The 69,764-nt window shown below is 32.8% G+C and overlaps 5 protein-coding genes across 12 annotated transcripts; 3 read left to right on the plus strand and 2 right to left on the minus strand.

Annotated features, from left to right (window-relative positions):
* Positions 1–857: 857 nt before the first annotated feature.
* On the plus strand, positions 858–14,668 carry Syx13 (syntaxin 13). Of its 7 annotated transcripts, none has more exons than XM_013310708.1 (8): positions 858–961; positions 1,180–1,328; positions 3,636–3,863; positions 4,547–4,712; positions 5,672–5,800; positions 6,248–6,386; positions 6,747–6,938; positions 7,315–7,571. In XM_013310708.1, the coding sequence occupies exons 3-7, from the start codon at positions 3,643–3,645 to the stop codon at positions 6,920–6,922; spliced, it is 831 nt and encodes a 276-aa protein (XP_013166162.1). In that variant the 5' UTR covers positions 858–961; positions 1,180–1,328; positions 3,636–3,642; the 3' UTR covers positions 6,923–6,938; positions 7,315–7,571. The 7 variants fall into 7 exon arrangements, 5 of the variants coding, with proteins under 5 accessions (XP_013166162.1, XP_013166163.1, XP_013166161.1 ...); XM_013310709.1 differs by having other exon boundaries at positions 858–955; positions 1,232–1,328; XM_013310706.1 differs by lacking the exons at positions 858–961; positions 1,180–1,328 and adding exons at positions 2,581–2,658; positions 2,800–2,900.
* On the minus strand, positions 13,304–20,056 carry Tfb1 (transcription factor B1). 2 transcript variants are annotated; one of them, XM_013310705.1, is made up of 12 exons: positions 19,861–20,056; positions 19,620–19,788; positions 18,763–18,964; positions 18,155–18,291; positions 17,604–17,805; positions 17,101–17,206; positions 16,449–16,583; positions 15,817–16,068; positions 15,473–15,568; positions 15,099–15,225; positions 14,601–14,794; positions 13,304–14,419 (listed from the first exon to the last, which is right to left on the minus strand). In XM_013310705.1, exons 2-12 carry the CDS (start codon positions 19,771–19,773, stop codon positions 14,297–14,299), a joined length of 1,728 nt encoding a protein of 575 aa, XP_013166159.1. In that variant the 5' UTR covers positions 19,774–19,788; positions 19,861–20,056; the 3' UTR covers positions 13,304–14,296. The 2 variants fall into 2 exon arrangements, with proteins under 2 accessions (XP_013166159.1, XP_013166158.1); XM_013310704.1 differs by having other exon boundaries at positions 19,620–20,056.
* Positions 20,057–20,684: 628 nt separating this feature from the next.
* Positions 20,685–25,575, plus strand: Taf3 (TBP-associated factor 3). Its single transcript, XM_013310722.1, has 2 exons — positions 20,685–20,898; positions 21,054–25,575. Exon 2 carries the CDS (start codon positions 21,074–21,076, stop codon positions 24,530–24,532), a length of 3,459 nt encoding a protein of 1,152 aa, XP_013166176.1. The 5' UTR covers positions 20,685–20,898; positions 21,054–21,073; the 3' UTR covers positions 24,533–25,575.
* Positions 25,576–28,140: 2,565 nt separating this feature from the next.
* On the minus strand, positions 28,141–31,723 carry Afg3l2 (AFG3 like matrix AAA peptidase subunit 2). Its single transcript, XM_013310794.1, has 2 exons — positions 30,144–31,723; positions 28,141–29,550 (listed from the first exon to the last, which is right to left on the minus strand). The coding sequence occupies exons 1-2, from the start codon at positions 31,597–31,599 to the stop codon at positions 28,703–28,705; spliced, it is 2,304 nt and encodes a 767-aa protein (XP_013166248.1). The 5' UTR covers positions 31,600–31,723; the 3' UTR covers positions 28,141–28,702.
* Positions 31,724–31,964: 241 nt separating this feature from the next.
* On the plus strand, positions 31,965–36,876 carry LOC106116542 (Calcium/calmodulin-dependent protein kinase I). The gene is made up of 7 exons (XM_013310417.1): positions 31,965–32,626; positions 32,859–33,092; positions 33,531–33,663; positions 34,305–34,485; positions 35,160–35,253; positions 35,592–35,762; positions 36,324–36,876. Exons 1-7 carry the CDS (start codon positions 32,150–32,152, stop codon positions 36,870–36,872), a joined length of 1,839 nt encoding a protein of 612 aa, XP_013165871.1. The 5' UTR covers positions 31,965–32,149; the 3' UTR covers positions 36,873–36,876.
* The last annotated feature ends 32,888 nt before the right edge of the window (positions 36,877–69,764 follow it).

Here is a 69,764-nt window from a genome sequence, read left to right on the forward strand (position 1 = left end):
GTGGTACCGTCCCGATGCGTTGGAGGAACAGAGCGGTTCCTCGTTCCCCTAACTTATGCTATGTCAGGGACTTGGGGTGCGGGAATATCTTTATTTCTTTATTTTAAGTGTTTAAAAATCAATTACATAGTCTTAAAATTATATCACATTATTTTCTTACATCTAGGTTAAAAAACATTAAAACAATTAAAAAATGTAAAATTAAAAGGTTAAAAAGTGAAAGGCGGAGGCGGCGGCGGCGGCGGCGGCGGCGGCGGCGGTAATGGATGCGGGGAACTCCATTGCCCGCCGAGGGCGGCCTCCCTCCGTGCAGAAGGGTTCATGGTGCACTTTTCACGATGATTCAATGTCCGTTCCAGTAGGCACCCACGGCAGAAGTGTTCTGCTGCCGTGCCTCGGCTGGTAAGGTGTTGACCCATCGACCGCCGACAGTCACTTTCCGTAGTAAACTCAACTGCCGCAGAAACAGTCGGAGAAACACTTTTCTCGACGACAAAGTGCAAGCAACTCGATCCGTCTTCACTTCACGACTATATTCGTAACAACTGTCAAAACGCCTTATATAAAGCTGGTGCCTCGACCCCTCTTAAGCCAGGTGCTCTGCTCTGATTGGTCGTTACTTAAATTACGATAATAATGTTATTTAGTCTAGGAAAAACGTAACTTATAAAGTAAGATCAAATTAAAAGTTTTTACAAGATTTTACAATATCAATAAACATTAAACATTGCACACTATGCGTTAAACAGTAATTCAGTTGACAATGGCTACTCTATAACATCCTACTTTAAATATAATCACAATGGCTTCCTCCGACATGGTGAGGTGATGCCAATATAAGAGACCGCACCCTCATTTTTGGGACACACTCGCCACCGAACACTGAAGCCAGCGGAAGCTCTGCCCGTTTGACTAGCCAAAATAATTAATCATTTTAACTCTGATAGTTGATTAAGTTAATGTTGTATTTTTAAATCATTTTAGTGTTAATTACATTTATTCAATTCTGTTAGTTTTCTTATTAATTCAAAAAGTACTGTAGTAGTGTATAAGAGATTATTTTTTTAATTTTCCCTGCTTCTGGTCCTTAAGATCAGAAGTGGGATAGTGAAACTCCCACGTCCTTGTTTGTACATCCTGATACGATGTGTTTCCATTGTTATTTCTTTAATTGGCTAGTCATACGATCAGAAATATATTTTTGGAAATTGTAACTACCCTTGTTTAAAAGGACAAATTAGCACTTTGTTTTCGGTGTTTCGTATAATATACGTAAGTAAGACGTGATGTGACGGTGTGATCAAGTTTTATGATGTCAACTTTGGTGAGTACGTTCCAATTATTTAATTCTCCGTTTGAAAATAACAAATAGAAGTTGAATTTGTTAGTTGTGGAAATTTTTAAATGGCTCAACTTTAATATTTTGCCGTGCTTACCCTGCTGATCAATTATTTACCGTAACTTGAATTCGTTGCTTCGAATTACGTCTAATTTTAAAGAAAGACATTTTGGCTTGCATAAAATTATCCGGTGTGAATGCGAAGAAACTTTGTTGTGACGAGAAGTTTTCTTGTTTTGTAACAGTTGATCATCCCGGACACATTCATATCATGAATTTAATGCACGCAAACACGTAGCATCTCATCCAAGGAGGTTTCATATTTTTATGGACCTCTTTACAGTGTTGAAGAAAAAGAAGTCAATGCAAACGCCATTTAAGTCTAACTACGTGTCACTGCCATGTTTTTTCTATTTTGATTATTTTTAATTTTAAATAATAGCTTGAACATGATTATGTCCAGGAATTGTGTGCACGCGATTAGCATGAAAAATGCAAAATTCAGTACATATATTAGTTTTATGTAATTTAATTAATGAAATTAGACATTTTTTGAACAACGTAAATAATATGTATTTTTTTAATTATGTTTAATTTTCAATTATTTCTCTGGTTATTTCCAGATCCAATTTTATGATTATTTGCTAAACATTTAATTAATTAATAAAATACGTAAATAATTGCTTCATTTAAATGCTTTAATGGATTTAAATATTAATTTAATGCTCAAATTTTAATAATTTTTTTTTAGCAATTACTCAATAACTTGTCAATTTTTTGACTACGTATTATTATACGTAACACAATAATGATACAACGAAAAACGTATGCTAAGTATCAAAAAATTGCTTATATTTTTAATAATAGCATAATTTAAAAATCATTTGATTTTTTTAGTTAGAACAATTTAGTTTTTAAACTATATAACATGATAAATAAGTTGCTATATTTTATTTTTGAAATACAAATTTAAGGTGCCCTAAATAAAATTAATGATCTGTCACAAATTTAACTGCCATAAATCTATAATATATAAAAAAAATACGTATCGCAATTGATGTACGCTAAATACTTTTATTTTATTTATTTTTGAATAAATTCAGACACAAAGAGACGGGAAAATATTTTAAATATAGTAAACTTATTATCATTGTTGTTTCTGTCATTTCTTGTGAAATAAAAAAAAAGAAAGTCAAGTGTTTGACTTTGACATTTAATTGACAAGTGGTTGATTGCTTGACACAAGACATTGACAGAATTACAAAAGCAAATTTTATCATTTATTCGTTGTCCAAATTATTAACACTGCGTATTTAAAGGTAATATTATTCAACATTCCGGTTTCGTTTATCGATACCTACACTTCTCTATTACATTCTTGAAATACTTTATTTTTTTGCGGTGAAAATCGAATTTGTATCTTTTTAGTAGTTGTCTGTTAAAATATTTGTAATTTATAGTGATTCATTGGCTACATCACAGTAGGTTTATTTACGGCGCGGAGGAAATTATTGTGCCATATTTTGAACGAGGGCTAGTTTTGCATTGCATCATTTCAAAGGTACTTTTTACTTTTACTTTTCAAACATTTTTTATTACGCATTTATAAACCTCTTAAAAATACATGATTACTGATGTATGATGATTATTACTCAATTATGTTTTTGTGTTCCTTTGTTTTCATTCAAGAATTTTCAAGCCAACAAAAATATATTTAATGCTAAAATTACCCAAAAATTTTATTACTGTTTTTTTATGATTACGAAAATCTCAAATAAGTTAATTAAAATACACAATTTCCGTTATAAATACCTAAATAAATTTAAACATTGATAAGTGAGAAACTCCGGTTAAAGAAATATCTGTATATGAGCAAAAATATTGTAGTCCAATTTACTCTTACTTATCCAGTTTCAATTGATTAACCTTCCACAGGAAAGATGATTGTGATTCATCGATTTTCATAATGCCTTACACAAAATTTTGTTGCCAAATAATCACTACTAATAGTCAATTAAGTTGATTATGTTCAAGTTATCTTATGACTAATTGTATTAAGTACTGTTAAGTTATTTGGTGATCCTTAATTTTTTTTTTAAACCTGTTACCTGCTTTATTGCAAACATTTAAAGGTAAAAAAAAAATCATCATCATCAGTCCTTTTGCTAGACACAATATGTAGTATATACATCCATATATCTTCCATACATACATATCAGCCATTAAAAAAGTATTGCTTACAAAATCTATATAATATTGTAAATACTATTTATATGATAATAATTTCTTTTTACAGTACCAAAATGTCTGAGCGGGAACCTATCAGTGGTTCAAGTCGGGATTATGGGTCAACCGCTGCACCCCCTACAGTGGGTTTTGCAGACTTCAGTCCCACGGAACTATATAACTTGAGTGAGGGTATCGCTGACAATATTAATGCTATTAATAGTGGTCTGAGATCATTGGAGAAGATGATGAAGCAAATTGGAGGTCCTAACGATAGTGTCCAGTTAAGAGATAAGATGTAAGTATATTAAAGTATTATTTTGTTTTACTAGACTAATTAAAAGACTTAGTAATTAGTCTATGCTTCCATGCTCTGTTCTACATCTATGTCAAAATTCATTGAAATCTGTTAAGAAGTTCAGGAGCTATGTAACATACATCTTTCCATCCATCTAAATTTTAGCATTTGCAATATTAATATGAATGTTTTTTATGAGTGTTGGGTAGAGTATAAGGTTTGGATGTATTTATATGTTCATACTACTGTTATCTCTGAAGGGACTTACCCATTAGTCAGATATTTAATTACATACTAGCTATTACATTATTCAAACTTTCGTGAGACATTATACTAAACTGATATATAAACACGGCCAAACAGTCGCGTATATTCGTCATTCGCATATGACCGGACGAATATACGTGAGTGTTTAGCCGTGTTTATATATCAGTGTACATGCTAGCTGTCGCCCATGACTCCAATCACACTAAATAAAAAAAAATTATTAGCCTCTGTATTCTTCCAGGCTATGTTCTATATCTTTGCCAAATTTCAGCATGAACCATGCAGCTATTCGGTGCATACCATTAAATATCCATCCATCCAAACATTCGCATTTATAATTTTAGAATTATAAATACTATTCGCCTATTATTCTACCATATCTGCAGGAATAAAATAAAGATATGTTATGTTTCCAGTCATGATGCACAACAGAATGTAAATGGATCGGTATCAGCAACTGCTAGAGATATACAACGGCTAGGTGTTATCGTACGAAGAGGGGATAAGCCACAGAAGTTGCAAGTCGAGAGACTCACGCAAGCATTCAGAGATGCATTGGAAAAGTATTCAACAGTGCAAAAGGTGAGTTGTAGACTTAACACATTCTCCGCCAACAAGATTTTTTATAAAATAAAAAAGATCGACATAGAGACATGATTATTTAAATTACTTAGATGTGTTTTCGTGGCAAATTATGAGGAATACTCCAATGGGGCTATGTCAGTAAATAAAAAGGGTTTTAACAGACGGACGGACAGACAACAAAGTGATCTTCTAAGGTTACCCTTTTTTTTCATTTCGAGGTACAGAACCCTAAAAAATAGTATAGTATAATAACAATTTTTTTTAAATATGACTACAGTTTTCTAACTCTTTAATAAGATGGCGTTGTTTACTACTTATGTTGACATATGTCAAATTTGACAGATTTTAATTTAAACTACCCACATTGTGTTGTAACATTTGTTTACATAGAAAGTTAGTAATAAAGAAATAGTGTCATTGTATCAAATGCCTTTTCCAGCAACTATTCATGTTAAGGTAATATTAATTCCTATACGTTTTTATTTAATACGTTGAGCGCCACGTCAGCCATCTGTGGCTGACACTAAATTTTCTATTTAGGTCGCGTCAACCATCGGTGGCTGACAGCGTATAACATGAGAACTATAAAATTTTACACTATTTTGCGTTTAAAAATGTAAACTATTTTGTACTGCGATCGGAAACACCGGCCCTTTAATACCAGTTCGTATAAGCGGCGCTCGTGGACTGAACGGGATTGTATTAGAAATACGCGTGGCGCTCAACGTGTTAACACGAAGTTTTACGAAACACTTATATTTTAGTTAAATTAATCAATCTTCAATATCCATGTCTACTAATTTTGTCGTTTCCTTTATGATTTGAAGATTACTTGCGAAATAACTCGTCTCCATAAAGTTTGGATACTACACAGATAAAAGAGAACACTTAACTTTCATATCAATGTTTTAAAGTTAAGTTTGTAGTTAACGTATGCTGTGATTGTGGTTATGTAGCAAGTGTCGGAGAAGATGGCGGCGTTTATGCCGTCGAAGCCTCGCGTGAGGAACGATCCACGTTTTTTGGAGCAGCAGGCAGCAGCTGATGATGAAGAGGCCGCGCTACTGGCGAATCAGCAGGCACAGGTAATTGATACAAAGGATTTTTTAGTGGAATTACTAGACGACATTTTTTTTTCTTGGAATCTTTCTAGTAGTAATGGAAAAATATTCATTTTATAATTACTCGTAAATAACTGATGAATTAGTGACAAAAATAGTTTAATTTATTTAAGTAGAGTTTATTTTATTTTCAATTGATTATTTTCAAACTTAAAATAGGATCATGTATGCATTTTTATGTGTTAGACCCTTTTTCCACTGGCACTATGATAGCGTTGCTGCTGTTTTAGACTAGCATGGTTGACTATGGCCTAGTCGCCCTTAACCTAAGGTAGGCTCTGAGCCCCTTATCGGTGACGTATAGTCATGATGATGAGAAGTCAATAATTTCACCAATGGGGTGACATTCTAATACAGATATTCGCAGTTTGTCGCCTAGTACAAATGAATCTTGTATTGTTTATTGTGTAGGCTCGTTTAGTACAGTTCGAGACGAGCATGTTGCTGGAGCGAGAGGCGCAGCTCAGCAAGATCGAGGCTGATGTACTTGACGTCAACCAGATCATGCAGGACCTGGCTGAGATGGTCAGTGCGCAAGCTCAGACTGTTGGTAAGTAACACATTAGCTTAAGGCTTATCGACACTGACATTATAAATGGGTTAAATCCTTTTTTGTTCTTTTCGAGTATATAAACCTAGTAGTTGCCTGCGACTTCGTCCGCAGGGATTTAAAAATAAAATTTAATAGCCTATGTGTTCTTCCAGACTATGTTCTACATCTATGCAAGTTTCATCTTGATCCCTGCAGCCGTTCTGAAGATACAAAAACAAAATCCATCCATACATACATCCAAATATTTGCACTTATAGACAATAGATGGCGCTATTTCATCTTTTGAATAGAGCAGTTGTTTTTTTTTTAATTAAAAAAAATGAAGGTTAGTTTATAAAGTAACTTGTATGTTTCTAGACACAGTGGAGAGTCACATAGAGGCGGCGGGCGCCAGTGTGGAGGCTGGTGTGGACGAGCTGGCGAAGGCCGCGGAGTACCAGCGCCGGTATCGCAGGAAGATGTTCATCTTCATCACCATTGGACTCATCATCGGGATATTGCTCATCGTCTGGATCATAAAAGCATTCAGATAGACTAACAAACATAAAGGTATATGTCAAACTAAATGACAGCACACTAACGCCAACGTCAAAAAAGTATCGCAAAGATCTTTTTACATTGAAAAATATTTATACGAAGTCGAATTTGACAGAATTAGTTTATATCTAAGTGTATCTTAATAATATAGATACGAGATCAATTTCTTCTCAAGTTATACATAATTATGGGCAATTTGAATCTTACAAATGCGTTTGTTTGGATGGATGGATGTTGGTTGGAACGTACACGACATAAGTACATGCCGGAGAGGGGGAAGTCAGTCGATGTCAGACCTTTGAGCCGGCAACACGTGTCGGTACGTGAACGAGCCAAATATAAAGCAACGAATGCTATATTATTTATTTAGGTTTCTTTATATTTTCAGACAGAACTAACCGCGATACTAGCGCCCCTCATCGGGATAGAAATCCTTGTTTGACAAGTCTATGTGGTAAGTTATACACTCTTTGTGTGTTCCACTGTTGTATATTGCCATCCCTTTTCCTCCTCTCTGATATAACAGAGACGGCAATATGTCAATGAAGTGGGATTCTAAAGTTATGTGTTTGTTATAGTCTGGTTAGGAATATAAAAAAAATCATATAGCGGATAAGGTATCTTTTTTTTGTTTTGAATTTTTTTTTTATATAAAAAAATTCTGAATGTTATATTTCATTATTGATTACTGTCAAAGTAATTGCGTTGTAATTTAAAAAAAATTGTGTGTAATTCCATAAAAAAAAAATTTTTTTTTTCGAACTTTAAGAAATAATGTTTTCTATTTTTCTAAATAATATTAATATAGATATATAACAGACAGAATTTTTTTTTATATTAATAGTCAGGCTATTTTTAACTTACTTATTTCTGTATTTAAAATATTTAACCGAATAAATAATGTAATTTGAAATTGTATAAAATGTCTACCTTTGACCTTTCAAAGTTTTCAAGGTTAGCAATTTTTTTTCTACAAAGTCACGTGACGTACTAATTTATTAGTTGCTAATATGTGTTTTAGCTTTAATATCTATGTATACTAGAACTATTGTATATTTTTCTTGCCTATTTAGCTTCGATTAGTGGCCTATATATTTAAATATATAATTTTAATGCGACAATGTACATAATATTTCTAACATTAAATCTACTTATTACATTACGAAAAACACAAACATTTTCTTTGAAATTAGCTTAAAATAATAACCGATCTGTCGTGTATGCATAAACGTAGTGTTGTTTGTCTCGAGGCCAGAGAGAGGCGACGTCAGTCGATGGACCTTTGGACCGGTAGCACGTGTCGCTTTGTGAACGAGCCAAATATAACGCAACGAATGCGACACGATCCATCTTATAAAAAAGTACATACATACAGGCCCGGTTTTATCATTTTCGGCGCCCTGGGCGACATTTTTCAAGCGCACCTTTTTTTGTGTAGGCGAAGTTAAGATAGGGTTCTTAAAGGTTGCCGAAGAGGCCCCTTTATATTCGACTTCGCTTGGCGCCCTGGGTGGCCGCCTCATCTCGCACTATAATAACCTCTACTACTATTCATAAGGAATGATAAAACTTTGTTATTACTGCTTACCTCTTTAAGACGATTCTAAAATAGTACCACTGCCATCAATTCGCAAAATTTATTTTACTCGATATCATAGTTGTAAGAACTAATATTCAATGTTCAATAATTAGAAAGTATTGGCACATAAAATAAAACAATCATCATCATCATCAGCTCACCATTTTCACTTATTCACGGGTGATTAGGCCATAGTCAACCACGCTGGCCAAGTGCGGGTTGATTTCACACATATCATTGAATCTCTTCTCAGATATGTGCAGCATCACGATGTTTTCCTTCACCGTAAGAAAGTCGGATAAATGTACATATGTAAATCGGAAATCGAAAAACACATTGGTACATGATGGGATTCGAACCCAGGACCTGTAGAGTGCAAGTCAACTTGACCCCTGAGCCACCGAAGATCTTAAAATAATAATCCTTAAATTAAAAAAAAAGTTATCTGCCACTCGCCAGGCGAGTTCACTTTCATACGACAAAATCGTAGCAGCATTGAATGTGTTAAAAAGTCAATGCAACTAAGTTAGTGTTTCAATTTTACTTAGCTTTTTTTTATTAATTATAATTATGTGTCAATAGTTTTGAAATGTATGAACATTCATACATCTTGTGTATGTTTTTGTATGAATGAATCAGTGGAAACTCACTTTTATAATCTAAATATGTATCATGATAAAGTAATTTGTCTACTTTGAGTTAGAATATAATGAAAATATAACGCTATTATGTAAACTTTATAATATTTAGTGAAAATTATTTAAATAAACTCAATTTATGAGTAATTATTTATATAGAGAAATATTTATTATATTTAAGAAATAAAGAAAGCTTGCAATTTTATTTTTAAGTTGTTTTATATTGTACATATATATAAATGTCATTATTTATGCTTGAATGCATAATTTTTTATTTCATAAATTATATAAGCTGTCAGCACAACTTCAGTTGTAACTGAATGTGTAATCTGCTTTATATCGGTAATTTTAAATTAGTCTGAAGTCCTTTATGTCTAATTATAGTATTAAAGTGGGTTTCTGAAACTGAAATTCCCGTTTTATCCAGTCTTAATCTTTGACAAAACAAACATAAGGATATATTTTAATAGGGTTTTTAGTATCAGAAACCCACAGATAGTAACTAAAGATTTTCTACTTTCATAAGTAATATGAAAAATGTATAAAATTTAGCAACTTTTTTTTTACTATATTTTTTTATAATGTCCATAGCGATCAAAATAACCTCAATATAAAGTTCTTGTCTTTTACTCGTTAGTACTTAACTATGAAAAGCAAACTGTTAGGTCAAACTATTTAGAATTAATAAATGTAAATATTAGATACAAATGTGTATTTACTTTGCACTTTTAAGGTACGTGTCCACTGGCCCACGTAGACGTATCAACAAGCAATCTGTTGCGTTGTCTGCGTTTTGTACGAAGGCCAGTGGAATCGTACTTTTAGTCAACTGAAATATACGCGATTTAAACAAGACAATATTCATTCATTATATAATTTTATGTTTCCGTCTTTAAGTTGCTTTTTAAAATATCTAAACATTCCAGATAATGTACTCTATTTTGATTGTGTAATTAAAACTTATAAATATTAAATTTTTTCTTTTATTTATCTTCAAGTATTTCGTAAAAAAAATGTTTTTGATAGAAATGTCAAAATTGTCATAATAACCTTAAATTTGACCAAAAATCTTTTTGTTCTTATTTTAAAAAATAAAGACGTATTCGTCACCTTCTTTTCGAAGACGGCTAAATAAGAGGTATTAAGGTTTTGACACATTTTTTTTTAGTTATTTATGTCAAAAGATAAAAAATAAAAGTTTTTCTTTTAAAAAATCATTTATTGCGCATATAACAGAAATGAACTGAAAACGAACGCGCGTCTTTTGCGCGCGCAATTAAATACATACAAACTAAAGTAAATTTACAATTCAACAGAAAGATAGGAGGAACATTTTAACACCCGGAGATCTTTCTGAACTAAAATTAAATTACACAAAAAATATATATACAATATGAAAAAAAAAAATACTAAATCCCTGTTATTACAACACGGTGTAGATGACATTTCAATTTGGCGCGCAATTTTTGTAATTTTTTTTACGAATTTAAAAAAAAATATCAAAACGAAAGATTTTTTGCATGCCGTAACAAAGAATGAAATATTTCAGACCTATAATTACATAAATTTAGCAAACAGTTTTTTTTAATTATTAGAGGAAAGAAAATCATCGTTTTTTTTTAAATGGAGATTTTCAGTAAATACTTTTTAAGAGAAAAAAACCATAATACTCATCTGTCAAAGTCTATTACAAGTTTGACATGAAATACTTGTAAAATATTTCCATCCTTTTCATACTCCATGTAAACAAGTGAGATAGCAATATATTTTTGTGTTTATATTTATAGTGCTACAAATTTATTTAGACCGGTGGGAGTGTCTTATCGCGATTACTTACTCAAAAATATATGGAAAAACAACGTAGATATAAAAATTACACAGCTTAGTTCCATTTCTACTAACGGGCCAGATAATTATGTCGTACTATATTAATTATTTATAAATAAATTTCGTATCACGATGTATTCACGATAAACTCCGAAACTATTGAACCAATTCTTATCAAACTTTGTAACCATCTATAATTTGTATAAAAACGGTTAAACATCGGGCTCAGTGAGCTGAGGGTCACTGAGCCCGATGGGCTCGAACAAACCGATATAATGCCAGTCCCACTCACCCTGATGAAGGGCCCCCGATGCACTCAAAACTAGTCGGTGCCGCCACCGGACGAATATACGTGAGTATTTATCCGTTTTTATATAAGTTAATTATTATGTCTCACGAAAGTTTGGATAATTTAATCTATAATTTGGTCCAACTTGGGACATAGGGTAGTTTTTATCTCAATTATTTATTTTTTAATTCCGCGCAGGCGACAACTATATAAAACTAATTTCTATATTAGAGGTAACAACTAAATTAGTATGAGGAAATCAGTCTTTATTTGTTTATAATTTCCTTTCCTCCAATAATTTTTAACTTCGGTAACACCTATTCGACTATATTGAATAAGAAATTGTCACATATTGATTTTTTAATATATTTATAAATATAACTGCCATATTCAAAGTCAGACAATAACTCAAATAAATGAGTTGCAGATCAGTTGACGGTTGTGTAAAGATCAGTGACTCGCAGCTCAGTTGAATTCAATCTAACATCACTGATTTAGGATTCAAATTTCGTGAGTTAACGGATTTCTAATGCATTGTTTTGTCTCTCTAATAAGACAGCGTCGGTGGCTCAGGGGTCAAGCACTTGACTTGCAATCTGCAGAAACTGGGTTCGAATCCTGCCATGTACCAATGTGTTTTTCTATTTCCGATTTACATATGTACATTTATCCGACGTTCTTACGGTGAAGGAAAACATCGTGATGCAACCTGCACATATCTGAGAAGAAATTCAAAGATATGTGTGAAGCCAACCCGCACTTGGCCAGCGTGGTTGACTATGGCCTAATCACCCTTAACTTAGGGTTGGCTCTGGGCCCCTCGGTGGGGACGATTTGTGAGCTGATGATGAATAAGACATCAGAACCACAAACTTGTAAAACATCGCATTGATCCTCGATCTGACAATATAGACTCAACAGTTCACTTGTGACTTGAACTTTTGAGTCAGCTCAGAGCCACTACTCGATTGCCGTAAGTATCCCTTAGTGACTAATTATCGACTTGAGTGTGGCAGTTAACCTTAATTTTAAATAAGTTAAAGCGTTATTCAACGATTTGTTTTACATAGTAAGTTATTGCTTTTCATAATGTACAGTCAACCACAAAAGTCATTTTATAGAAAAAAAAATTATAAATTTGAACATTTTATTTTTAATGCCAAATTCAACTTTATATTTCAGTGGTATAATAGTTAAGAATATTCAATATAAAATAACTTTTGTGATCATATACATAGGAGTACATTCAGCTCGAAAATTAAAACTAAACAATATCAATTTGTGTTCACTAATTTTAAACCTAACTCATCCAATATGGTAACGTGAAAAATTTTGACTTTCGCTTAATACTATAATGATTATTGTCGAATTATTATTTAATCGTAAACATAAATTTATGACATCATTTTTATATTTATTTAGATAAATATTACATTGATATGAAGTAAATTTTTGGGCAACTTTATAATAATGGGATTTTACAATAAATAATTGAGACGGTTTACGTATTTCAAATGTTGAAGTTAATTAAAAAAAATATGGCGAGTTTTTAATACAATTATTAAAAAAAAAATTACGACAAACGTGCATGACTGCACATAATCGTAATCAAGGGGGTGTCCATAAATTACGTGAGGTGTTTTTTTTTAATTTTCTGCACCTCCCTCCTCCCTGGTGAGATGTCGTGAGGTTTTATTCAACCCCCTCCCCCATTACCCCACCAAAATAGTATAATTTTTTTTGTTTGAATCAGAAAAAATAATTGCGTGATATTCACCGAGACCATCTCTCCAACGTAAGATTAGATGAGATTTGACTCGACCCCCTCCACCCCTTAAACACCCCACGTAATTTATGGAAGCCCCCCAATGCATAATCTTTATTTTGTTACAATGTGACGAAATTAATTAGAAATCAATAATAATTTCTGAAAAAAGCTACTATTAAAAAGTTACTGGCATTATTAAAATTAAATGATTCTAATTTTGTATCCAAAAATCTTTATAAAATAAGAGTTTATTTTATAATAAAATTACCTAAATTTAATCACAAATCGCTAATTTTTGTTAACATAATTTCTCTCGCAAAAATAAAGCAATTGTTAATGTCATAATCAACAAAATGTTACACAAAATGAATCATATTCTATTGTAATAAAGTTTATTTTGGTTCGAAGCTGATTCACTCATAATTTTCATAGCAAACTATTGGCTATATACACATAATTGTCGTCTTCGTATAAATATCATTTGTCATACAAATACTTGAATATCGTTCTTATTTCTAAATTCGACATGGCCGTTTAAGTTTCACACTTTCGTTTTCAAAGCAAACGTATTGTCTTGTATTGTCTGCCCCCGACTGTGAGCGGGCGGAGTTTACAATTCTTAATGATTACATTTTAATGATTTTAATGTATTAATTTTAATGAAATAAAATAATTTTAATGAATAATAAATTATAAACTCCTTAGTTTTTTTTCTCGCAATTTATATTTGACACCGTGTCAACTCTACGCTCATATTCAAGCCATATCTACGTCTAAAGTAGTATGTTTTCAGTTTCAGTTTGCGTATGTGAAGTTGCCTTTGTTGTCGAGAAGTTGTTGAAAAGTTGCCTGCTCATAGTCGACGACTGACTATACCTTTGCTATGAAAAACACATAATTTGTCTTGACTATGAAAGTAGAATAATTTAAATGTTTTACCGACCTGATGAACCGTTATACTTTTTAAAAAATGCTGTTCATAAGTCAATATTGCAATCATCTCGTAACAAGTTATTTCCTTCAATAATTTCAATTCATATTAAATCAACTATTGCCTAACAAATTCGTTCATAGGCATTCAAAATTGAACTCTGAATAGTCGGACATAAGGCTCACTTTATGCCTAACTCTATTAATGCATAAGGCATTTGAATGTATTATTGAACTTTATCGGGATGGTTATAAAGTTTCATTTTGTGCCTTTTCAAAGGTCATTTGATAGTAAATTGAACTGTATTCGGTTAACAATAAGGTTGCATTTGGTTACTACTACCGCAGCTTGGCCTGCCGCTGTTGCCACACCGCGTACTTAGCGCACGCCGTATCTATCATTTGGTTCAAATGTTTGGTCAACGTTGTAGCTAAAGGTGTTAAATCTCTTAACATCTTTTCCTGAAATTAAAATTATTTCTAGATAAAATATTGCATACAATATGACATTCAACGCAGACAATGGTAAGAAGCAATTTAATAAAATGTCGACTCCAAATTTATCCAAACATCAGATACATAAATAAATTTAATACATATAAAAATCGCTTTACACTTTAAATGAAATATCACGAACACTTACCTCAAAAGGCCTCAATTTAACATTCCTGAACCTTAGTAATGCTTCGTAGAAAGCGTGTGCGCGTGCGCCGGCCTCCTCCGCCTCGCCCGGCCCGCCCCCCGGCTGCGGGAAGCTGCGCCACAGCTCGCGCAGCACCTCGCCACAAGACAGGTACAGCCGGTGCAACTCAGACTTCACCTCCACTGGTATTAATTCTAGTGTACAAGGAAATTATATCAAGGTACACGTCAGTTAACTGTGATAGACGAAGATTTTAATGATTAAAGTTTAATGAAATTTTACTTGATATTTTAATTATTTAATTTGAATGAAATTTTATTTAATATTTTTAATGAAATAAATTTAATGAAATTGTATTTAATATTTTTAATGATTTAATTTTAATGAAATCTTATTTGACCATTTTGAATAAATTACTTTTAATAAAATTTAAATACATATTTTTATTTGTAATATTATATATAAGTATTGATGTATTAAGGATTATGTTGTACTGACGTGCCATGGAGGCGGCGTGCTGATGTCGCATGAGAGCGCCGCCCGGGCTGAGCTCGCCTAGCGCGCCCACAGCTGCCCCCGCGCCCACACGCACCGGCCGCAAGCATTGTTGGCCCCCACTCCACGCCTACACAGTGCAATACAAACTTTAAGCAGCTCGCTATTTGACAGAATATTCGATAGAACGTAAAGAGATTCCCGTCCGCGAGGGATCAAAAATCTTAGTAGACTATGTGCTTTTCTAGACAATGTTCTACATCTATGACAAATTTTAGTGAGAAAACACCATTACAGAAAATGCCTTCTAACAAACATCCATTCATACATCCAAACATTCGCATTTATATCATAATAGTAATATTGTAATATGTTACCTGACAGACTGAGGCGAGCGCAGACAAGGGTGGTGGGTTAGTCGTGTTTACTGTTTGACTCATTTGTGATGACGGCCCTAATAAATACCTTTCTACCTATAACAAGAAAAAACTAATAAATTAGACAATAATTTAACTAAAAAAAAGTAAAGATGAAAAGCAAATACAACTTGCTTTAATAGAAAAAATAAATTTGTAATATTTGAAATTAAAAAAATATATATTAAATTTCATCAATAAATGAACTATACAACAATAATTGGCACGTCAGTAACAAGCATGCTCTTGTATCCGACGTGCCATTAGCATTTTGTATTATAATAAATTTTGTTTTTCTAACTTACCTTTGATAATTTTAATTCTTGCGTCTCAGCATTCTTATTTGAATCTTCTAGATCTTCGTAATGTATTTTCTCTAATATTCTCTTCTTTTTCTCTAAAGGTTCTGTACTACATTTATCTTCTGCCGGCCTCTTTTCCGTCACACCGTTTGTTTCTCGCACACCATTTTCTACTACTTTGTTATTATTATTTGTCGTTTTACTATTACTGCTATTACTACTACTAGAATTTGTTTTATGACTAGCTTTGAGCACCTGGAAATACATATAAAGAATTTAGCATCTAAAAATAAAAAAACACTACACAATAAAATATTTTCTTCACATTTATTACATACAAAATTGCATTTACTTTCAGAAAAAAAATACGTTTAGTCTTTTTTAATTACCGGTCAAGTGTTATTAATCCCTTTAGTTGTAGGAGTCACTTATTAATAATTAAATATATATATATATATATATATATATATATATATATATATTATTACTTTACTATAATTATCATTAATTAATAATTTCTCATTCGATATTTTTTAATAATAATGAAAAATCACAAATTAATAAATGACTACAAAAATAATTTTTAGTCACACATTAATAATCTGTCTCATGATTATTATTATTTGATGACTCACCATAATAGAGTGTTGGTTGAAGCGTTTGATCATATTGCGATGTATTGAGGTGCTGTCGCCGCGGTCCTTGTCGTGCGTCGGTTCATCATCAGTCGGCAGCAGAGGCACCGGCTCTATGAACTGCGGTAAATCCACCTACACAACATAATAATTATTTAATGAAAAAAAATACCTAACAAATATCCTATGCGTTCTTCTATGTTCTACATCTGTGGCAAATTTCATCAAGATCCATGTAGCCGTTCTGGAGATACCTCCTAACCCATCCCCACCACCACACATCTAAACTTTCGAATTTATAATATTAGGTAGAAGTAAGATTATTGTCCTGTCTTAATTATTAAAATTTAATTAAAATGTTCCGAATTTTCTGTCTTATTATTTTTGTTTTTTTTTTCTTCATAAAACCCTTTTCATAACAGTCTGAAATTATTAATATTTTTTGAAATTTAAAGAGAATTATTAATAATATTATCTAATTTCTCATGAACCTTATGAGAAAATAATAATAATAATTTAATAAACCATCAAGCAGCCGTAACTTCATCAGAGTGTAATAAAACTTTTGCATTTATATTATTAGTGTATCATTAAAATCATTAAAAATTAATAATGCCTTACCATGCACATTTAAGAATAAATATTTACATACTGTGAGGTCTAATGTAGTATTCTTCATAGCGGAGGCAATAGCTTGGTCATCCAACTTGGCACACTCCCCAAATAAGTCTTTACTCGAGGACGAAGCTATCCTATCCCTGTAATATTAAAGATAACTTAAAAATCTAAGTTAGTATACTTATTTGCTATTAACCGAGTGACTAAATTATTACTGTAAATGTTACTTTTAAGTGGGACTTTAGGATATACTTAATTTTTTGATCTCCCAAAGCTATGACGTCATTATAGTATATTGGTTATTATAAATTCTTATTTGAAACATATCATAAGAGTATAAATAGATTTGACAATCATCATGATCATCAGCTCAATATAAGTCCCCACTGAAGGCCTCGGAGCCTACCCTAAGTTAGGGGTAACTAGGCCATAGTCTACCATGCTGGCCCAGTGCGGTTTGCTTGACTTTCCGAAAGATGTTTTTTAAAATAACAATAGTAGAAATAGAATAAGATTATATCTGATTTTATTAATTACCTATGAAAATAATGCGATTGAAAGAATTTGGTCCAAAATTCAGCTTCAGTCATCTTATTAGGAACATAATCAACGTGTTTCTTTCTAACAGCTGGATATGTTTTGAATATAGCGTCTATAATATCTTGTGTAAGGTTATATTTCAGTCCGTTGCAACCGTCTGTTTGAGGTTGTATATCAGCAAGAAATGCTCCGGACACACCTGAATGAATACAAAAAATATCGGTGTAAAGAAAAAAAATGTTAACTAATAATTCATAGTGCCAATAGCCTAATGGTTAAGGACACGGATATTCAATTATGGTAGAGAGTTTAAATCCTACCATTCAAATATTATCATCCTATCCAAAGCTTGAGGGTACTTGGAATGGTACAAGAAATATTATTAAATTAAAAATAATCTGATATTTTAATTTAAAAAAAAAGAAAAATTCAGGATTTTATTTTCATAATTACATCCATTTGAACTCTTTTTGCAACATAAGTTTACTATTTTAATGTATGAAAATTAAAAAAAAGAAAGTAAAAACATAGTATGTTGTAATTCTTACCAGCCTCTTGTTTAACATTACTGGAATCGGTATAATGCTTTAATGTTGGTGTATTCCAGTATTCCTCGCTGCTTAAAACTTTTGATATAACTAAATCTTCATATAAATGCTTTAAGGTTGGATGGAGGGACAAAAGTCTGCAATTTCCGAGAGAAAATAACATTTAATACTCCTACAAAATGAACTATATCTAAATATAGAAAATGCTAAATAGATAACTGTACTAAAAACGATAAAAATTAAAAAAAAAATCATATGCAATTAAAAAGAAAATTTCTTTCCAATATTATCATTGCAGTACATACAAATATGATTCTATCTATTCTACACTATCTATAATCTATCTATCTCTTATCTATAATACACTAGTAACTTCATCCGTGTGGAATAAATAAAAAAACTTAATTAGTAGCCTATGTGTTCTTCCAGACTATGCTCTACATTTACGAAAAATTTCAGCGAGATCCATGCAGCCATTCTGGAGATACTTTCAAACAAACATCCATCTAACACATTCACATTTATTATATTAGTAAGATAAGATATAAAAATTCTCTCTGCCAATAATCTGCATCATTCTTTATCTTTGTTAAATATAAATAAATTACCTTGACTTCATCTCAAGTTCTCCATCAATTTGTCTTTTGAATTTGGGCAGTAGATTCTGTAGTAACATTTTAACCTGGTCCCGATCTTTAGCCTGTGCATCTGCCCCGGCCGGATTGACAAAATGAAATGTGGAACAAGTGCCATCGTGTAACACAACTTGTAGTTGAACTTTTGGCTTTCCCGCGGGTGAGATTTTTTGAGCTAAAACAGACACATTTGTATATCTAAAATGTCTTTAATTTTAAGACTATGCATTAAAGATAACTACAAAATTTATAACCGTTTCATTTTTCTAACAAAATTTCAATTGATTTAATATGATACAAGCACTACTTAATTTATAGAAATTCTATACCCACATTTTGAAACAATAATTTAACTACAAATACTCAATTATTCTATCTTAAAACAGAATTACTTTCCATGTTTAGTTTTATATAGATAGATTGATGTCGAAAAACAATAACCCCAAAATAATTATGAATTATTTATGATATACATGAGAATTGTTTGACTGTGTACAATATTCACATGAAAACACGAAAAACCATTTATAAATGAACACAAGAAATATAATATAATATAATGAAAACAAGAAAAAAACATTAATGACATGGTTTTTTGGCATTGTTGCTGTGAATTGTCCATTTTTATACATATAATAAAATCCTAATCAGTTAATTTATATCACCAAAGCCACAAAGGCTCAAGCCTACACTTAATTATAGGTGAAGGGCCTTATTCAAAAATACTGGCCTAGTGGAGTTGACTTTCATCAAACTTCTTTACTGGAAAGTACTAATTTATCTTTATATAAAAGGTATTATTTTTGACATTGCATTAAATTACTACTTACTTTTGATATCAGCATATTTATGAGATACAGCAACCGTATCTCGATTCTCCAGCATCCAAGCTAATCTCTGATTCATCACATAAAGGGTCCCATCTCCTTTCTTATATCTCACATATCCCACGCTCAATAACACGTCCTCCGAAGATGTAGTCATCTTTAACGTCGAGAACTAATAAGACAATTACCAAAAATGTATTGAAAGGTCGACCTTACAGGCTATTTTTTAGGATTATTGCTAGACCTGGCTTCGTTGAGGGCAAAATCAATGTTCCGGGTAGTACTTATATTTGAATGCATGTATTTCTTGTTGATATTTCTGTACATAACAAACTTATATGAACAGTTTTTGTATAAAATTATGAAATATCAAATTCTTTTCTACAAAAGCACATCGTCAAACCCCATTTGCGGTATTGTTTGACAAAGTGTCATGTCAATCGTTTTGAAAATGTTGAATGAGTAAAAAATATTTTTCGATAAAGTTTGCCCTATTATAAACATTTTTGTTTTTTGTTTTCAATATTTAAAAAAAACTGAAAATCTTTAAAAATATACTCGTACCTGTATGAAACGACAACAAAACCTTTGTTTTAATTTTCAAATTACAAGTATTATTGATGCTGATACCATAATCACTAGAAACCCAAAAAAAGTATCAATTGGATTTCAACAATTTTTCTGCATTTTACAATTTCATGGAACGCTGTAAGTTGTTTAAATGATCACTATTGTGATGAAAAAAATGATGAATGAGAAAATTGCACGGAAGATAGGAAGATAGAAGAAACGTGACAGCGAAGCACATCTAATTTTAAAGCCATTGGCATTATTTACAACTAACTTCCTTGTTTGTTGTATAATGCTTTCTTTGCTATAATTTTCTGAATTAATCATTTATACAAAGGATTTGAAAACAATTATTTACATTTAAAAATAATTTTTATATTATTCCTTATTTACGTCTACAAAAGGTGAACAACTTTGGTAATTTAAAATGTTAATGAACGCTTTCATAATAGACCGCCATTTCGTTTATTATAAACATGCAACACTAAACATTGACAACCCAAAATGCAATCATGGCGCACGGGGCACTGTGTTTTTAGAATGCTGAGAAGTTTTTACGTAAACACTTCATTATTTTGCATTAAAACCAGTTTATGTATTATGATAACTTATCCGTGAATTTCAAGGATTATAGGGAAGCATACATGTGTGTTCTAAACGTGACGTTTTCACTTGTTCAGATCATCGTCTCTGTACTACTAGACACTTGCAGGTATAAAAATCATGAGATTCACAGTTTTAGCCATACAAACGTGTATTTGAAAGTTAAATTATTACCTATTGTTACTAAAATTAGATGGCTAATTCTGTAAAGTTGATTTTTCTATTGTTTTGTTGTGATAATTTCGATATATACATTTGTTCCAGATAACTTTGTTGGTGTCATTATGTCAGAGGCGTACGCCCGTGAGATACTACGAAGGAATGTTGCGCAAATATGTCAAACTATAGGATGGAACGGTATAAACTCGACGCCACTGGATATACTAGTACATGTATTGGAGAAGTACATATGTACACTTGGAACACAAGCTAACAGATACGCCGAACAATTTAATAGAACTGAACCAAATTTACATGACCTAGGGTTAGTGTTCCGTGACCTCCATGTCCAGTTGCCAGAGTTAGCGGAGTACACAAGATGTGTGCCACCTGTCCCACCACCCGTTAAAGCTGAAAAATTTCCTAAACCCAAGGAATCAAATCTAAACTTCCTAAAACCTGGCAGTCATGAAGTCGTCACAAGACCGATGCATGTTCATGAACATCTTCCTCCCATGTACCCTGAAAAAGAAAGGGATACACCAGTTGTTGCAGGCACTGTGGAAATTAGACAAAATGGTATTGATAATATGGATACTAGCACTTCATGTACAAGTCCTGAAATATCAGTTACGGATAGTCCTGAAAAAACAAAAGACATATTTAAACGGCCAATTGACCCTGTATCATTACCAAATAGTAAAAGGCCCAGGCTAAGGTTGGAAGAAGAAGAGAGAACTAGAGAAATCAGCAGTGTAATTATGACTATGTCTGGTTTTTTATCCCCTGCCCGAGAAGGTAAATTACCTGAAGCTAGACCTCCTACAATAATTTCTGAAAAACATCATGACAAGCATAAAGTTAATTCCCATCATTCAAATCCCATGAAAGCACCAATTTTAGACAAAAGTGATAAAAAATCTAAAAAGAATAAATTGTTAAACGGTAAAATCATGAAGAGTAAAAGAAAAGATAAAAGTCATAAAGGTGAAAGTAGTAAATCCAAGGATAGTAATAAATTGGACAGGTATCCTCCTGGACATCCAATGAAGAGTAAAGATGTCCATCCCACGCATCATAATCATGTGACAATGCCAGCGCCAAAGGTACCAGGACCTCCTCCGAAGCCTTTAGTACCTTTACCCCAGACTTTACCACCAGCTCCAGTCCCCGAACCTCCTGTTCCGGAGGTAATCAGGCCTGTTATCAAACAAGAACCACCAGACACACTTCCCCTACCCATTACAAGACCAATGACTTCAAGTGAAGATGCTATACCTGTACCAAGAAAAATACCAATTTCCAAGTCTCCATTGATTTCTAATGCTTTACCTGTACATAAAAATCAATCTTCCAATTCTCTAATACCAGAGACAGAGATAAAGAAAGAAATAATTGTAGAAGAGAAATTAGCATCCCAGCCAGATAGATCAAAAGTTAATATATTTAAAAGAATATCGAACAAAAATAAAGAAGATAAGATTCCCCCAGAAGTTACTGTTCCACAAGAAAATTCTGATATGATCTCAAGGCTACAGAATTCAACAAATAATACTAATAATAGTGAAAATGTACATGTGAACAATGATTCTGTTGTGAACAATAATTTTAGTGCTTTAGACTTGTCGAAAGAAATTGACATGAGGGCCCATGAAGTAATAAATATTGATGATGACTCTCTGGATATGCCCCAGGATAAAATTCTACATCCAGAACCTCGACCAAGTATATCAATAAATAAGTCGTTGCAACTTCCATATCCCAAAGATGTACCTAGTGTCAGTCCTAAAATTAAAAAAGAAAAGAAACACAAGGACAAAAAAGACAAAGCTGCTAAATTAGAAGCAAAGTTGCTTAAAAAGCAACAGCAACAACTGGCTTTGGAAATGGCGCAAGCAGAAAAGAAGAGAATTAAACTTGGAAATGCAAAAGTAAAATCGAGTAGGCCAAAGAATGATTCGAAATTACCACAGATGCCACCAGGATTTCCATATTTCTCCGCAATGCCTCCAGGCAGGGGCTTGATACCTGGACCAGGGCTAATACCAAATCCAGGATTAATACCAAGTAGTGACTTCCTGGCAGGACTAGCAAATAATCCAGCATTGAGAGGATTAACAAACCCCTTTGCTATAGCAAGTGGCCCTGGTTTGATTCCTGGTCCCAGTTTTCTACCCGGTGGTTTAGGGCCTGGAATGCCAAATAGTTTAATGTCCATGGGAAATTTTCCACACACATCTAGATCACAGTCAATGAAAATTCCGCCAATGTTGCGGCGCCCAAGCTTAGAAGTGATTCCCGTCGATAACGAAGAAGATCGGGGAATGCATAAATCTCCAATTATGCACAGAGATAAAGATAGGCATGATAATAAGCACAAATCTCCAACCATTCCAAATATTTTACAAAAACCAAAATCGAAATCACATAAGGAGCATAAATCGTTATATAAAATGCCACCTGTACAGCCGGATATAACTATAGAACTTAACCCTCCTAAAGTTGATCCTGTAAGACGGGAACTCCCGAAGGAGCCACCGATGCCGCCGCGACTACCCACACCGGAGCCTCCTCCGGTCGTCGCTCAGTTAGAGCCGGAGCCTCCTCCCGTACTGGTCAGGTTGCCGTCGCCTGAAGTCAGTCACATCGGAGACGGCGAAACTACCGACAAAAAGAAAGACAAAGCCCATAAAAAGGAAAAGAAAGATAAAGATGGTATCAAATTAAAAAAGAAAAAAGATAAGAAGGATAAAAATAAAGATAAATCCGAAAAGAAGAGAGACAAAGAAGAAAAGCAGGAAGAGAAAGATAGAATAAAAAAAGAAAAGAAAGAGAAAAAAAAGGAAAAGACTGCCGACGGACTCGTTCCCAAGCTGACATTAAAGCTGGGCTCCTCGAATTCAAACTCTCCGATGCCGCCGAGCTCGCCGGATATCTTCAAGCTAAATATTAAGCCGGTCGTCAAAAAAGAGGAAGAAGATAGTCCACAGCCAAAAGAGGAGCCGCGGTCTCGGGAGCACAGTCGGTCGCCGGAGTTGGCGCAAATATCGGCGCTGGTCACGAGGCCGCCGAAGCAAAAGCATTCTAAGCACAATCACGTCTCCGAACTCGAGGGGCAACCCTCGTCCCCTCCGTCCGGGAATTCTCCACCTAGAAAGAATAGGCCACCATCGAGTCATTCAAAATACAAAAGGATATTGTTCAAGTCGCAAGCCAAAAAAGGACATATGGAAGGCTTCGAAGAAGGTGAGTCGATACCGGAGAAGTCGACGCCGACTCCCGCGCCGCCGAAGCCAAGTGGTCCTTTGCCAACTCCGTACTACGTGGACGAACAAGGGAACAAGATCTGGGTGTGTCCCGCGTGCGGCAGGCAGGACAACGGTTCACCTATGATCGGTTGTGACGGTTGCGACGGTTGGTACCATTGGGAGTGTGTGGGCATCACCGAGGAGCCAGGTGCCACTGAGGACTGGTTCTGCAAGTCGTGTATCGCGAAACGCGCCGCAATGGTGTTGGCCGGGGTTACCGCGGGGAAGAAACGTGGCCGCAAACCCAAGTCGGATAAACTGAGAGACTGTCACTGATATGGACCTATGTTGTTAATGAGATTAGTTATAATTTACGTTCGATATGCGCGTAATGGATTGCAAATTGTTAATGGATAATTGTTGAATGATATCACGGAGATACATTTTCATCGTTTATAATGATTTATCATAGGGTAATGTTAAGCATAGGTAATAATAAAATAATTGACATGAAATGTTGAACATGAAATAATAGTGTTAGGTACTTGTAATAATTACCATAATTTTAATTTTTTTTTTGTTAAATTTTTGTCTAATTTGCCGTTCGCTCGGTTAGATCAAGTTTAATTAGAAGGCGGGCGTTACATTTCTTTCGTGTAAACATAGAAGTGATGTAAGATTCTTTTTATATTGTACAAAAAACTGAATTTACTTAAGAAATTGGTGATGTATAAAGTAATTGTAGTGAATATTTAAATAAATAGAAAGTAGGTTGGATGTATGTTCAACCAATATTTGAATATTTTCATATTATAATTTTAATATAACCCTGTTTTTATTTGTTAAAGTTGTTCCTCAGTGTGGGGAGAGGCACGCTGGAACGCGCGCGGTACAGCTGTCTCCCGCTCTATTCTCGCCTTATGTTAAAATGGAGATGGCAGGCAAATGTAATTATTTTAATTTCAGCCAGCGGCCAATTAAATAAATTGGTATTCGAAATTGTAGTAAGTTATTTTATGTACCTTATTGTGTTCATTTTTCCTTATCCGATAAGGAAAGTAAGGACTTCATTTCGCTTTCCAAATCTTAAAAAAATTATTAAGTAACCAAGAACACGATATATCTTTCTTTTAACTTTACCTATTTCTGTGCTCTTCCAATATCATAAAGTTAAGATCTAGCTAGATGGCGCCACAATCAAGCTAGTCTTAAGTGAAAAAAAAATAAAGCAATATTTTACATTTCGGTTTTTCCATAAGGAGAAGCAATTGTAACGATTTTGATTACGTATTACTTCAAGATATCTTTTATAGTATAGATTATGTGTAAAAGTTCACGAAAGGGCCGCAATTTACTAAAATAAACTTTTTTATAACCCCTCTAATGGTTTTATTGGATTAACCCAGAGGTACACTGATTTTTTTTTTATTACAAGACATTTTAATTGTTCTATATTCAAAATATTTAAAAAAAAAAGATAAAAAGTCTTCATTATCACAAGTTTGAGAGGATCTTAACAAAAAATTGGATAGAAATTCTCCACTTAAAATTATCTATATGTCGAAATTTTTAAGCACTTGGTGACATGTGCATACGAAGGTTCGTAACCTTTTTTTTAAAGGGTGCTAATTAAATATTATTTAGCATTGAAAAAATGTATTGATAAAAGTATAAAAAATAGAACATTTCCTTAAAAGATCTAATTAATTTGTATAACGTATTAACGTATTTTTTTTAATTACAAGCTATTGTCAATTTAAGTAAATTAATAAGAAACTAATAATGCATAAATAATGTACAATTGGCTTTGGTCCGCCATTACGTTTGCGCGGTCCAAAAAAAATAGCGAAATCAGACCAACCGTTCACGCGTGATGCCTGATCTAAGAAATAGGGATTCATTTTATATAAAAAGATGTGTCACTTCATACTGTATAAAAATTTCCACAAAATAAAAACGTTCTTATAGTGTATTGCCGAAGGCCGCTCCTTTAAATTGAGACCAATCTTACTAATCTTATCATGTCTTTCACATTACAATTTTGGATATGTCCTGGCAAAAAATATTGCACGGTTGAAAGTTCAAACCTTTCTTAAGCGTCTGTTAATTTTAACTGTTAGGTTTCATAAATTTTAATGGAGGTAAACGTTTTGGATTCAAATTCAGTTTCAGAATTACTACGTACTTATGTTTTGTTATGCTAAAAAACGGAATGATAACGTTTACTTTTGTGTGAGCAAGGAAAAAGAGAACGCGTTCGCCTTTGACCTTCCTTTGAATTAAACTTTCAATTCCTAAGTTGTTGTTTACGCTTGTTCCGTTTTGACACATGACCACAATAATAACTAATATTTCTTACACAAGTTTCTTAAAACATAAAAAAAAAACAAAAAAAAGTAAAATTTTTATTGTACTATCGCTTTAGGTAACCTACCTTCATTATTATTTCTGTACAAGTATTTAGGAAGCGAAGTCACGGTTAGGTAATCTAACGGAAGTATCAATACCGGCTTGTTTCAATAAGCTGTACTAAAGTGACTAACCGTTGATTTCTGAGACCAAAATCCCCTTTTAAAACAAATGTTTTTTAAAGATGGAACTGGAATGACGATATATTTTATACAAAGATTTGTGTCTCAGAAACCGAGGGTTTGTGAGGATTTGAATGCGAACGAATAATAATACGAAGATTTAATAATCGTTAAGTGTTTGATAATAAAACTTCAAGAATGTGTCGTAGAGCGGAAAACTAGAAACGCCTTTTCTTATGCATTGATGCTTGCGTACAAAAAAAGTTCTTCCAGTAGGAAATTGGATGACTTTTTACGGAGGAATCAAGTCGGAGTTTTAATTTTTGTAACTTTTTAAGGGTTTCTTTCCAATTAAAAAAATGGGGTTGTGTAAGAAACTTCGACTTCGAGGGACGTTAATGTGAGTCGTGTTTTTGTAAAAGTACCATATTGTGCGGTGCATTAAGCGACATACTAAAATCCGGTTTTTGGCACACGACGGACGCAAAATAAGTTGTTTGTTGAAAATTGTATTTGTGTACTATAATTAGTCATTTGCTACGAATACATAGACCTTTTGAGTCCTTGCTTTATTATAATAATTTCAAAAAAGTATATGAAACGCCTATTCCAAAATAAACATCGGTTGATATATTTCAGCGTATTTTTAAAGCACCCAAACCGTTTCGAAATCATTTACTTTTTGGAAATCAACAAACGACTTTATATATATTTTTACCTTAACTTAAAATATTTTCACTAACTATTATTGTTACACTACAGAACTCTTTCAGTGCTCATTAAACGATTCTGAGTGCGGCAGAATCAACATTACTTTTTACCGCTTTTGTTTTATCTAGGTAAAAGAACGCCATCTTTTTGTTATCTAGGAAACTGTGAATCTTGTTTTAAAACATCTGTACCAAAACCACTGACCTGTATGGATACACGCTGGACAGGTGGTTGCTTAAAATGACTGTTTTTGCTTCGTTTCAATTTGAATGTGCTAGTTAAAGTTACTGTCGGCTTATTCTATCTTTATTATAAGTTCCAATTTCGAACACGGCTACCATTGGCGCCAAAAACCAAAATTACAAATAATCATGTATCCTAACCAGCGGAAAATAGAGGTCAATGAAAGAAATACAGTCATTTGTTACAAAATTACGTTTTTTTACAAGTTTTGGGCTGTGGAGATTCACTGTATTAAGGAAGGTAAAACTGGCAGACATAACAACAAATTTCTTTCTATCTCTTTCCCTCTAAAAAAGTAGATTAAATCATGTATGTAAACATTTCACTAAGAAATCCTCGTTTTTAAATTGGATTGAATCGTATTAAAATTTGTTTAATGTTACGTAGTTTTGAAAAAGAAAAAAGTTCGCTTTAAAATCATCATTTATTTATTTAACAAAATAATCCAACTACACCATTAAATTATTTACGTCATAAAAACAACTAATATAAATACATTTAGCCAAAATGCACACAACATATAGCAAAGCTAAGCAGTGCTCAAGTAATATAATAAATACCTAATCGTTAATATAAAATCGAACATTAAAATACAATTTTAATTTTAAAAAGGATCGTGTTTGACCCAATGCGATGTAGGAATTGACGGTAGGCTCCCGCGTTTCTTTACGTCTCATCTCTGATACTCAAAATCGTGATGTTCATGTGTGCAGCGACTCATGTGAAACGGCGAGCCTCTATAAAGTTTGGATTGCATTATACATCAATTCTTACGTTCTTAGTATAAGAAAAAATACAGTAAGTTTACAAAGTTGGCTATTTAAATTAAAGTGACAAAATAATCCAATATTATATTATATTTGCTTATTTATTAGACTAACACAGCCTATAATTTTTCAGAATTTCCAATGTTCGATTTGTAATATTAACAACCTGGTATTCAAAACAAAAGTCTTTTATGTCTTATATGTTACGTTTATTTCACATAAAACTGACTAAAAAGATTCTACATTACAATTGCTTAGTTTTTACTGGCAGTAGGTACGCTGTCTGGTGAGGTCGGCTTCTCTTTGTTCCAGTCCTTAAGTCCTTCGGGAAGTGTTGTATCTTCTTCCAGTGATCCAGTTCCTTCGACAAACTCTTCATATGTACTCTTCTCAGGGAAAGGTCTAGGTCCCAATAGTTCTATCATGTCATCTCTACTTAATATTTCCTGCTTAAGTAATCTTTCTGCAACTTTGGTAATATTATCTTTGTGCTTTGTGAGTAATTCTGTTGTATGTCTGTGAGCCGAATTTATTAATTCCCTCACTTCTGTATCAATTAGTTCTGCGGTCTTCTCCGAGTAGGGTTTATCGATAACCATTTCTCCGGGTTGTGGCATTTCAAAGGAAACATTCCCTACTTTCGCATTCATACCGTAGTGGACGATTTGAGCGTATGCACTTTGGGTTATTTTCTTAAGATCGTCTTGAGCGCCGGTTGTTATTCTCCCAAAGAATATTTCTTCACTCACTCGTCCACCTAGAGTCATACACATGCGATCAAAAAGTTGTTCTTTGCTGTACAGATACTGTTCTTTGGGTAAATACTGTGCGTAACCCAATCCTTTGCCTCTGGGTATAATGGATACTTTGAGCAATGGATCCGCATGTTGCAGGAACCAGCCTGCTACAGCGTGTCCAGCCTCATGATACGCTACAATCTTTCTCTCATCAGGTTGCAGGACATTGGATTTTTTCTCCATACCAGCGACAACCCTTTCTATGGCTTGCTCAAAGTTCTTCATATTGATATCATGCGCAAGTTCTCTGGCAGCAATTAAGGCTGCTTCATTACACACATTTGCAATGTCAGCACCTGTGAAGCCTAAAAAAATATGGTTTATTAAATAATAGACTAAATAAGATTCATTAATTTTAGTAAATTTAATTTGCACTATTTGTATACCTTAAATAATTATAGTAATAGCTATTCATCCCTTCTTCTAATTATTTCGTTCTATATATTATTTGTTATGGTTGTGCACCGTGATATGAATTGTTTCAAAATATTGCGTATTTATTTTGGATGTGACAAGGAGGTAGTCTTTTTTTTGCATTGGAGACAAACTCCAAGCTAGGAGACTAAAACTTTAAGATTGTAAAAGAAACAGGCCTAGGATGCTTTTGAAAATAATAAAATCAATAAATTTAGGCTGATATGCTTACTAAACAATACGGAATACTGGTAAAAAAATCCCTTTGGGCCTATAAAATCCATAGAATTTTTCGTATTTTTCCGTAGAACGATCAGAACAATGGGTAATCCACTGTATATTAAATAACAGAAATTTATGTCTATTATTTATTATTCAGTTGACATGAATAAATCTTGGTCTCAATATCCAAATTCCTACAAAATGTCATAATGATCAAAATACGAAAAATGTTTTAGTTTTTAAGATACATTAACTACTATACCTGGTGTTAATGCAGCCATTTTGCGTGCCAAGTTATCCTTGTTCAATGTTGTCTTCAGAGGCCCTAAATGTACTTTGAAAATAGAAGCCCTTCCCTTAATGTCTGGTGCAGGGACAAAGATTTGTCTATCAAATCTGCCAGGTCTGAGAAGAGCTTTATCAAGAATGTCCACTCTGTTTGTAGCAGCCAGAACAACTACATTTGTAGTTGTGTTAAACCCATCCATTTCAACAAGGAGCTGATTAAGAGTATTCTCTTGTTCCGAATGTCCGCCGAAATTACGTCCACCTCTCTTTCTACCGACCGCATCAATTTCATCAATAAAAAGAATGCAAGGAGCATGTTTACGTGCCATAGAAAACATATCCCGAACTCTAGAAGGACCAACACCAACAAACATTTCCAAAAATTCTGAACCAGACACCGTAATGAATGGAACATTAGCCTCACCAGCTGTTGCTTTAGCCAGTAACGTCTTTCCCGTACCAGGAGGGCCAGTAAGCAATGCACCCTTTGGAATTTTAGCTCCTAAATCAATGTATTGTTGAGGATTTTTCAAGAAATTCACAAATTCCATAATCTCAATTTTTGCTTCTTCACAACCAGCAACATCTTTGAATTTTACACCAATGTCAGTTGGGTTTATCAATTTAGCTGTAGACTCCATAACACCACCGAATAAACCACCGCCTTTACGACCAGCTCCCCCCATCATATTAGCAGACCTTCTCATCATATAAATTAAGAAACCAATTATCAAAAGTGTTGGCAGCATTCCCGTCAGACTTGCAGCTTCTACCTCAGTTTTATAAATTACAGGAACAAAGTTTGGCGGGTCCACATTCAGCTCGATTTGTGAATTCTCCAAGTTTCTTTCAAATGAATCAACACTGCCTATTGCAAACCAGATCACCTTTCCTTCCAATGCAGCACCTGGCTGTAATTTCACTCTAACCCACTTTTTATTTATGACTTCAAGTTTCTCAACAACTCCTTTGTTTAAATATAAGTTGACGAAGTCTCTCCAGCTTATCTCCCTGTATCTTAACTCGAAATAAGCGATCGATGCCAATAATGTTACGACACCCATTGCTCCGAACATCATCCATTTTTCTCTGTCCTGATTGTCGAAGCCGCCTCTTCCTCCTCCTCTACCACTTCCTGAACTACTGGAGAACATGTTTATGTTCCATTTATCTTGTGAAGATGAAGGTTTTGACGGGGGAGGTGTAGTTTTTGATGGTGCAGGAGACTCATCTTTTTCACTTTTTTTTGTCTGTTTTTGGCTTGCACCGGGCTGAAAATATTTTTCAAAACCTTTCGGTGGCTTTTTACAAAATTCATACCACTGATTTAATACTGAATCGAGTGCCGGAACACCGACTGGTTGCAATTTGTGGCCATTGAAATGTATCTTAGTTAACTGTGACTGTGTTAATCTTAAGCCTTTCCACATGCTGATTCTTGTGATATTTACAATTATTTTATTTTTAATTATTTCACAATATTATATCGCCCAGTGCACGAAAAAAAGAAACGATTGGTCACGACAAAAACATGGTTAGAAATCTGTCAAATTTGCTAATTATGAAAAAGTGTTGCACAAAATTGAAAAATAGTAATGAGATGTTACATCACTTTTTGTATTTATCAAATGATAATATGGCTTAAATTACAAACAATTATTAGAAATCTTATGCACTTAACATTACTACTGTGAATTTAAAAATCTTTTAATTTTAAATCATAGTTTCATTCAAAAAGTGTTGCCATATTTCAAAAATAGTAATCATATGTTTTTTGTTTTACATCTGTATCAGCACAACGAAATTGAAGTTTAATTTATTTAATTCAGTAAATAAAAGTGCTAAATACATAGGTAACTCTCACAAAATATTTACATAGGGGAATAGATTACGTGTACTGATAAATAAAAGTGTGGTTTGAAATTCAGGTTATTTATCTTAATTTAAAACTATAACTAACGGTTCGAAAAGTGTCACGACATGGATCAGGAAAGGCCAGAAAGTACGATAAATCACGGAAAACGTAGTCGACCTTTGCTACTACAACCAAGTCCAAAAATAGCAAGGTTATCAGCTTACGGGAGTTCATCTAGTTCAGCGCTTAAGAATTCAAAAAAATTGGGACCACATTCGCTTAAAAAGACTAAACCTTTGATTAATAAAAATGATGTACCTCCCCCTGGTACCCCAGTACCTGATAAGTACGTTCGTAAGGCTGGTCCTTACCTATTAGGACCGAAACTGGGGCCTAGTCCAGTCAAGAGTATAGTTCAGTGTCTGGCAAGAAAAGAAAAAACTGATGAATATTATCAAATTAAGATTTTAACGCTTCGTAACGAGGGCCAACCTGAAACACAAGATGATAGACAAGGGAAGATGTTACTGCACACAGAATATTCATTATTGTCATTATTAAAGGATCAAGATGGTGTGGTTCATCACCATGGACTTTTTAAGGTAACACATTGTATCCTAGTAAATAAAATGATGTTAGAAAAAAGTATAGAAATTATCTCTTCACATGACAACTGTCCACATACTTTGACCCCTCTGATGAAAATAATTATATCTTTTTAAAAGATGCTATAAGAGATTTAACTCTTTCAGTAGACACAGTGATGTGAAATTTGTACAAAGTGCTTGGTACTTTATAATTTGATGATTAAAAATTACCAAATATTTTTTTTAGGATCATGCTCTTGAGGAAATACCTAATCCAAATGGCCCGGGTTTTCTATACACTGGTCGAGTTCGGCAGAGATTATTTCTTGTTTTGGATTGTGTAACATCACACCAGTTCAGTGAGAAAGGCAGCGAGTTGATAAATTTGCAGCAGTATGTAACAAAAGTGAAGAAAGTTCCGGAAAAAGAAGCTGTCCTTATATTCTATGATATTGTTAGAGTTGTTGCCAATTTACATAAGGTATGCTTTTGATGTATATTTTATTCTTAACTAACTGTTCCCTGTGACTGTTCATGCAGAATTAAGAAAAAATAAGTAGCATGTTTTTTTCCATACATGTTCTACATCTATGCCATATTTCAGTGAGATCTGTTGAGCTATTTGGAGATATCTTTTAAGAAACATTCAAACTTTCACATTTATAATATTAGTAAGAAGTAATATGCTTATGATATACCAAGAAATTAGTTGATAAAAGATAGGTAGACATATAGAAATTACTGAATATCTAGTTAGTAAAATAGGTTGTATTAATAAATGTCAATATAAATAGTGAGATATCATTAGTCTTAATTGCCTTAATATTTTGTTTCTCGGTTTTTCCGAAGTGAAAATGAAGGATGTATGTTTTTGTACAAGTGACAGTCAATATTCACAGTAATACATACTCCGTTTCAGATAAACATAGTACACAGAGACCTGAAGCTAGGCAATATAGTGCTGAACCAAAGAACAGGCCGGATAACAATAACAAACTTCTGCTTGGGCACACATTTAGGGAGTGACAGAGATTTGTTAAAGGATCAGAGAGGTAACATAATAAATTTTACTACTAATTACTTTCTAATGATAAAATAAATTGCAGTCTATAGTCTAGTTTGTTTACATTCTTCCATTGGTTTTTGATAACATTAACAGTGAAAAAGCCAAATATTGCTGCATAGATTATAAAATGGGAATTTAAAAGTGGTAGAGCCCGCTTTAACATCTTAGCACGAATCGTCCCGACTCGCCCAGTTAAATACCATGACCACACAAAAGACATGCGTGAAGTGGAAGCAATTCCGTGTTTCGTCTGATGAGTGTGGTTCTGGACATACTTCAAACATACATACACATTTCAAAATTCATAATAACTTTTTCAACCTCACCCGAGACAACATGCATTTAACTCAAAAGCAAAGCATTTAAACGAAGTTCAAAAACAAAACTGTCAATAACCTTTGATAAGTTACATGATTGTCACCTGTCAGTTCTATACATTTTTGAATTTTGTTATTTGATTGCTTCGGACCTAATGCACATTGCCTTGGAGTCAGGGTGTGGAATATATGCATGCCATTGGTTCACCATCACTGTAATAAATCTGTATTCAGTGATGTCTGAATAGTTCTTGTTCATTTCCTAACATGTTTCTTGATTGTTGTTTTAAAAAATTCTTCAATCTTTCAGGTTCACCAGCTTACATATCTCCGGATGTGTTAATGTGCAAGCCATACCATGGTAAACCGTCAGACATGTGGGCACTTGGTGTTGTCTTGTATACAATGTTGTATGGACAATTCCCATTCTGCGATACTAGTCTCACACAGCTCTTCAGTAGGATACAGGCTGCTAGTTATAATATACCTCCGTAAGTTATTATGAATTTATTTAGTAAAAATATACATTGCATAGATGTGAAACATCCCTAAAGTCGATTTTAAGATTGAATTCATAGAATTGTAAAGTTATTAATAAGCTAATCTCTCTAACCGGTATCAATGAAATATATTTTTTACATCTTATTTTATTTAATAACTTTACGGTTTCTGTATGTTTCCTAGAAATATTTAACATAATTTGCTAATAATCTATAGTATACTAGCTGTCGCCCGCGACTCCATCCGCGAGTATTTCAAAAAACCGATCAATAATCGAGGTAAAAACTATCATATAACCGAAGTTAACTCAAATTACAGATGCTTACAAAGTGTGATAAGAATTGGTTCATTAGTTTCGGAGTTTATCTCGAACATGCATCTTGATAAAAAGTTTATATATGCATATATTGTTAAGAAGAAAAACCGAAAATGTAGCAGTGTATTGACCCAACACTAGCTTTACTAAAATGTCGACGTTTGTGTCCAGTCACTAATCATTCTGATACTGCACTTTGTAACGAAAGCAAGTCATTCGCGCTAAAGAATTCTAACGAAAAATGTCTAAGAATATTAAATTGGAATTCATAGATGTTTATGTTTTTTTGATATTTGTAATAAAAGCATGTATTTATTTTATTTTGATATTGTATTTTTTTAATTCCAGGGACGGTAATTCAGTACAAGTTTCAAATAATACGGTCTTCTTGATTCAAAGACTATTGGTTAAGGATCCAAAACACAGATTACTTGCGGATGATGTAAGTTCTTATATTCTTCTATAGCTTCCTCTCTTTTATTATCTACTAGCTGTCGCCCGCGAATCCATCCGCGCGGAATTAAAAAAAATCTTAATGAGTAGCCTACGTGTTCTTCCAGATTATGTCGTACATCTGTTCCAAATTTCATCAAGATCCGTTAAGCCGTTCCGGAGATACCTTCAAACAAACATCCATCTAAACATTCGCATTTATATTAGTAAGATTTAATTTTGCAAATTAGATTTTCAACTGTAGTTCATCAATAACCTCACGCCTTAACCCAGAGCGGTAGACAGAGAAGAATTCCATATTGAGAAATTTTTAATATTAATTTTCAGGTATTGGATCAGTTATCAAGTATAATAGCAAGTTATGTGATAGTACCAAATCCTCCAGAAGACCTCCAGGTGGTCCCCGATGTACCTTTACAAGAAGAGACAGATGAGAAACCAGCTGTTCAGAATAAGGATACTACACCAGAAAATACTGAACGGACATCTAATAATCATGTAAGTGTGATTTATTTCCATTTTAAATAAAAACTAGCTCTCGCCCACGACTCTGACTGCACGGGATTTAAAAAAAAAATCATAAGTAGCCAAATTTTATCAATTCAAATGCAAACAAAAATCAAGGTTTCTAATAAATATCTATCCATTCAGATATTATTATGAGTTAGAGTTGTTTACATACCATTTGTGAATTTAATGTAATTTTAACTATAATTTTCTTAACTTATATAAAAACGGCTAAACACTTATGTATATTCGTCCGGTGGCGGCACCAACTAGTTTCGAGCCTATCGGGGGCCCTTCATCAGGATGAGTGGTACTGGTATTATTTCTGGTATTATTAGTGAGCGATGGGCCGCGGTTGAAGTTTGAATAAAATAATTTTCTTTTTTTTTTGAGATGTTCAAATTATTTTTTGTATTATCAAAAGTTTAATAACAAGCACTTTTATTAAAAATTTGTATTTTGAAGTAAATTTAACATATAAAAATTTATATTTAAAAAAAAAGCCATCCGGACTGCTATTAGTTTTTGTAATTTATTTTTTTCAAATTTCAGGAAGAAATGGGTGTATTTTGTGTGCCCTTACCCGAATTCTTCGCTCTAAACTTCCCACCAGCGAACCGACAGAACGGCATCATAATACCAACAACAGTTGATTCATCATCAATCACATCACCTAATAATAATCAACGTCAAATAACAGTACAAAGAATAGGAAGAGATGCAAGACCACTGTTACCATGTGAAATAGCAAGATATCAACATATGTTTGCAACAAATCGAACGGAAAGAAGATCTGAAATACAAAACTTTGTTCCGGAAAGACAGGAACGACCTGAAAATTCAAGATTAAGAACACTAGCTCAGAGAATACCGAGGTTAAATGCAAGTAATCCCGCAGATTTTAGAGTGATACCTTGGTCTGAAAGATCTAGGTTACAAGATAGGACTTGGGATCAAGATGCTGTTGTCAGATTGTCTATTTTAGATTTATCTCGGCCAAATAGAATAATGAATCCTCCTCCGGTGCATAGTGTCAATCCTGAATCGGTTATTAATAATCCAAGACCACCCGTTGATAATTCTGAATTGGATTATAACTAGATTTTTTTTAGAGACTTTGGTTATTATAAACATGTTAGTTTTATAACTACTAACAAAATAATTACAACTACAAGTAAAAGAAAATAAGATTTTTTTTTTTAGATTTTTTGAATCACTGCCGAATAAAAAAATCTTGTCTGTAGCAGTAAATATAGGAATATTATTCGAATTTATCTTGTACGTACGGAAATTTTTGTACAAAAATATTGTAGTTTTTTTTTAAATATAGTGAAGTTTAAATCTTTTTTTTGATTTCGGCAAAATGCTCATAGATAAGAATTTTTTATAACCACAAAAAGAGAGATTTTTTTTAAAATTAATATTTGGTATCTTCGATTAGTGTTTTGACAGAAAAATCATATGAATTTATAATATTAGGCGACATATCTAAAAAAAAAAAATATTTTTTTATAAAATGTAGACGAAACGAATCTATCCTCTTTAATATTGCGGCCAAATCATGCTTATAGTATGTATAAACATTTGTATTAATTGTTAAGATAGAATAAAATGTGTCACATTACATAATGTATAAAATACTGTACATAGAATTAATTATTTTTAGGTTATTATTAATGAAATAACAAAGAACCCAAGGAAAGGGTAATTTAAGTCTGATTTTCAGCTTCTCAAATGTGTAGGGTAGTTTTATATTATTACAGTCGAACCTGGATAAGAGAGAAATCACTACAACCGAGAAACTCGGGTAAGAAAGAAACCTCTATAAGCGAGAAATTTGGGTTACAGAGAAACCCCTAAGACCGAGAAATTTGGGCTAGAGAGAAATCTTTTTAAGCAAGAAATTTAGGTTAGAGAGAAACCTCTATAAGCGAGAAATTCGGCTAAGAAAGAAACCTCTATAAGGGAGAAATTTGGGTTAAAGAGAAATCTTTCTAAGCAAGAAATTTGGGTTAGAAGAAATCTTTCTAAGCAAGAAATTTGGCTTAAAGAGAAATCTTGCTAAGCAAGCTTTGGGTTAGAGAAAAACCTCTATAAGCGAGAATCTCGGGTAAGAGAGAAACCTCTATAAGCGAGAAATATGTCGCGGTTCCTTGGGCTCTCCTAACCAGGTTCGACAGTATTTGTATATGTACTTATAATATTTTGTACATAGGGTAACATCTTGTTAAGTGTTGCCAATAGATTTATTTATTAGCGTAATAGTAATATCGGATTTGTACATAAGTTTCAATTATATTGTATTTACGATGTAAGATTTATTTTTACTAATACGATGAATATTGGGGCGTGTAAAAGAAATTCTGGTATTTTTTTTTTATAAAATTCATACAAAATAACTTCAAAATATTAAATTTATAATTTTTAATCATCCATTTTGTTTAATTAATTTATGATATATTATGATTATGAAAAAGCAAATCGATATTTTTATTAATGTTTCGTTTTCAGTTAATTTAGTAATTTTTTATCTGTGAAAATTAGTTTATGGTTCGATAATGGCATTACTAATGGACTTTGTACTTTTATTAAGGTTTTTAGGTTATTTTTTTTAGACAATTTAAAAAATATCGGCCTCATTGTTTTTCTAAAGACTAACCAAGCAATTTTTATTCTCAACACGTTAAGGCCATTGTTATATTTTTTTATATAATCTGTTTTAAAAGTTGTGTTCATTGTCTGTGGTGATTATCTGACATCTGTCAAGTTGATAAAATTTGTTAGTGTAAAATCAACTTTATTCCCTTGAGTTAAAGTTGTTTTCACAATAACATTTTTTAAGTACTGAAATTTCATATTTTCCAATAATAGATTATATTTAAGTAGGACAATTTTTGTTATTTGTTAATTGCATGGCTGTATTGGGGTATGCACAAATAAAAAAAAATATTACAAAAAATTTCTTTTTTTTTATTTCAATTTTGAAGAAGACACGATAGTTTGATGCTAACATTACGGTTGTTTTTTGGTTGGTTAAGACTAATTATGGTCTTTCGCAAAGTTAGTTCGACTTATAGTACTTCAAGAAGCGAGCCTATCACCATCTCAAAGGCCGGCAACGCATCTGCGGTTCCTCTCGTATTGCTGATGTCCATGGGCGTCGTTGAACACTTCGGTGTTCCCGCTGCTTGTTTGCCCCCTTCTGTTAAAAAAAAAAGTTAATATTATACACGTAATGCTATTATTTCAGCAAAGAGTTTCATATTTTTTAACTTAATTGTGCTATACATAGCCATGTAACTGTAAAAAATAAAAAAAAACAATAAAACACCAAAATTATAGTTCTTATTTGTTCAATTAATTTAGTTAAAAAAAAAACATTTAAACGATAGTTCATAGTACGTGATGACAACCGTCTATTAAGTACGATATTAATCCTCATATAAAATTAATTCGATAATTCATAAGCGTCACTTGTTTAACTAATTAATTTTAAATAGACACACTGTAGCCGTAATAATTGTCAACATTTATTATTGAGATGGCAACAAAAAAGGTCAATATAAAACTCAAGTTAATTCTTTGATATTTTACTCCTATTTTTAATATTTTTTTGGGTATTTTTATTGTTCATCTCCCTTTTATATCCAAATGGAGCCAATCACATTTATTTCAATAAAGCCTATCAAATAAAAAGCCTGTATCGCCCCGAGGTAGAAACAGAATAGCGTAACGATCGAAATCTGTCGGATTATACTTTATTTACCGTCTCGTTTTATATCATAGCGCTTTGTTATTGGAATTTACATTGTTTGAGGGTGAACTAAGTAAAAGTACGTAATAGATTTTCTTATTTTTGTCGACATTTTTTTTATAAATATATGTTACTTTCGCCCACGACTCCATCTGCGCTGTATTAAAAATAAACATAATACTCACTGACGCTTCGCTCCTATTGCTCGCAGCGTAATGTTACATAGCCTTAAGCTTTCCTCAATAAATGGACTATCTACTAAACTATCCATCAAAAAAAATATTTTTCAAATCGGACCAGTAGTTCCTGAGATTAGCGTGTTTAAACAAACTCTTCCGCTTTATAAAATTAGTATAGATAAGATCTACTTACATACGTACCATAAACTGTTTAGTTTTTTTTATATTATGAGATGTCAAACGAGCAAGCGGCCACCGGAATTGGCGGAAATATTTAATAATTATTATATTTAAATAAGAAACAAGAAATGTGTTTAATTTAACATTATGAACATTTAATTTGTAACGTTGTAGAAAATAGTTTTCAGTTGGAGTCGTCAATTATTTATTAACAAGATGATTATCAATAGTCAACATCATGTATATTATTTCCATATTTTTTAAAACAAATCAAATATAAATTTACAATAATTGAAGGTAAATTTACATTCTATCTTCGTAGTTATTTGGGTACGTATTAGCATATTAGGCGGCGCCTAAGGCGACAGATCCGCTTCATACATTCCTCCTTTTTGTCAGCAAAATTGAGCCACATACAGCATGTTTGGAAAAAATTGCAACGAATAAAACATAACATTTTAAAATTGTTTTTTGAATCTATACCTATGAATGGTTGATGGATGGATAACAATTTTGTAACTTTATAAGTATTTTGTTTTAAATTTATATTACTACGACTTTAACAACGACATTACTAAAGCGTAACCTTTATGTTTTGGTGCCTAATTAAGATTTACCAAATGTTGTTTCACTTCTCTGGCGCTTATATCCAAAGTGACCAAAAATCTTCGCCTCCGATACCACAGAGCGCCATCGCTGTCTCTACTGAACTGTATCTTGCCAGTCTGCTTGGAGAACGCTTATCCAGATCTACAACATTCTTCTGGGTAAGTTGACTTTTACTCTTATAATAATTTTCAAATTACATTTCCTACATACTTACATTGAATTTACATTTTTTTTGTATTAATATAGTATTCTACTACCGTGATAACTATATTAATACAAAAAAAAAATGTAAATTCAATGTAAGTATGTAGGAAATGTAATTTGACACGGTAGTAGAATACTACGCTTAAAAAGTTCTGTCATGCGAAATAGAAACGGTTTGTTAATTTTGAACATCCTTTACACAGTATTCACGTATGAAAGATTACATCGGCAAGCGGGCACAAGGCGAACAGCAAATATATCACGCGATGTCATCAAGTCATAAATTATTTATGACTTTTTTATACTCGTACCTGCTGCAGGATATTATCTGTGAAATTTTTTAAATCTACTTACAGATAAAATAGGGTGTAAATCAAATCCTTATTTAAATAATGTCGCGTATTATGAGTGCCATCATATACATACGTTATTTGTTTTTTTTTCAAATTGTAATCTTACATTTTACTAATATTATAAATGCGAATGTTTGAATGGATGAATGGATGTTTGTTTGAGATATCTCTAAAACGGTTGAACGGATCCCGCTGAAATTTGGCATAGATGTAGAACATAGTGTGGAAGAACACGTAGGCTACTAATTATGTTTTTTTTAATTCCGCGCGGACGGAGTAGCTGGCGACAACTAGTGCTGTAATAAAAAAGTAATCTTGTCAAAGTATCCTAAGAATCTTCAGCTAAAGAGTCATATAATTGAGTTTATTAAATTAAACTAGTAGTCTTAGCAGTCTTATCGATGGTTTCTGAGACCTTTCTTAATAAAACATCACAATAATTATCTTTGATAAAACAAAGACAACAGTATATTTGGATTTTGGTCTCAGAAACCCACGGATAGTCGTACAAAACCTAAAATATAACTAATCTTATCTTTTTAGAACTATCTAAAAAAAGTTTATAAGCATTTCGTTTTATACTTAATAGAGCGTAAGAATATTATAACTTAATGCGTAAATAAATAGTTACAGTGGTTCTTACTCTATCTTTTTTGCAGCAGCAATTTCAGCTGACACATTGTGCTGTTCCAGCTATATTCTAACTGCCAATAAAAATAGTTCAGGTAATTTATGGCGAAAACAAATCATTGGTAAACAATGAACGTTGCCAGTAATGTAGCCACACGTATCGATGCTCTATTATTTTCAGTGTTGCCAATAAAAATAAAATATTACAATGACTTATTGACTTATTGGGGTCGCCATTTTTGTTAGTTTACGTGTATTTGATAACGGCAATAGAAACTTGATTTATTCAGATCGTGAGATGACTATAAAGTTAGAATTACTTGCTTGAGCTAAGGGTTTTATATTCGTATCCAATTTGTGATGAAAAGCTTATATGTTCTAGTTGTTAAGTTAAACATTGTTAAGGTTAACTAAACTAACGTAACATAATAAATTAAATCTACAAGATAATAGATGTTTCGGTAATAAAAACCCATGCGAAAAATATACTGAAATATACGAATTTTGTGATAAAATATTGCACAATTCTTTTGTTCGAGAAATCTGTTTTCATAAAAGTTAAAATATGAATTAGCTTAAAAACTACGTCCCGCGAGCTTTGCAATTGAAAATTCCCGGAGGCGCCGAGGCGGGGCACAATTTTTCAGTGTCCAAACCCGGCATTTCCATGTCAGAATAGAGCCTCGTTTAAATGAAAACTAATTTTAATATTAATACGTTTCTTACAGCGAAGAAACTTCGTTGCACCGAACGTTCCGCGTGCATTAATCCAAAGAGTTTTTATTTCGTTTTGGAACCAGCCAGGAAGAATTTATATTTTTCTTTCGTCATCTCTGTTTTTTTTTTTCAAATTATAAACAGGCAGTATTTTTTTTTAATTAAGTTATGACAAAGATTATTTGATATTCTGACGAAGTTATCTGATCCAGTGGATATAGGTCAAACTAAATTATAGCTTACTAGTTATAATATTATTTTAGGCCTGTCTAAGATTCACACATTTTTTGACAAATTAACCGTGGGTTTGTGAGAGCGAAATCTCCGTTTAAAACATATTGTTATCTCTGTTTCGTCAAAGATAATGAAAGGGTTTACGATATATTTTTATTCGCAAAGATTTTGGTCTCAGAAACTCACTGTAACTGCGATAGAATATAAGAAGATACGTTATTTATTTATAACTAGCTGTCGCCCACGACTCCGTCCAGGTGGATATATAAAAAACTTAATTAGTGTAGCCCACCCATCCATCCATCCACATCACATCCATTTAAACATTTGCATTTATAATGTTAGTAAGTTAAATCATCAAGGCAAAAATTCGAAAAAAATTAACAAAAAAAGAATAAATAGATCCTATATGTCAGTCTCCTGGCTCTAAGCTGAGGTAGCTCACCAATTTTCATCCATATCGGTAAAACCGTTGTTGAGTTATAAATAGTGTAACTAACACGACTTTCTTTTATATATATAGAAGATTACTTAACTCAAAAGAGATCATAGCAAGATGCAAAACATAAAATTTACATTTGATAAGAAACTCAGTAGACAAATAAAATAAAATTATATTTCAATATCACACTTTTGACAATTGTGTGATCAAATTATTCACAAAACAAACATGTGAAATAAAGTGAAAATATCATTGCGAAAATATCTTTGGAAATAATATAATTTCATACAATACACCTTTGAAATATAGACTATTATTTGTTCTGTATAAATAAAAGTTACGAAAAGAAAGTTGGATGTGGTATATTTTATATTTTTAAGTTCGCTTTCTAATAACCTTGGCTGGAAATAATTAGTTTGTTACTGACATAAAAAAGGAGTAAGTTCGCAATTCGTCTTTATGTTTTTTTAAACCAGCAATGTAGTTTTAATGTCGTACATTAGCAGTCTGTGACACTTTATAAGCTGAATGTTTACTTTGTCTTTTCCTTTATTCTTTAAAAATACGTAAAAAAAGATACAAGTGTAATATAATAATAGATAAAACACTTATTATAATCTGAATACAGCAATATCCTTTTCAAAATCAATCTTATTTCTTACTAATATTATAAATGCGAATGCTTATCTTAATAAAATTTACCAGATATAGAGCATAGCCTGGTAGAACACATAGGCTAGTTATTTTTTTTTCTTAAATCCGAGCGGAGTCGCGGGTGACAGCTAATGAGGTAATGCTCGTAGTACATCTGATATTTTTGCAATTGCGCAATTTTTCGTTGATCCATGTTTAGAGTGATAGAATTGAATCGAGTGTGCAAATGTGATGACGCACATTAGGCTTTCATTTCCCGCCAATGTAGAAGGGGATTGATGGCCGCCATTTGTCTGAAGCGTTGTCTATGCTTTTCCCTTCAATGAACACTCGCCTTTATACTGATGTCTCCATTTACTATCTTTCGTATATTGAATTATTAAATAACTTTAAAGATTGTGTTGCAATATGAGATATAAAAGATGGAAAAGAATATTTCTATATTGGGTACTATTTAGCTATCGCCTGCGACTCTATCCGCACGGCACTAAAAACTTATCGTGGGTTTCTGATACCAAGATCCCCGTTTAAGACATATTGTTATATCCGTTTTGTCGAAGATAATGCCAGGGATAACGGTATATTTTGTACAGACTTTGGTCTCAGAAAGTACCAGTTACTAAGTACTCTATCTGTTGTTCCAGACAGACAATTGTACTACAACTATGTCAAATTTCATCGTGATCCGTTGAACCTGGATACATGATACATACATCTAAACATTCGTATTTATAATGTTTGCAAGATAATCAATGTAATCTTATATCTTTAAATGATTGCAATATATATATATATATATATATATATAATTGGAATCTCGGAATCGGCTCCAACGATTTTCATAAAATTTAGCATATAGGGGGTTTCGGGGGCGCTAAATTGATCTAGCTAGGAATCATTTTTAGAAAATGTCATTTTATTAAACATAAACTTATTTTTTTCTATCGGTAAGATCGAAAAATATTATTCACATTTTATTAGTAATTCGTACTTAAATATAATTTCCAAAAAACACAATTAAAAAAAAACCTAGCAAAGCTCGGTCGTCCAGGTACTAATGTTTGAGTACGTAAAAATCTTTTTACATTCACTTATCCGTTTATTAATTTTAACTACGCATTCAAAATGTACACATTATTTTATCCTTTATGCATAGTATAATATGTTTACTTTAACTATGTGACGTCATTAAACACTAGTGGAGTTCAAAGTGAGGTACATCAAACAGAACGAGCCGGAGGCTACAATTTGTCTAATGTTATATAAACAATCCCATACCTCCGCATGACGGATTAATGTATCTACCGCATCGTAATTTAATGGAAGCAATATTGTGTTATGTTTTAGTAATTTAATAATTTACTATCGGTTTCTAAAAGACATTGTATAGTAGGCCTAACAAATATTTCCGAATAATAATCAAAAAAAGCGCCCCTATCGGGAATAAAGTGCACCAAAAATGCTATACTAATTTTGACATAATTGACGATGACGTTAGCGAACTACTCAAGAAGCTATTAAAATCATGTGAAATCGACATGCAAGTATGCATAGATGTATTAATGTGGAAGAGATGAGGTGAGCCAGGTCCGTGCCTAATGGAAGTTTTTTTTTTATAAGACAAGCGGGCAAATGACCGGCTGGAACACCGAGGTGATCAACGATTCACAAGTACATTCGCAACACCAGAGGATCTGCAGATGAGTTACCGGCATTTAAGGAAATGGTGTGCTCGATTCTTGAAGGACCGTAAGTCCAAATAGAATGGTCAAAGACAGTATAGTATATTTGATTATGTTAAAAGTTTGGAATAAGCTGACATATTGTTCTTATATTTAGCTAAATTTTATTTAATTTAATTTTTACCAAAGTATAAAATATCTCATTTTAAATAATTCTATCTTTATTTAAAAATATGTAGCCTTAAAACTCAACGACCTCGTCAAGGGAAATATGAGCGGATTAAAATGCATTATGGCAACCCTAATTTGCGCGGGAATAACCACAACGTATCGCATTTTGGCGGGAACTCTCAATTATAGAGAGCTCTTTACCCAGTGATCCAATGCCAGAGGCGAGGTTCCAACGAAGGCTTCTGACTAATGGATGAGTGGTTTAATTACTTAGTATTTGCATAAATGTTATTAGGTTACTAAAGTTTACAGAACAAAACGAACACATATTGTGAGGGTTAATTTATCGAAGCGAATCGAATGACTAATTCTTTTAACGATACCAAATATGGCTGTTATAAAATTGCTTTAAAGTCTAGCATTTAGTACAATAGCATTGCTATTAGTGCTAACATTTAAAAAGTCAATAAATTGCTGAAAATTATTGCACATAAGAACAATAACATGGACAATAAAATGACGTTAGAGTGGGCGGGATAATAAAACGTCATGAATGGATCGCGCGGGAAGCAATGGCGTCGAAAATTCTCGCTTTACGATTCGAACACTCAATAGGTTTTATGGCTTCTGCCAGTAACGTTCCTAAATATCAAACTGAAATGTGTTTGACGAAATATATTTGTATTCAATATAAAATAAAAAAAAATAAGATTTTTGAAAAGAGAACAACAAAATAAACCTGATGATGTTTTTTTTCTTTTATAATCAACAAGATAAAGGTAACTTTAAATTAAATCTGACAGCAAAATTGCAGTAAAAATACACAACAAACAGGAGCCCGCTAATTAAAGCTTAATCCTAACATTCTTTCTAATTGCTTCCATTAGCTAATAACTCTAATAATAATTAGAGTTCAGACGGAAATGCTTTATTACGGTGCGCTTTAAAATTAAAATCCTTCGCGTAATCCGTCAGCCATTTTATAAACAAGATGGAGATGAAAACAAAATAGCGTAGAGTCCCAGGTGCACTTTTATTATGTAAGTTTTTAATTAATCTTTTTTTGTTGTTTTTAACTTATAATAAGGTAGTTGTATTTTACGAATTTAGATGATGAATTATTAAGAAAAGAATACAAATAAATCTTGAATCCAGAGTATCAAGGGTTAATTTCTTTTCAGTTTTAAACAGATCTATTAAACGGGTAATAATTTGTTTTTAACTATGGTTATAACCTCAAATCATCTTACTAAATTTATACATAGAATTATATGACTTTATACAAGAATCGAAGTTAATTTTTTTTATAGGAGAAGGGGGCAAACGAGCAACGAATCGCCTAATATTATTTGATCCGACGCCCATGGACATCCGCAACGCCAGAGGAACCACATTTAATATCTTCTCAGTAAAAACATACTATATCTTACTGATGTACGGTATACATGGTAAAATAATTCGGATAGGAGATCACTCCTATAAAACACCAATATCAAAGGGTTATTTCTATTCTTCGAAGAGTTGGGCTGGCTCGAGTGAATCTGGATCCTGAATGCACGCAAATACACGCCAGTCGTGGAGTAGCGAAAATCGAGCCCCTATATTAACGCTATGGGAGCGGAATTAATTTATCACTTTCGCTCTATTTAAAATTTAAAAAGTTAAATTGATAAAAGACGGATAGTGAAGAAAGCATTACAAACATTATTCTATACACTTCCCGCTCAGTGTTGCTCGGGGCTGTTTAATCTAGGATCGCATTAAACTTGATACTTTGTATCAAATTGCATTTTCTTGAAACGCTTTTATAAAAAGTTATACATAATGCATATCCCGCCTGCAGACTGTAACGCCAGTTTCACACGAAGGCACAAACGTTAGACAGAGCAGTTGACAGATCAGCACTGCTATTGTTTATACGCTAATCAATTATGTTAGAATAAGTAACATTCAATTCGCGATCTTCTTCTGGCTTTATTCCATTCACGTGATTTTGGCGGCCGTTTTGATAAACCTAAAAGTCTTAGCTTATTTTTTGATGCCTGACGCCAACCCTATTTGGGAAGATAAATGGCGATAAGATACGTAAAGTCAAAAAAGTATGGAACTGACGGTAACTTTCAAATGTTAACATAGCTCATAACATAGGAGCGTCGGTGGCTCAGAGGTCAAGCACTTGACTAGCAATCTGCAGGTTTCGAATCCCGCCATGTGTTTTTCGATTTCCGATTTACATATGTACATTTATCCGACGTTCTTACGGTGAAGGAAAACATCGTGATGCAACCTGCACATATCTGAGAAGAAATTCAAAGATATGTGTGAAGTCAACCAACCCGCACTTGGCCAGCGTGGTTGACTATGGCCTAGTCACCTGTAGCTGGATAGGCTCCGAGCCCCTCGGTGGGTACGTATAGTGAGCTGATGATGATGATGTTCACATATATACTCGTTTCATGTGTGATTTTATCGTTGTTATATTGTCGTTACTATGTCGATTTGGTGTTAAACATTTAAATGATAGTACTGCGTTAACAACTGCTCTGTTCCAATGTTCTCTCAGCTGGATGTAAGGTCACTACTAAGGTTGTGAACTTGGAAGTTTTAATTACTTTTGATTGTGGCCTTCTTTGTTTCTTGAAGTGAATTTTGAAGTCAATTATGTCATCAGTTTTGAGTTCTATAAATATTTAAAATAACCAGTACTATATAACAAATAACCAGGACAAGTTATATGTAAGAAAATTAAATTTAAAATGTTAATATAAAAATTATTTTGAAGATGAAACTTTTTTCCTAATACGTATTTTCAATAGAAACAAAAACTGCATCACCTTTATGATATATTTTATAAAAGAGTCGTAAAATTTATGTCACTTTTAATATTTATCGATTGTAAAATATACATGTAGTAGGGGTTTGGTTAGAGTTTGAAAACAAAGATAGCATTTATTTCGCAGCGGCGACTTTATACTCGACTTATCGGACTAGAACGTTTCTCGGATTCCGCGACAGGCCCCGAGGTGCCAGGAGATGAGCTTTAAGACTTATAACTCGAATATGTTAGCATTGTTATATTTATACAGTTACATATTTAAACATAGTAACTATAGATTTTGTAAGTAACTTCGGAAATGTTAATCAATTTCGAACGATTAATCTCTAATTAATTAAACGATTTTTAACATAATTTTATTTATGAGCATGTTCTTAAAATATCTTGTACGAAATCATTTAATATAAAGTATATAGTGTTAGGAAATAATCCGACACTGTGCCGGTGTATCGGCGCAACACTAGTCTTATTAAAATATCAACGGTTATGTCCCCTCACTATTTATTCTAACACTTGACTTGGTAATGAACGCGAGCCATTCGCGCCAAAGGATTCTAACTTATAATGTTTAAAAATAGTTATCAAAATATCATAGAATAATAAAACAAATTTAACAGTGGTAGAGCCCGCTTTAACACCTTCCCACGAATTGGCCCGGCTCGCCCGATGAAATACCACGACAACACAGAATACAGGCGTGAAATGGAAGCAATTCCGTGTTTCGTCTGATATTTGTGCGTCCCGAAGGCCTAATCTAGACCTCTATCCCTTCCCACCCTTTTTCTTATAAGGAAAGGATGGGAAGAGGAAGTGGACTTTCCGGGTGAGAGGATGCATGAAAAAAGAAAATATTTTCTTTCTGTGCATCCTCTCCTCTGTCGATTAAAGGTAGGTAACGCATATGCAATTGCGTATGTCTATGGGCAACGGTCACTTCGCTATTTCAGCGATTTTAGGTGGCCGCCCGCTCGTTTGCCACCTTATTATAATATATATAAAAAAATAAACTTTCAAACTTAGTAACTGAGGCGCGATTCTACACGTTTGTAGTAAAGGTTACTCTTGTCTTTTGTTTTTGTTCTAGAACATTCCCTTTTTTACATTAAGTATATTAATTAAGCAAAAGCCGGAGGGAATATTTAATCACAGAGTTTTGAATTACTAAATGAACATTAATTATTATCTCTCACTGTATTCAGTTGCAGTTGCATTTTATAATTACATTAAAATTATTTGCTTTTTCCCGTTCATAAGTTAGCGTTTAGTTAAATTAGTATATTAGATTAACCAGACATTGTTTGTGAAAGGAAATGTAAAACCAAAAAATAAAGAGCTTTATTTTTTGTCACTATATTAAGCTAAAGCGATAGTTTCTTTTAATTGTCTTCCAATTTTATTTAATTAATTATTAAGTAAATTTGAGCACCTTTTTACTAGTTTTTTTTTATGATTTACAATAGTGTTAGTTAACTTCTAGTTATGAGACAAATTGCAGTAGTATTTAGTTTGCTACGTATAGTATAGATGGCGTTAGTATATTAGTATTCAAAGCGAATAGACTTTGCAGTCACGTTCGCTAGTTTGTCGTGTCAATTAAATGATAAACCACGTACAACTGGACAGACAGACCGACGCCCCCGGCGGCCATCATTACACTACTAAACTAAGTTTATTAAATACATTGTTAGTGAACTTAATTAAAATTAATTTTAAAATTTATAATTGAAAATAATAAGTTAGTTGTTATCGTTAATTTAATATTTATATTATTTCCAAATTGTAGTACTTCGTAGAACATCCGTAGCGGTTTGTAGCTTGTTCGTAGCATTGCTACGTAAGTGCTACGAATCAAGAGATTTCTTCGATTTTTTTTTATATTGGTAATAATAAATTGAAAACCTTAGATTTTTATAATTATTTAATAATTTAAGTTTTTCAAACATCAATTTTTCAGTCAGTATTCGTACGGCTAATGTATTTTTATATTTCCATGGCCAAGGATATCCTTAAACGTTAATTATTACAAACCAATAGTCAATAATAAAAGATATGGTTACGACAATTTTCCGGTCAGCTAATCCTTTTGTGCTCACCCTTTCCGGGCTATATTGCCTCTGATTTTTATCAACCCCACTTGCCCAGCCTTGGGCAATTAGTGGGAAAGACAAGCCGGTCATGCGGTTAATTAACCTGTCTGTGTACTAAGTACATCATCATTAGTTAGAAACATATTTATAATTACGATGCTCTAGAATGTATATAATAATTAAACATAAATATTATTATGTATTTATTTTTATGTACTTTTTTACTCTAATATTTTTATATATATTATATAAATTGAAATTAACGATTAAATATCTAATATAAAGAAATAGAAGAAACAAGAATCAAACTAACAAATTTATAATAGACAAACGGTAGCCCGTGACTGCGTTCGCGCAATTAAAAAAAATAATAATTTGTAGCCTCTGTTTTCTTCCAAATTATCTTCTTCATACATATGTATGTGAGAATTCAGCGAGATCCACACAACCGTTGTGGAGATACCTTCAAACAAACATCCATTCATTCATCTAAACATTTCGCGTTTATAATATTACTAAGAAATACGAGTAGTAAGAAGTAAGACTTATATAACATACTTCATAATATCTATTATATCGTTATGATATATATGATAGTAATACCAAAGCACACCTTGAAGCTCTGACAAGTGGAATATATTATGATTTATGGATGTGACCGGCTGCTAGCGTACGATAACTGGCCGACAGTTAAACTGGTTAATAGACAACCGTGAGTTTAGTCTGGAGATAACCCTAGGTTATGATATAAACGTGGTATCATTTAATCAGTTTGTATATGCGGGATTATTTTATTAATATCTTTTTTTAATTTATTCTTAAAATAATGATGACATTGTCTTTAGCAACTTTGTTTTTTTTAATCCTTTTTGTTTTTTTTTTAGATTTTTGTCCATATCGGACATTTCAATCCCATAGTGCCCTTCCTTTTAATAAACGAGGTCTTTAGCAACTTTTATTATCGTTAAGTTGATGTAATCTACTATTATTTGTTAGAAAGTATCTTCGGAACGACTCAACGGATCTTGATGAAATTTGGCTTAGATGTAGAACATTATCTGGATGAATGTATAGACTATTTACTAGGTTCTTTTTATTTACCGCGCGGATGGCTTCATGGGCGACAACTCGATGTAAGTAATTTTATCTGTATTTAACTTTAGTTCGATTAATTTTGACAAAGTAAACTAAGGTATAAAGCTTTTATAAACAAAAAAACAAACTACGTACATGCATTTAAAGCTAAAATCCAAACATCAACATATATCGTTAAAGTTCCTTCAATAAAATCTGCTAAATCCTTCGGAAACTCGCCTCAGTGGAGATTATTAACCCTTAAGCGGTGCATTTAATCACCTGAGCACTATACCTCAGCCGTACCGTACTCTATAGTGCCGGGACTAACTTTATTTCGGTCCACTCGACCCTTCAAATCCCCGTTTAATGACCAGCCTTTACTAACTTCGTTACTGACGATGTATTAGATACTCTTTTGTTCATCGTTTTTTTATCGCGTTGGTTATATTCGAGTCTATTGCGGTATTTGTGATGTAAGAAATCCGTTATTTTTTTTAATAGGCCAAACAATTTTATATTAAAATTAGTTGACTATGTCGACTCCGTCCGAGCAGTATTAACTTTATTATTAGTAGGCTATGTTCTTCCAGGATATGTTCTACATGTATTATAAAATTTCAGCATTCAGCAATCGTTCCGCAGATACCTTCAAACAAATATCCATCCAACCATCCAAACATTCGCATTTATATTATTAATAAGTAAGATAACTTCTTAATAATTTAAAATGTTTCTAGTCAGACTTTACCATTTAAAATAATAAACATCTTTACACAGTAAACAATTTAAAGTAAATTTTTTTTATTTTATTTTATTGTCAATAACCTTATTAGTATCTAAATTCAAGTCCTTAACGGGCATGCGTACGGCGGATACTATCGTATAATTTTCACATACGTCTGTCTGTCCGCGTAATATCGCGTATATTTACATGCGTCCCTTTGTTTGACACGTAATTACTGTGCCCGGCCGCTCGTAGGCGTTCGTAGCTCGTAGCCCGTAGCTCTGATCAATGGAGATGGATTTGTCAACTCTATTTAGTTACATTGTGCGGATAGCAGATTGAACTATAATGTAACTATGTATTGCCGAAGGGTTTAATGGTAGAGTTGCTATCAAATGACATAAAGTTGTTTGGATTGTGTGAAGTATCCTTAATATTCAATTGTTTTTCTTTTATCGAAATCTAGTTATGTATTTAACTTTATACGTTACTAGATTTTAATTTACATATAATATAGCTAATTTTCTGTCATTCACGACTACATCCACGCGGACAAACAAAAAAAATATTAGTAGCCTATGTGTTCTTCCAGACTATGTTCTACTTCTATGCCATTATAGCGAGATTCATGAAGCCGTTCTGAAGAACATTCGCTTTTATATTAGTAAGATTGAAAAATCTAAAACTGACCAAAGTAAAAATTATAATATAAGCTGTATCTTGATATTGTGGATTCCAACAAAAACTTCAAAGACTTAACATCATTAATCCAAATAGAATTAAATAAGAACGAGTGAAGCGTATCCATTGTTGTGCAACAAAGAGTCAGTTCATTAATTAAAAATCTTAGCAACAATACAAGCTCGTTAACTGGAAGGGTTCCACGATACCTTTCGGATACTGTGATAGTATACATTAATCATTACCTCCACAGCTAAGATCGGAGAGAAGATTTTCCATTAAGTATTTTCCAAATTCTATTTAATTTGTATAAGAAATCAAACAATATCTTTCTTCTTACTAATATTATAAATGCAAAAGTTTAGATGTATGGATTGATGGACTTTTGTTAAAAGGTATCTCCAGAACGGCTCAATGGTTCTTGATGAAATTTGACACAGTTGTAAAACATAGTCTGGAAGAATACATACATTAAGTTTTTTTTTATTCCGCGTAATCGGAGTCGCGGGCGACAACTAGTGTATGATTTGCATCGGTGAATACGGAACCGATATTTGATAATTATTTCTTATCAACTTTTTTATTAGATGTGAGTTTGTAATGTGTAGTAGTGGTTTAGACGATAGAATTAAACACACTTGTTCTATATTAACTCTTATGACGTCATCAAGGTTACCTAGAGGCCTTCCTACGCTGTATCTACCTACTAAAATTAATATCTATTAGACCAAAGTAACAGATGCAGATTTTGGTGTAATTAACTCACATTTACAACTAAATACTGTTGTACTGACTCGGCGACGTTTCATTAGAAATTTGACAACTTTCTTTCTTTCTTTTTATTTTTAGTTGTTTTAATTAATAATAACATTTTAAAATGTAAACATCAACATTGTGTAGTCTGAGAAATATATTTCCAACCGTTTTGAGTGAGTAAGTAGGTCGAAGTCTTAGCATATGCGTTTTAAATTATAGTTTTTTTGGTAATGGTTTTCTGAACGATATTCCTAATAATAAATTTTCTTATTGCAAGTTGAATAAAGAAAACGTACGCGGGAACTGAGGGAAGCTATTATAATGCGCGGGCGTGGTACGACTGTCATTTGTTATGATTTATTTTCTTAGAGTGAGGTTCTGTGTTACTGTTTGCGGTAGAAATCTCAAGACAAAAAGATTATGGATTGTTTATTTTTATAACATTTTAATAATAATATTTTATATTAAGACTTAAAGAAACTAAACAAAATGCTTTTCAGGGATTATTACCTTGATAAAACATTAGTATTTGTGCATTGTTTACGCTTGTTTATAAATGACTAGCAGTCACCCACGGTTCCGTTTGCGCGGTATAAAAAAGATAATTTGTATGTGTTCTTCCAGACTATGTTCTGTATGTATGCCAAATTTCATCGAGATCCGTTCAGCCGTTGCGGAGTTACCTTCAGAAATATCCATCCATCTAGACATTCGTATTTATCATATTAGTAAGATAGTAAAATTTGCTTTCGGATTTTTATATGGTCTGCAGTTTATACATTGTTTGTACATTATAAAAAATTACTTTAAAAAACAAATGCAAAATCGAAAACAAAAAAAAACTACGTGTCGGAAAAGTGCAATACTTTCCATTCGAATTTGTGAATTCAATCAAATTTCATAAAAAAATATATTTGTATTTTAAAAATTCTCTGTCGACAATAAACGTTGGATACAATAATAAAAATACAAAAGAGTCAAAATATTAAAAACACGATTTTTGTTTGGTACATTGTAACTCGTTACCTTTTGTTTTCGTTTAAAAAAAAAGTTTATCAATAACCTGTCAAAAGTATTATTTTTTTTTTCATACAAAAGATTTAACAAAGAATTTTATCTCGGTAAGTTGAAATGCTTAACGGCGAGACGCGCTCGTTATCACAAAAAGAAATATTATTATTTGTCAACATATTTTGGAAAATAAAAAAAAGGTTTTAGTAAAAAAACTATAATTGATAGAAATATATCAAATGCTGACTTTTATTTAGCAAATTTAAAGAGCTACAATTAGTTCGTACATCATTTTTATGTAGTTCCAATAGTTTAGGCTACGTAAGCGAAGAAAACAAAATTGTCGCATTTTTCTCTGTGTTTTGGCGCGGTTTATTGGGAATAACTCAAAACCTATTTGATAGTTTTTAATGTTTCAAAAAATGGGACCAATTGACACGCAACACCTTTCGAATAAAAAAAGAATTATGAAAATCTGAGCACTAGGGGCGGAGTTATCGACGAACAAAAAAAAACAAATATACAGACGAATTGAGAACCCCCTCCTTTTTGAAGTCGGTTAGTTAAAAAAAAGCATAATCATAAACAAGTACAAACTATATCTTTGTTTATGTTTTGTTTCCTTTTCCTATGATCTTGTTTTCTTGACCATCTCTCGTAAGTATTTCTCTTAGTGAAATATAACAATACATAACGCCATCCACATCGTCTTTTCGATTGGATGGTATTATGCATTGTTATGATTACTTCTTTAAGGCAATAATCAAAGTGATATTCTTTCGAGTTTGTGGTGAGTTAAGCACAAATAGTAACGATTCATATTTTAATGCCAGTGTCCAAGCTGTACATTAGCATATCAAATGAACCGGCAGCGTCGCAGCTGGCGTCCACGTCCGTGCGGCGTGACCACTCGCCTGATTGAAATTGAAACAGCAATAACATATCATGCATGTCACTTCAACACACCTATATTACAATAGTAAGGGACATACGTTCGGTATATTTGTAGTTTTTGTAACACTAACGGTCGCTCGCGACTTCGTCTGTGCAGAATTAAAAATTAACATAATAAGCCTATGTGTTCTCCCAGGCTATGTTCTACATCTATACCAAATTTCAGCGAGATTTATACAACCGTTATTGATATCCTGCAAACTAACATCCATCCATCCAAACATTCGCATTTACCTGTGCAAACGAGCGAGCGGCCACCTATGATTGCTGAAATAGCGAAGTGACCGTTGCCCATAGACATAGGCAATTATATATTCGTTGCCTACCTTTAATCGACGAAGGAGAGGATGCATAGAAAGAAAATGTTTTCCCTCATTGAACTTGGACTATGCAACTATATCAGACCAGTCTAAGCTGTAGCTTTAGGTGAAACGTAAATTCGTCTCGAAGAGTTGCAGCATCATCAACAACGGTACAGTCACGAAGAGCGAATGTGGTCTTTAAATCACCCCCAGAGGCCGCAGCGATGGTATAAACCACGTGCAGAGGCGTTTCGTACGAAATTAACAACTGGGCAGTGACCAGTAACGCTTGATCTATAGTTACGTGCGAAATGTGGACGTGATAATATGTGGGGAAAGTCATAAGCGATAGCGGTTTTTTTTAAGAACATAATACGTAAGACACTGTCGTATTTTTATACAAATATATTACTATCCCTTTCGGTTTATTTGAGTAAACAAAGATAACAATATTATGCTTTTATACAGTTTGCTTACAATGGGAACTTACGGTACCAATCGCTTTAGTTTATGATTTGCCCAAAAAAATACACCGAAGTAAGGACCAGTGCAATGGACGTATCCGAATGGGTAGTCACAAGTCACCGGAAAATATTCATTTTTAAAACCTCTTTCGATATTCGTTGAAGTTCGATAAAGTTTACAAAAGGTTTCACGTTTTGAAGGAATTGTTTTAAGTCCTTTGTGCTGCGCTTTCATTTGTTTTTTACAGTTTGTATGTTTATTAAAATGACAAAGTCCTACAAGTCCTGAAATATTTAGCTACTGTTTGTTAATAGAAATAGGCCTAATCTGTATGCTCGTTCTATTTCAGTATGTTATACATTTATAAGCTAGCTGTCGCTCGCGACTCGTAACGCGAATTAATAAAAAAACTTAAATAATAGCCTATGTGTTCTTTCAAATTATGGTTCTATATCAGTGGCAAATTTCAGCAAAATCCATACGGATTTTTTTGGAGATACCTTTAGACAAACGTCCATCTATCCATTTATCCAAACATTCGCGTTTATAATATTGGTAAGATTAGTTCTTACTAACTTACTTAGTTTTTACTTTTTAGTAAGATAGATTGCTCGTACGTATTAAATTTTAAATTTTCTCAAATGACTTTAAACATCCGGCTCGAAGGACCAAATGTTAGAAAAATAAAATAAAATTCACTTTTTTCGAAAACAAACGGGTATTGTTGAATATGAACAGAAAAAGACAAACGAATAAAATTTTTGACAAATTTAAAAAGAATAAACTATTTCTTTCTTTTCTATGTGGCCTGACTGAAAGTATTGAAACTCCTTGGACAAGTCCTGAAAGGACGTGATAGGTATTATATATCATTGTTTGTTAGGAGCAACAGAACTAAAGTAGTATGCAAATAAAAGATACGTATCCAGGTAAGATCTCCATTTTCCATTGATAAAAGTAGATAAATAATAATATTTGTATATCAATAAACTGATGCATGAATAGCGTACCGTTTCGTTGGTAACATCAATTCACTTTGCGACTCGACTCGCCTTTGAAAAGATTATTTCTATGGAATAGAAAGCAAATAGGCAACTTATCTAAATATTGTGATATTTGGATTCCCAAATAGGGTTGTCATTTAACTGAACTGAATTATAAATAAAATGTCTTATCGTATTTTATATTTTACTTTAATTTATAAAGAACTAGCTATCGCCGGTGACTCTGTCCGTGCGGAATTAAAAAAAAAGTTAATATGTAATTCGATGCCAAATTTCAGCGAGATCCATTGAGCTCTTCCGGATGTGCCTTCAAACATTTATCCATACATCCATCTACCTAAACATTCGCATTTATAGTATTGGTAAGAAGGAAGATAGTAAGATTAGATTTATAAAGAGTTAAAGGCTAATAGAGTTGACCACAGATAAAAACTAAAAAATAATAATATCAAAACAGATTGTAATGGTTTGTCGATTTATTTAAACAGATTCAGTACTTCTATTAGTCCCATTTAATAGGAGTTAAATAGTAAATAGTTAGTATGAATTAAATGTCAGGTAAAGTTGACAACCCTGTCAGAGAAATGGGACACAATTGAATGTATAGAGCGCTCTGCTAAATTGGATAGGTGCTTTCGTAAATATTACGTTTAGAAATGAGATAGCTATCGTTATCCTTCTATTTGTTATAATGAATACAAAATTTTACTGCTTAGAGTCGTATTTAAATTATTTTATGCCCTTAAAGTAATATTTAAACGTAGAAATTAACAACTTTACAAAAAAAAAAAATTCCACCTTGGTGCATAGTCTATTTTTTTTATCATAAGGTGGCAAACGAGAGAGCGGCAACCTGAAGTCGCTGAAATAGCGAAGTGACCGTTGCCCATAGACATACGCAATTGCATATGCGTTACCTACCTTTAATCAACGGAGGAGAGGATGCATAGAAAGAAAATATTTTCCTTTTCCATGCATCCTCTCATCCCGAAAGTCCACTTCCACTTCCCATCGTATCCTTATAAGAAAAACGGTGGGACGAAAAAGAGGACTAAATTAGGCCTCCGGGACACAGAGAAATGGTGGGAAAGAAAGAGGAATGTCAAATAAGATGGCTTAAGGAGAGATTTTTGGCTGTTATTTAATTGCCCTTCTCACTTTGTATGTATTTGGGTTATGAGTATGTCTATTAATTTGTGATTTTTATACGTTAAAGAGCTTTAACAATTTTAGCGAATGACGTGTTATCTGTTTCATATTCTTAAGCGGAATATCACAATTTATTATGAATTATATTAATTTAAAAAAAATACCTAGTTGTATCTTAAAGAAAACTTTTATGACATACTGTATATTGACTTATATGTATGATATATACATGGTGTTCAATAACATAGCTAGAGTGGTTGGAAACTAATGAAGTGAGGCTCGTAAATCATCTCGGAGGCCGTATATTAGCATTCCCCGGTATTGACAGCGGACACCGCGCGTTTATCAACATACTGTCGTATCTATAATTTATATAATCTATGTACACAGCGTGTATAAAGGCAGGATTGAAACTGTGACGATTTAATTTGTTCTATAATTAACTTAACTGACCCGGTGATGAGAGATAAAGATATGAAAAACTACGGTAATTAATTACTGTTGTTTAAATTGTTTAATATCTTGTCAGATTAATTAGGAATAGCTTAACTCATGTATTGTCCGGTGATAGCACCGACTAGGTTCAGACGTAAGTGTCATCTTCAGAGCGAGAGTTAATTTTGGGTCTGCACGGTCGCGTCACGTCTCGTATTCAGTGGACAGCATTTTGCCTTTTTTTCCAGAGAGGAAAGCTTTATGCATACTAAGCGCCCCGGGGGGACGCGTTAGTTATGTGGGATTCTCCTCCATAGCGGATGCATACCCACTAAACCCCTCTGTTCCTCCAACGCATCGGGACGGGACCACGGGCACGCTTTCGCTCTCGTCCGCGGCCCTGACAGCATTTTGCCTCAGTTAAGCCGTTCCTAATTCATTAATTAGTGTAATTTAATTTCTTAAGTGGTTTATAACTATTCATTTGAGTTTTGCATATATTTTATCAAGTCAACCAACCCACACTTGGCCAGCGTGTTTTTTTATATCATAAACGAGCGAGTGGCCACTCAAAATCGCTGAAATAGCGACCCTTGCCCATAGACAAACGCAATTGCATATGCTTTGCCTACCTTTAATCAACGGAGGGGAAGATGCACGGAAAGAAAATATTTTCCCTTCCGATTTATCTTCTCATTCGGAAAGTCCACTTCCACTTCTCATCCTTTCCTTTTAAGAAAAAGGGTGGGAAGGGAAAGAGGACTAAATTAGGTCTCCGAGACTGGCCTAATCACCCTTAACCTTATCGTAGGCTCCGAGTCCCTCGGTGGGGATATATAGCGAGCTGATGATGATGATATATTTTATTATGTAGTTTTGGAGTTATGTTATTTTAGATGTAATATACGAATATGTTTATCAGTGAGACTAGTTATATGCTATTTGGGAAGAGGTAATAAATATCGATGGCCATTTGTAAATTTGTATAAATCTTTTGTCAATATATCACTGTCCAAGTAAAGCTCTTTATTAATATCAATGTAGAGTTTCAAATGTCGTAGAGTGGTCATACAAATATTATACATTTTACACAATAACAAACGATTTAATCGCTTTCAGTCAAACTGTTCATTAATTTACTGATGCTTTATTCTTTGATGTGAAAACCTTGGGATAGAGAAGTCTTACAATTTCATTTCTTCGGTTTAATTTTATTACAGTACAGTTCATAATTATTAAAATACTAGCTTTCGCCCGCGACTCTGTCCGCGCGGAATTAAAAAATAAACTTATCAAGTAGCATGTTTGTTCTTTCATACTATGTTCTACATCTGTGCCAATTTCCATCAAGATATTTTGAGCCGTCTGGAGTTACCTTCTAAGAAACATTCATTAGACCTTTAATCGAGTATATTTCTATAACATAACTAGCGTAAATCTCAATCGAATAGTCGACTCTAATACTTTCATATGTCTACAGCGCATGTCGAACGCGCGGTCTTGTCCGATGGAATTATTCCTGAAACTGTATATTAATTTATTGCCACGTACGACTCGCACAGATTTAATGTTGACTAATTTCAAATTAATGCACATTTGTCGCGACTGTACACAATCAGAACTATTTGCAATTGTTTTGTTTGCTATTTTACTAATATTATGAATACGAATGGACGTTTGTTTGAAGGTGCCTCCGAAACGGCTCAATGGATCTCGCTGAAATTCGCAATTGATGTAGAGAATAGTCTGGAAGAATACATAGGCTACTAATTAAGTTTGTTTTTAATTATTATTTTTGAATTTAATTTTGCAATAGAATAGTCTTTAAGAACATAAAGGATTGTTAAGTTGTTTATATACCGCGCGGTCGGAGTCGCAGCGATAGCTAGTTTATTTAGAAACTAGTATTAGTATTTGTAAGATTTAACTTTAATAAAATTACCAAATTACTTTTGTAATACCGGGAATTAATTGGTTTTATTCTTTGAAGAAGTAAATTATATTCTGTTAGGGGTGGTAATAAAAATTCGAATTTATATAAAATGAACATTTAATAACAATTATAATTTTTATAAATAAATTTACATTAATTATATTTTAATGTGCTTTTATTATTAACATTTCTATAAATCCTATAATTCATGTTTATTTTATCTGTTTTCTCACTAAAACTAGTATCATTACGAGTCGTATTTTTATCATTTTTACTCGCAAGCGTTGTTTGTTTTCTTGAAAGATATTTTCCTTTTTGTATCCAAGGACTTACGTTTAATTTTGTCACATTTATAGCATTGAAAACATTCCTTAAACCTGCATATATTAATAATAATGTTAACACAAATATTATTTGGTCGATTAGTGATAGATTTTTTTCAATATACTCTGCAATATAACGTAAAGAAATTAATAGTTTGTTATTGAATAGTTCCATAGGCGACTCTAACATTGCAAATGGTAGAGTTAGGCAGAGTAAAGAACTAATAGAAGACATTAGCATAGATATAATCAAGTCCATTTCTTTATTATCATGGATATCTTGCACACTCTTAGCTTCTTTGATTTTACCAAAAAATTTTTGAAGACCAAAAAACTCCATTACTCTGAAAAGAAAATTATAATTGAATTAAAAATGACAAAATTATTAAAAAGTAGCTGTCGCCCGCGACTCCGTCCGCGCGGGATTAAAAATAGATGTTGACCGATTCTCAGACCTACTCAATATGCTCACAAAATTTCATGAGCATCGGTCAAGCCGTTTCGGAGGAGTATGGGAACGAAAATTGTGACACGAGAATTTTATATATAAGATTTCTTCACTAAGCCTACATATTAATATAAGTATGTATCTTATTTCTTACTAATATTACAAATGCGAATGTTTAAATGGATGGATGGATTGTTGAATTTATGTCCAGGACAGCTGAACGGATCTCGATGAAATATGACATTGATAAAGAATATTGTCTGAAAGAACACATAAGCTAGTAATTTTTATGTTAATTCCGAGCGGACGGTGTCACTGGCGACAGCTAGTGGATCTATATAAATTAAATATCTTACCTTTTAATACCAAGTCTGTACAAAATCATTATAATTTACAGAATAAAAATATATTTAAGTACAAACAAATTAAGACTACAAGCTTGCTTTTGATCGTTTATTCCTTTAAGAATAGAACAGATCATTTTATACACTTATTAATGGACGCATTAAAAATGACTATAATTAACTAATAGATCAATCAATAATAAAATGATTTAATAATTATATTATTAATAAATATTTAACGATTTCAAATAAATACATTTAAGAGCACAATTGAAATAGTATTTATTTAAAATTAGGTATAAAATTAGAATTAATTATGTTTTCATTATAATATTTAATTAGAATAAAAGATGTTATTTGTTTATTATTAATTCAATTTAATTTTATTATTTTATTTATAAATAAAAAACTTTATGTAAAAGACGTATACATTTCTAATCAACACGTGATCTTATTTTCCCATTTTTTTATTATTTGGTGATTAACGTGCAAGCGGCCATCTTTGTTCACAGAAGTAGAAGCAATGATTGTCTACAGACATCTATAATTACAGATGTATGTATATCTTTAACCAACCAAGGAGAGGACGCACAGAAAAGGGATATTTCTCCTACCTATACATCTTTTTTTTATATCATAAGGTGGCAAAATTGCTGAAATAATAAATAGCGAAGTGACCGTTGCCCATAGACATACGCAATTGCATATGCGTTGCCTACCTTTAATCGAAGGAGGAGTGAATGCACAGAAAGAAAATACCTTCCCTTTCCATGCATCCTCTCACCCGGAAAGTCCACTTTCGCTTTCAATCCTTTCCTTATAAGAAAAAGGGTAGGAAGGGAAAGAAGACTAAATTAGGCCTCCGGGACGCACACTCATCAGACGAAACGTGGAAATGCTTCCACTTCACGCCTGTTTTCTGTGTGGTCGAGGTATTTCACCGGGCGAGCCGGGCCAATTCGTGCGAAGATGTTAAAGCGGGCTCTACCACTGTTAACATCCCCGTCAGTCATAGCTATTCCCCATTTATAAGAAAAGAGTGCGATTGGAATGTTCACTAAAATTACGTCTCTGGCACACATTTTTTTTATTAATATAAATGTGTAAATTGTATAACAATAATAAGATACGTGATACAAATATTAATAACGTTGTACGCTAAATGTAAATCCATAGGTATTAAATTCCAAGCATTTGTCACGATCTGACGTTCCTTCATGTAGTTGATAAGCAAAGAAACAGCTTTATTATCTGAAAACAAAAGACTCCTTACTTTTTATAGTACAATTTGGCGAATGATAAAACAAAGCGACGGCATCATTGCAAAAGCTATAAAGGTACGCTTCCATTAGCACGCGCGACGCGCAGCTACGGATTAAAAGAATTTTCCTTGCCTTGCTCTGTAAAATCATAGAAAGCAAACTGAAATCCGTTGCAGGCGGTGCGTCCGACGCGTACCTTAAAGGTGCAGATGCGTTATCTACAGAAAACGGATATTTCTCTCCCTCCATTCTTTCATAAGACAAGATTGGGATGGGTAGGAGACCTCCAGTACAATGATCAGATGAACGCCATGTAATGTGCTATCTACAATGTTTATAATAATAAATTACCCGATTTTCTTAATTGTCATTCCATCAATTTTAACACGATAGATTTCATTTTGGATTTCACAGTCTCCGCAGCTATGGCAGGCGCGCATATTTGTGCAAATATAACAAACAGTAATGTAAACTGTACAAACAACACATACGTATCAGTCTGAAAATAAGATATATTTATAAATAACTAGCTGTCACCCGCGACTCCGTCCGCGCGGCATTTAAAATATATGTTGGCCGATTCTTGGACCTACTCAATATGCTCATAAAATTTCATGAGAATCGGTGAAGCCGTTTCGGAGGAGTATGGGAACGAAAATTGTGACACGAGAATTTTATATATAAGACGAATAATCGTAATAAATGCGAGTGTTTGGATAGATGGATGTTTGTTTGAAGGTATCTCCGGAACGGCTCAACGGATCTTGAAGAATTTTAGCATAGATGTAGGACATAGTCTAGACGAACACATAGGCAACTTTATCAAGTTTTTTTTTACTCCGCGCGGACGGAGTTGCGGGCGTCAGCTAGTGTATAAATTAGAATAAGTATAATATATTAGAGGAAGTTCGGAAGCCAGTGTTGAATATTGAGAAGTACAAAACTAGAGTTCAGAATAAAAACAAGTAATAATAATGAACTCAAAAACTCTTAGTAATTAAAACCACTTACATCATGTTTAAAGAAGCTAAGCAAATACCAAAGCACGACCATCAATTTCGGCGTGTTACTAAATGTGCAGATTATCATCTGAAAATTAAGCTTTTTTTTTATTATCTCACAGTGAATTATTACATTGTTAATGTAGACGGTGTCAGAAAAAAAAACTGGAACTCTACATTCTAGAATTGGTTTTTCTATGACCTTTTTCTACTAGTTTTCGACCGCGATTCAGTCCTCGAGCAATTAAAAAAAATCTTAATTAGTAGTGTTTGTGTTCTTCCAGGTTTTGTATTACAGATATGCCAAATTTCATCGTCATCCGATACGCCGTTGTGAAGATACTTTCAAACAAACATCCATTCATACATTCATCTAAACTATCGCATTTATAATATTAGTAACATTCTAAGAGGATAAGTACATATTTATGTGGACCCTCAGAGAGACTTTAAGAAGCCCCAAGGCTCCGCTGAGCACACTACGAGTAACACTAGAGTAGAAGTAATACCAAAAACTTCTTACTAATATTATAAATGCGATCACTTAGATGAATAAATGGATGGATGTTTGTTAGAAGTTATCTCCAACACGACTGAATGGATGTCGATGTAATTTGGCATACATATAGAACATAGTCTGCAAAACACATAGGCTACTAATTATTATTTTTTTATTATATTAACTTCGTTCATGACGTTTTGGATATGTCAAAATCGACCAGCTCTTACTGCTAGAGCCATCTACTGACAAACAGCGAGAACTTAGTCGCGCACCTATGTAATTCCGTGCAGAGTCTAGGAGGATAGTTAATATGCAATAATATCTTTATAATACTTACCAGTTTATAATATAACGGTTGTATTTTCTGCCAACAATCAGCAATAGCGACATAAGAATATTGTATTCTTGTAATGTTCACGTTATTATTTGATTTTATATGAGATTCAATATTTTCCAAACTTGTATATATATAATATATAATGATTACTTGAATAACTGGTACAACATCAACAGCGTATATAGGTAAATATACTATAGGTTCAGGTAAATACATAAAGAAACAAGATTCAAATATTAAAGTACAACTTATTATACTAATAATCAATTTTAATATACCAATAATAAAAGTGATGTTAACTATTATTAATAAATTACGATTTCTTTTCTTATTCGTATATAAATAATTTAAAAAATACATATCGGTAAAAAAATCGTATATACAATATTTTGTGAATTTTAAAATGATAACGCAAAATATATATTCGAAAATATAAATATAATATGTATATAAATTTGAATAAAATATTGGTAGAGATATAATAGTTATTGTTATTATAGATTTTATATAAGATATATATTTAATAATACGCTTATATTTATTTTTTATTATATTCATAAAACCGCAATTGAAATCGTAGATAATATGAATGCACACAAAAAAGTATATCAAACATTTTGGTATCTTAATCTTATTTTGAATTTCTAACATTTTAATTTTCATGTTAATTCAAAATAGCAATAAAAAAAACAAAGGAAATTAGATATTTACAAAAAAAAAAGCGCAAAAAAAACGATTTTTATGACCTTTGACCTTGAAATTTAATAGTTGCGTACACCCTACTATATGTAGGTTTTGAAACAACTTTCTCGAATAAAAGATATAAGTATTTACAGACTAATAACTGGGTATATCGAATTCGTAAGTGAACTTACTATAATGACTGGACTAAAAGACCTAACCAGCTCTACGCAGTTGTAAAAGTGATAAAAGTATTAAATCCTATACAAGTCTTATGATTGACAGAAAGAAAATATGTAAGAAGTAGAGTAATTTGATTACGGTTTTTTCATTAACTAATACACTTTGATATCTTTTTTTACTCATTTTGATATTGTCATTATACTTTATACTAATACTGGCTGTCGCCCGCGACTCCGTCCGCGCGGAATTAAAAAAACATAATTAGTACTCACTGACGCTTCGCTCCTATTGGTCGCAGCGTAATGTTATATAACCTAAAGCCTTCCTCTAAATGGACTATCTAACATAGAAAGAATCTTTCAAATCGGATCACTAGTTCCTAAGATTAGCGCGTTTAAACAAACAAACAAACAAACTCTTCCGCTTTAATATTAGTATAGATTATAAATGCGAATGTATGGATAGATGGATGTTTGTTAGAAGGCACCTCCAGAACGGCTGCATGGATCACGCTGAAAGGCATAGATATAGAACAAAGGAAGAACACATACGCTACTAATTAAGTTTTTTTTAATTCCCCCGGGGGTGTTCTGGCGACACCTAGTGGCAGTATGAAACATTAATGTAATTAAATGTCCTTGATTAGATAAATTATAGATGCATTTCTGATATTAGTTGAAATTATAGATTTTGTTATCTATTTAATGGAAAATGCATTCAATAACAAATTCAAAGAAAGTGTAATATAAAACACAGCAAATATTACTTATCACTATCTCAAAGGCCGGTAACGCATCTGCGGTTCCTCTACTATTGCTGATGTCCATGGGCGTCGTTGAACACATCGGTGTTCCCGCTGCTAGCTTGCCTTCTTTTGTTCTTCTAAAAAAAAAAAAATTAAAACATGGGAAGTAAAAATGTATCAAAATTAATCATTTGCTTTTTTGCAATTTTGCATATATTTTTCGGATTCGATTGCGGCTTTATAAAATTACTGCCTCAGAAATATCGTAAAGTTGTCAAAATTATATCTCTTATCGGCTGTTTTTGTATAATTGTTGCTATGTTAAGTGCGTCAATATATAAAAGTGGTTCATTAAATTTTCTCACCAAGATTATACAATTTTCAACGTATGTTTTTATTTTATCTACGAGCGGATATAATGTTTATAATTATCTCAAAGATATAACATCAAATAGATTAGTTATCTATTCTTCCAATCTTTTTAATATATGTTTAACAATTTACTTTTTTTGTATATTATTTTTAAATCTCACACAAATATATGTCTTCGGAATTGCTGGTAGATCTTACCTTGACTCTATGTTATACGTATCTCCATTTCTTCCGACCGTAGTGGTTGAAATAATTCCTATAATTCAAATTTTAATATTACGTTATATTTATGTTTATATTAAATATATGAATAGTGAATTTGAGAAATTAAATATGAATGAAATTCGTCGAATTTACATTCATATTGCTGGATGCTGGGATAAAATTAAACCTTTATATTTTAACTTGGTAAGTAGCAGTTGAAATTATTTACCTTCATTTGTTTGCGTAATTTCCTTAAAAAAGGGTCGAAAGTTTTCGCTTCACGTATAATAAAGTAGTATTGATAAATTAAAAAAAAAAACAAAATAAAACATAAAAATCTTTTTTTTAGTAGAGAATAAAAATACAGATAAAAAAATATATTACGCTTCTTAGTTTTTGACAGTATTAGTTAGAATCTTTTGGCGCGAATGATGTGCTTTCGTTACAAAGTCAAGTGTCAGAATGAATAGTGAGGGGATATAAACGTCGACATTTTAATAAGGCTGGTGTTGAGTCAATAAACTGCCACATTTTCGGATTTTCTTTTTAACATTAGATAGTAAAATATAAAATCTATTTGATTAAACAAAGCGTATTTCATTTATCACATATAATATTATTAAAGACGACCGAATATGCAAGGATGGAAGAGCGTTAGGATTAAGATGAATTTTGGAATATTATGTTATATAATAAAAAGATAAAATGAAAATATTAAATAGAATTATTAGAAATAAGGAGAAAAGCACGCACTGTTACAAGAATATATTTACAACTGAATGGTTTTAAAAATAAAGAAAAAGGAAGAAAAAACATATAAAGTTCTAAATTCAAAAATATAACAATTATGAATAAAAAAGTGTAAAAAGTTCCGTATCTGTCGGCAACAATTATGTAAGTACATTTTATTGAAGACGAGAAAACAAAGAGACAAAGAGCGTCGGTGGCTCAGGGGCTTACACTTGACTTGCAATCCGCAGGTCCTGGGTTCGAATCCCGCCATGTACCAATGTGTTTTTCGATTTCCGATTTGCATATGTACATTTATCCGACGTTCTTACGGTGAAAGAAAACATCGTGATGCAACATGCACGTATCTGAGAAGAAATTCAAAGATATGTGTGAAGTCAACCAACCCGCACTTGGGTATCGTGGTTGACTATGGGCTAATTAGTAAACCCTTTACTTAGGGTAGGCTCAAAGCCCCTCGGTGGGGACGTATAGCTGATGATGAAAAATAAACATTTTTTTGTTACAGATAGCTTGCGGTATTTTTTTCTGTACACCAACATTAACGATAATTTTGTGGATTTTATGTAAACATATAAAATTAGGCGTAAGTACAATATTCAATTTTCTTTTTCTTCTTATCACATACCTTGAACGTAGTCCAGATTACGTACCCAAGTCCAGTTATGTCAGTAAACTCACAATATTCATTCTTTTCAGATCGATGGGTACAATTTTATTGCCTGTGTCATGCAAATTTTTCTATTTATCCAGCAACTCACAGTACCAGCTGTCGGCGTACAAATGATTAAATTACAATTGAAACAATTCTCTTTGCAACTACGACAGAGAAGTTACCAATTATCAGGTTTGTTTTAATATTTATCTTTGGTGGAGCATAGTGTTGGCTGCTCCACATGTGACATACCACGACTACATAGAAGACAGTAATTCCGCGTTTCGTTTGACGTCTGTCGTCGTCTTCTGCTTCCACCGAGCTCACAGCTTACACCCAAGGAGGGGTGACTAGGTTATAGTGAACCACGCTGGCCCAGTGCAGGTTGACTTCATACATAAGATATGGTTGAATTCAATCTGCTTCTGGTATGTGTAGATTGCGTCACGATGTTTTTATTCACCGCAATACCCTCGGATAAATGTACATACTAAAAAAAAAATTATATCGTCAGCTCACTATACGTCTCCACCGATGGGCTCGGAGCATACCCTAAGTTAAGCGTGATTAGGCCATAGTCAACCACGCTGCCCAAGTGCAGGTTGGTTGACTTCACACATATCTTTGAATTTCTTCTCAGATATGTGCAGGTTGCAGCACAATGTTTTCCTTCACCGTATGAACGTCAGATAAATGTACATATGTAATACTTAAATCGAAAAAGACATTGGTACATGACGGGATTCGAACCCAGGACCTACAGATTGCAAGTCAAGTGCTTGATCCCTGTGCCGCCGATGCTCTAAACACATTGATTAGGGCAAATCAAAAAATTATCGCAATTTCCTCCAGATTTATAAGCCGTCCTGGAGTTGCATTGTAAAAAAGATCCTTCCAGACGTTCAAACTTTTGCATTGTCACTTTATATTAAGATTTATATACTGTTGTGTTGATTTAAAATT

This window comes from Papilio xuthus, unplaced genomic scaffold (genome assembly GCF_000836235.2).
Source record: "Papilio xuthus unplaced genomic scaffold, Pxut_1.1 DF827714.1, whole genome shotgun sequence".
NCBI classification, from domain to species: domain Eukaryota; kingdom Metazoa; phylum Arthropoda; class Insecta; order Lepidoptera; family Papilionidae; genus Papilio; species Papilio xuthus.

Bases quoted from the DNA above. Each gene is read 5' to 3' on its own strand.
- Syx13 (XM_013310708.1), top strand. From the start codon at position 3,643: ATGTCTGAGCGGGAACCTATCAGTGGTTCAAGTCGGGATTATGGGTCA. The intron at 3,864-4,546 runs GTAAGTATATTA...TTATGTTTCCAG, and splicing joins GTCCAGTTAAGAGATAAGAT to TCATGATGCACAACAGAATG. The intron at 5,801-6,247 runs GTAATTGATACA...TTTATTGTGTAG, and splicing joins TGGCGAATCAGCAGGCACAG to GCTCGTTTAGTACAGTTCGA.
- Afg3l2 (XM_013310794.1), bottom strand. From the start codon at position 31,599: ATGTGGAAAGGCTTAAGATTAACACAGTCACAGTTAACTAAGATACAT. The intron at 29,551-30,143 runs GTATAGTAGTTA...ATATTTTTTTAG, and splicing joins AATGGCTGCATTAACACCAG to GCTTCACAGGTGCTGACATT.
- Tfb1 (XM_013310705.1), bottom strand. From the start codon at position 19,773: ATGACTACATCTTCGGAGGACGTGTTATTGAGCGTGGGATATGTGAGA. The intron at 14,795-15,098 runs GTCAGTACAACA...CTTGTACACTAG, and splicing joins GCACGCCGCCTCCATGGCAC to AATTAATACCAGTGGAGGTG. The intron at 14,420-14,600 runs GTAAGTGTTCGT...TTTTAATTTCAG, and splicing joins TTAAATTGAGGCCTTTTGAG to GAAAAGATGTTAAGAGATTT.
- LOC106116542 (XM_013310417.1), top strand. From the start codon at position 32,150: ATGGATCAGGAAAGGCCAGAAAGTACGATAAATCACGGAAAACGTAGT. The intron at 32,627-32,858 runs GTAACACATTGT...TATTTTTTTTAG, and splicing joins ATCACCATGGACTTTTTAAG to GATCATGCTCTTGAGGAAAT. The intron at 35,254-35,591 runs GTAAGTTCTTAT...ATTAATTTTCAG, and splicing joins ACAGATTACTTGCGGATGAT to GTATTGGATCAGTTATCAAG.
- Taf3 (XM_013310722.1), top strand. From the start codon at position 21,074: ATGTCAGAGGCGTACGCCCGTGAGATACTACGAAGGAATGTTGCGCAA.